The sequence below is a fragment of the Lycorma delicatula genome, chromosome 1, assembly GCF_047948215.1.
Source record: "Lycorma delicatula isolate Av1 chromosome 1, ASM4794821v1, whole genome shotgun sequence".
NCBI classification, from domain to species: Eukaryota; Metazoa; Arthropoda; class Insecta; order Hemiptera; family Fulgoridae; genus Lycorma; species Lycorma delicatula.
In genome coordinates, this window is record NC_134455.1 from 320,174,173 (window position 1) to 320,246,261 (window position 72,089).

Here is a 72,089-nt window from a genome sequence, read left to right on the forward strand (position 1 = left end):
AATTAAGTTGCCTGAAAAAAAATAACAGGAGCTGAACAGGAAATACTTCATCTAAAAAATGGAATAATACAAAAAACAGTCCACTTACAGAAAAGTAAGGCATAAATCCACGTAAAAAAATTAGTACAGGTCGGATTAAGTGCCACGTCCTTTTTTGTAAATTTTTCATTTAGAAATTATTTTTAAGACGATAAGTAATGTGACGATAGATAAATCATAAAATCTATCATCGCCCGTAAAAAGTGAAGTGGTTAGATTCATAGTTTTCCATTGATCTCAAGGAATATCTTCGTTCGAATAACAAACATCGAGTAAGTTTTTTATATGATGCAATAAATTTTCTAGTTTGTAAGACACCCACAGAAAATTCAGCTATCTAAAATAAGAGCTCATGAATAGAATTATTGGATGGTTCTAAATCGCTTCTGCTTATGGTAGAAGAAATAGCATTATCCGTATGCTGATTAATTATGACATTAAGATAGAAAAAACATATTTATATGATTATTCGTTGCTTAATAAATGAGAGCGGGCTTGTAAGAGTATTGTAACAAATTTTTATATTTTTTTTTTATTAATGGAACGCTTAAACATTGCTTATTATCTATTATTATATATCTATTATCTATTACATATATTTAACATGTATTATTTTTTTTTAAGAAAATTCTAAATTAATAACAGATTCTGATAACAGAAATGTGGTGTCTTACCTTTTTTGATATCAGTTTCGTTTTGTTAAAAATTGTTATATTTATATTACAGAAAGTTTTGTTTTTGAGCGGAAAAAAACGATATCTTCTTTTTTTTAACCTCTGGGACCACCGTTATTGGGTTAGGTATTGCTTCAGAAGATGAGATAAATTAAAATTTTGTATAGTGTGAAAAATGCTATGCCTGACCGGGATTCGAAACCGGGACCTCCGGATGAAAGGCCGAGATGCTACCACTCGCCCCATGGAGGCCGGCAAGAAATGATATCTGCGAGATTCTTACCGTATGGTTTATAATTTCTTTGTAAAAATAAACGTACATGTTGAATTTCACCTTCTTTCTTGAAGTCAATTAAAACGTAAAAAAATGTACGAATACACAACTATAAAAGTAATACTGTATGATTGTTTGAAATTTTGTGATCTACCACTGTAAATTGAACTTGATTTAGTATTTTAAGTAGAATGATGATCATGTGATACATTAATGTAGTATTTGATGGTTAATATAACGGTAACATCATTAATCGATAACTTCATCCGTGTTTAATATTCAAACAATCTAAATTGCATATACTTGAAAAACGAAAGAAAAAGTAGTTTTTCTTAATAATTTCTGAACATACTTCAGAAATTATCTCATTTGATTGTATTATTAAGATTCAATTCATTAAAGTCCTTTAAAGATGCATTTTGTAAATGGACAGTAAATTAATTACAGAACAAAAAACCGTGTTTAGTAAATAAAATTTCAGATGCTTTGCAACAGCATTAGAAATCAACCTTTTTAAAAAAAACCTTACACAGAAAAAAATGGTAATAAAGAACAGTTCACATTAATATTTCCTCTACTCATCATCTATTTTTTTAAACACAAAAAAATTACAAGAAATTTTACGGTCACGGGTAAATTTGTTCCGCAGATACAGAACAAAGGATTTGCCAACACAAATACACTTGACCAAGGATACAATTTTTTCTACAATCTTTAGATCGAGCCCTGTCACAAGTATACTTGTTGACTACGATGAGCCATCACTTTGGAATAGATGGGACCAGCCTCTAGCATCTTATTCTGCCCGTGTTAGAGAACAACCGAATCCCCCGATTTTTAATGCAGTCCTTGCGAATCATTTACAAAGGTATGAGGACCATCCACTTTATACAACACCTATAAAAGCCGTTCATAACGTTTACTACATCTTTTAAATTTACACACCTTTTTTTCCAACTTATCCCTGTTCATATCCTCCGTTGAGAATCAACCCAATAAATTTTAATTTTGACCTTACCATCCACAATAAAAGATTAACAGCTCCTTTTGTCTTTCAACAAATGTTTTACTAATTTCTTTCTAAGACCAACCCAGATGCAGTAGAATATGCAGATAATTCAAAACAGAATGATACCGTTGGATGCGCATTTGCTGTTAACAACAGTACCTATGTGTTTGGTCTACCTAATATTACAAATGTCTTTACTGCTGAACTTACGCTATCATAAGGCTTTGAATATCATTAACCCTAAATACCGTGATATCCTTATTTGTAGCGACTTTAGAAAGATCTTCTAAATACATCCTATCGCCACCGGAATTTTTAATGCAATCACTGAATTTGACCATCACAACACACAAGTGAGTTTCTGCTGGATCCCTAGCCACATGGAAATTCCGGAAAATGAACGTGCAGATCTAGGTGCTAAATTCGCATGTAGTCAACCGTCATTCACCATTCGTGTTACTACTTCCGACTTTATTAATTGTGTAAAACACACTTCGATCAAACTGGCAAGGTGACTGGATTGCTACAGTCCGACACATCAAGGATACTGTGTTACCATGGGACTCTTCATGTAGAAAAATTCGACGAGAGGAAGTGGTTCTCAGACGATTGAGTTTAGGACACACCAGAGCTACTCATGGGTATCTGATACCAACAGAAACTGCTGCACTCTGCGAACGATACGACTGCCGCTTGATTTCATAAAATGTAATGTTATTCGATAAATTTTGATTTTATTTGGTTATTCGTGTTGTATATATTATCTCAGCGGTCACGTTACGTTTCTTTTATTATTTTAGTTTTAATGTTGTTATTATCATAGTCGTAGTTATCATCTTAATTTACTACTAATTATAAGTGTTTTTTTTTTGTTTTTTTATATTTTAGTTTTAATTAATTTTTTTTTTGTTATTGTTTTGTTCCGGGTGATGATAACGCGAAAGCGTTTCTCGGTCATGAAAAAAAAAACAATTCTTTCTAACAAAAATATTATTATTTTGGACTAAGGAGTCTTCAAAACATAGAAAAATAGAAATATATTAGGGATGGCTGGGGATGAGAAATCTTTTTACCAAAAGTATTTTCTCTTTACTTACACAAGCAGTGTTACAATCATTAAAGTGAAACAAACCAGAAATATCTAAGTAAATCCGGTCATCTATATGCATTGATTAATATAGATAAATCTTAATTTTCTGAATAAATATTTTATTACTGGTTTTGTTAGATTAAATTTTAAGTATGAATTTTGAAGTAATATATTCAGTTAACTCAGGTACTGGATGAGTCCTAAGGCTTCAATCAAAAGTCATTTGATTCAACATTTATTTTTTTTAATGTAATAGTTTGAATCACTGACTAAATCATGTTCTAAGACACGGGCTCGTGAAATTAATTAAAAAATCAAAAAGGCTGAATTTTATCTATCCCCAAAAATTGAAAAAAATATTCTCAAACTATTAGTAATTTAATGTAAAGGCTTATAGTTTATTGAAAATAGTTACCAATTTTTATTTAGGTAGGGGAATAATAATAACTTTTAAAGTGAGTTCTGCGTAAATACTCTACTTGAAATTAAGTTGCATTTATAAATTGCTAAGATAAGTTTTATTTTGAAGTTTTTTTATAATTCAGACAAAGAGAAGTAAAGGTCAGTTATCTCAATCAGCCCCCATTAATACTCGCATATTTCCCCAATTTACTTAATTTGTAACTGTTCGAATGAGGTTACGCATGATGGAAAAAACCTAAATTAACAAAACCTGCCAAATGAATATATTTCAAGTAGACACAGCAATTTCTACGACAAAAATTATAATTATAAATCTTACTACTGTAAGTCTTCAGTTGAAATATTAATCAACTGATAATCCTTTCTCGAAGAAAAAGAGATTTTTTCCCATACATTCACTTAGGATACATTATAAATAAAGAAATGTATTGAGGCAATTGAATTTTGTTGAAAAAAATTTACACCCTCATGATACATTTTATCAAAGATGTTGAGCAGGCAAGAATCAAATTTGAAACTTCTACATTTTTCCTGAGAATTTTTTTTATAATTTGGAACAAGAAACTAGGTTTCCTTCCTGCTTTAGTCAAAACGGTTTTCATGATTTATCAGAATTATTTTGAGAAAAAATTTAAGAAATAAAACTTCAAGAAAATAAAATAGTTGATAATTTTTATTGAAATTTTACCGAAATTGCATAAAGAAATTTTCTTCAATTTTATAGGAATATTTTGATTATTTACTTACTGATAATTGTAATTTGGTGAAAAGTTTTTGGAAGAGGGAAAAATAATTAAAGGAAATAAAATTTGAGACAATTTTTGTAAAAAACAAAAAACATTGTAGTTAAATGACACCAGAATTATAGACATATATATCACCCCTCACCCCTCGCGGCTTCGCCCGCGCTGTATGGTTACAGTCGTCTTTCATCACTCGAGTTAGGATTACTACTAGCGGTTTTATTAATTCTGTTAAACATACTCTTTAAGAAAATTGGTAACGTAACTCGACTGCTGCAGTAAATAATAAATTCCGACACATCAAGGATACTGTGCTTTCGTGGAATTCTTCATGCAGGAATAACCGACGAGGGGAGATTGTTATTTAACGACTGCGAGTATGGTACGCAAACCTTACTCACGGGCACCTAATGAATCAGACCGATTCACCCGTTTGTGTTAACTGCAACTTCCAACTAATGATACACCACATACTTTTAGACACTGTGTGTTATACGGCATTCATAAATTTAAATTAGGAGCTAACATCCAAGATATTCTATGAAACAATATGAAGATGCTGTCGAATATCTTGTTTTTAAATATTAAATTTTAACTACAAAATACTTCTAGTAAATGTTAAGTATATCCTACTACAAATTAAAATTGAAATTAGTGTTTTCCTTCGAAAAATATACATAAAATCATTTCCACATTCGACCTCCTTTGAAGTGTAGCAAAATGCATCGATTTCCCCTTTTCATCGATTACAAAAAAATAAAAAACCCAGTAATAAAATTATTCTTACCAACACCAGCTACGACACAAATTTTATAATTTATAGAGCTTGGCGTGACCATTAAAGGTACTAGCTCTAAAATGTGGATACCGATGAACGATTCATAATTCAGTTTGATAGTTTCACGCGCCACAATGTATGGGTAGCTTAAAGGTTTTCATTTAGAAACCCTAAGCCTCTTTTAAAAATAATATTTTTGTATTTAGAGAAGAAACAATTTGTTTTAGCATATATTTAAGGTATTTAATGGTTGATTAATATTTTATTCAAATCTTTATTAAAGATATTCGATATCTCGAAGAATGTTTCATAGTATGAACACCCGTTAAATGAAGATTCTTCATCAGAATTTCTCGGGTGAATTTGTCTCATTTTTGAGTCCTTTTATAGATAGATACATTTTTTTTCGTTTATCCTTGATTTCTTCTTCCCTTAGGTATTCTGTGGGTTTCGGTCAGTACCCATTGCATCTATGTTAAAGATTAAGGAAATTGTGAAGAAAGTTCATTCATGACATTTGTCGGATATAGTGGGGTGATTCAATGGACAAGTTGGTTAATATTGTTTTCCTTAAAAAGTGCCACTGTCCAATCTATATTTGAATTATTGATGGAACCACCAATTTCTTCCTAAAACGTACATACACTATTCCGTTCATATAGGCTAGAGTAAAATAAACGCAAAAATGCATACAACGTACACCCCTAAATATAAACATTATACAAAATTTGTTCAAGATTCTTTTACTGAGGTTGATATACTCTATAGTAACTATATATATATATATATATATATATATATATGTAAGAAAGGAAATAATAGTTTTACCAAAGCTATAAGTAATATCATTTTGCATTTTCTCCTCAATATTCGTTAAAAATCGGAAAATAGAATTTGATTGAAAAGAGAATTTTTAGTTAAAATATTTTTATAAATATTGAATAAAGATTTGGGTCTTTACTGTTTTGCTCCCCGTACCCTGTTTTTTGTTATTTCTTGTATATTTACAGAGCATTATGATGTAATATCGTTTAAATCAGCATCATTTAAATGATTAGATAACGTCGTAGATGAATAATTTTGTGAAATTATTACCTGTATTAGCCCGTACAGGTTACAGAAAATATAGCGCGATCTGGTATTGCTTATTAGTCTATGCATAATTTTTCTTTTTTCGTGCTGATAGTTTTGTTATTGTGTTTTTTCAGCAATAAGATAATGATTTTTGTTATTTATCTTTTTATTTGCGTCATGGACTTTGGCCAACATGACAAAAATGTAAGGATGCGGTAGAAGTAGATCGTTATAAGATTCCTATATGTATGAATTTTTATGGTGGCATCGATGAAGCATCAAATCGATGCATTTCAGCAAATTTTGCGAAGATTTTGGGCGCCTGCATCATAACGTTTCGTTTTTCAAAGTAAAGTTTAGGTTAGTTCCAGTTAGTGCCTAATATATGTTAAACGTGTGAGTAAGTGAACAGCATAGTTTTTAAAAATACTTGTAAGGTTACTTTTCTCGGTACAAAGAAGTCTGCTTTTGGTTGACCTAACTCTAAAATGGTTACTGAAAGTTTGCATTTTGTTAATATTTTACTATTGTGTCTGTGAAGTTAATGTGATATTTCGTTAGTTGCAGTGTAACAGTACACTGTAAAGCCGTTTTTGAAAAGCGTTATTACAGGTAACACGACACATATGTAAGTAATACAACAAAAATGTCTTACTTTTCTGTAAACTCGTAGTATCCAAGTGAAAAGTTTAGTTTTTTGTTAGGATGGCGGTATATTTCAAACATTGCGAATATGTGGAAAAAAACAACTCATAAATAATGCATAAAAAAAGAGTGTGGGCACATAAAAGTCCCAAACTTTTTATAAAACATATTATATTACTTTTTTCGATTATTTGTAAAGAGTGATAAATAATGTTAAAACTACATTTTACTTTCCTTAAGTAAGAATTAGAATGAATTTTTTATCGTATTTTCTTCTTTTTTTTTCTATTTAAGGAACAAAATATTTTATTCATCTGCTTATTATAATTAATAAAATAAACACTACTTAAAGGATACTCTTACTTTAGAAGAACCAATTTTAAAATAATTCATATTTTCTACAATTTGATCTATAGGATTAATATCATAAAATAATATATTTTTTAAGGAAAAATTTAAATATTTGTTATTAGATTGAAGTTATAAAATATCAAGCTAGTAGACTAATTTAAATTGAAGATATTCCACTTTACAACATTATTTTCTGTTTAGCCTCCGAAACCACCGTAAGATATTTACTCAGAGGACACTTTACAACTTGTATAATAAAAAAGACACACATTAAAAATAATTTTATTAACTAACGCAAATAATTTATCCTAAATGTTTTTAAGTACATATACGATAAAATAATATTCATTAAAATTAAACAACGTAAAGCATGAAAAGTAATTGTTATTGATTAATCATAAAAAATTTTCTTCTAATATTTATACAAAAATTTATACTCGAAAAAAATTATTTGATTAGTCACATATTTTTCTTTTGTTTTTCAAATCTCGAAAAATTTGAAATTGAAAAGTTGCAGTTTCATAACCTGCAACTTTTAAATCAATGTTTATATTTTATATATAAAAGGTTTCTAACATTTTAGTAATTATATTACATATAATATACATATATATATATATATATATATATATATATATATATATCGGAGAGCTGTCGTAACAACTGACTGGAAATTATAAACACAGTACCGCAATTCACAGAGTTTTACGGTAAAAGTCTAGAACTTATTTCTACTGAAATCGTTTTCAAATTCAAAATAATTTGAATACAATATTGTAACTCATAAAAAAATGAAAAGAACTATTTACATTTTGAACTTTAATAAAAATGAATTTGTAGACTATATTTGATACTGAGGCTTTTAAGTGTTTTAATACTTTATGTGTCATTTAAATAATCACCATCAGTATATAAATAATTATTTAGTTTAAAATTTTAAATAAAATTTCTTCTAAACGGTTTTTGAGCGTTTTATTACCTTTCCGATTTACTGAAAAATCCATATAGAATTACTTTTTCTTTGCAAATAAAATTTTAAGTAATCATAGTAATTGTTTACAATTAGAAAATACATTTTATTAATACAAAAAATTCAAAAATTTCTTTGAGACAAGTAGCAATGAATATTACGTAAAATAATAGTTTTGCTAATAATCATACGTAAGATGTAATTACTTTTTATGTATTTAAGATAAGCCAAACACATTTAAAATTTAGAAAAAGATGTTTAAAAGTGTACTAAGATGTTTAAAAGGGGTACTTGTATTTCTTACTAGAAATACAAGTACACCTTATACTAAATGTGTTAATTCGGCTTCATTCGTTATTAATAATAATAATTTTCCTTTAAAAACGTTATAATAAATAAAAAGCAATTACTAATTGCGGATTAAGATAAGAAAACAAAATTATTAAAGGAATATAAAGAAAATAAAAAACTGAAATCAGGTTTAACCAGTCTAGCTCATATCAATGGACTGAATATGAAGAAATTTGTGATAAGCAAGCACGGATAAAGTACGTAAAGTAATCATGTTGCGTAAATACAAAAATGTTATAAAATATTAAAAATCATAAATATTTTTAACAATAGTTTTGGAATACAATATAGATTTTTGGCAATTTCTACCAAATAACTATTCTAAGAAAATAAAAATTAAAACATTTTTACAATAACAAACTACTAAATGGAGATAAAAAGCAATTTGTAGGAAGACAATCCACTGCTTACAAATTACAATAAATAATAAGAGAAACTTGTGCACGAGTTGAAGTTTTTAACTTGTTTTTAAAAACTCACTTTTGTAGGTATAATTATGTAATAAAATGCAACAATTATTGTGATAATACAGCAAATATCAAACAGATATTCCATTTACCTGAAAAGTAGAATCCTTTACGAGTAAATCACAACATTGAACACACAACACGTATTAATTAATCGAATTATTAACAATCGATACTACGGAACGAGCATTTCATTATCGATAGCATAAAAAAAACGGGTAGCACACTACAAATGAAAGTGTCACTATGTCACACTTCTCGACGCTGAACTCGACCTGCTGATCCAACAGCGTAAAGTAGACTGAGATGCAGCGCAAGCACGTTGGCCGTTCCGTTTCTATAGAAACAACAGCTGGCGTCCCGCCGTCGCTATCGAAACCGTATAGTGTGTAAGCCTTTAAAAAAGTAAGCTTTTCGGTAACCTATCTAACCCTGCTGATATTTCACTTCTACTAAAAGTACACGAACATATATATGTGCACATATCACGGCGCAAAGAAACACTATTGTATATTGAAAATTTTTAAATATGGTTTACTGTAGGATAACCTTAAAAAACGGAAGTAATTATGTTGCTATTGAAATTCCGTTCTGTAAAAGCGATCTTTGTTATTTAAAATTTGTAACATAGTTTATGTGCTGATAAAATTCAAATTGTAAATAGATATTCAATTGCTCAACCCCACATGAAATAAATTAAAAAAATTGAGAATCCCAATTTAAACAAAATTGTAACAAAAATGTTACCGTAAATTGTTTGGCATTAACAGATAGTATTACACAACTTGTAGAATTTACTGAACAGGCTATAGAACAACTAGAAAAGTTACAAATTAAAGCTGCTAAAATTGGATTGTAGCTCTGCTTTCAGAAAACAGATTTTATGACAAATATTAAAATTGCCCCCAAAGAAATTAAAATTAGTAATGAAAAAATTTCCAGTATTAAACACTTTAAATATCTTAGTGAATGGATTTCTGAAAATCTTAACGAAGAAAAGGCCAAAACTAAAAATAAAAAAACTTTAAAACTAAAACAGGAAAAATAAATATGACATACCACCTAACTAAAAATACTTATAATAAAAAGTATTTATCCCGGAAAGTTAAACTCTAGCGCTGCTACTCTGAAATTCTTCCTGAATCGCTCTACACACCAGAAATCCTCAATTACAATAGAAAAGGTTCAAAAGATAATCTTGAAATAATAGAAAGACAAATTGTAAGAAAAATATTCGGCCCAAAAAATTACAATAAGGACGATTTCAAGATAAGATCCAAGGAATAAATCTACAGTAAGATAGAAAAAATATCAAAGGTAATTAGGAAGAGAACGGTGTTATTTTATGGACATCTTTTTAGAATGGACGAAGATAGTTTAACAAGACAAATCTTTGATAAAATGGATAATCTAAAAGCTAGTTTCCAGCTGGTTTAAAGAATTCGGAGAGGATCTAAGAAATAATAATTACAAATAAAACTTTTGATAATAGGTACAAATTTAAAGATATGGTTAAGTGACTGAAAACTCAAATGGAATGAAAACGGCAAGCAACAGTTCTCTGAAAAGATGAATTACTTGTCTGAAAAGGAAGGAGAAACATCTAAGAGAGAAATGAAAAAGTGAACTTCCAAATATTGATTTATCGTAACCTCCTAGTGGCTGAATCAAGGAAAAAATAACGCAATTGTAGCACGCTAGCGATTATTTTCTAGCCAAGTGTAAAACTTATTTCACTTTGTGATGCAGCTTTATAAACATCAAAATTTTCGCGGCTGCTGTTGAGCAATAAAAATCGAACAGACATAGTAAACAGCAAACCAAATTGAACAGATTAGGCTTTTTAGCCGTTTATTTCTAAAACAGAGGAATGTAATTGGGTCCTTCCCTTTCAAAACTACAAAATTATTTTATTTAATTATACCTGTATTTAAAACTACTAAATTCTAATGATTTATTATGTTTGCTTTTTACTTATTATGCTTCTTATTCTGATTTAGCCTGATTCACGTAAACCATGAATCAGGGTAAATAAGCATAACCGACCTTAGTTTTACTATTTTTACCTTAACTTTTATTTTTATACAGAAAACACTGAACAAAATGAAAGTAGTGGACTGCAGAGAAGTAATTGGCCGAAAACGTTTTGTCAGTTCATTACATCGAGATATTTCTACCTTACTTATGTTACAAGTAGTAATTAGTACACCAAACAATATAAAGAAATAACAGTCTTGATTCCTTTTCAAGAAGATCTCTCATGCCTAATAGAACCTAATAAAGAAGACTGTCTTTAAATGCTGGCCTATTTATAAATTGTATTTTATCAATATAAAACTTCTTTGAAAAATCAGATTTGTCCTAAATTATTACTATATTTGGATTTTCTAAATAACGTTTTCGAATCATCATGATTATCCTACAAACAAAGCGCCCAGGCGATCCTTCAGCTCGCACGCCCCCAAGACAGGCTCACCAAATGTTAAAACGTCTGCATAAAAAACTAAAATTGTATCCTTATATTACTACAAAAAACAATAACTTTTAAGTTGTTCTGCAGCTGTTACAATTATATAAGAGATGATAGCACAGCATTATTTCATTTTTTAAACGAAAGTTTAAATATTGACTTGAAACTTTGTGTTTTAAAGAGCTCTGCTAAAACAATGGGCCTTTTTTTCAAATTCAACAACCAAAAAAAATAAATAAGATAAAATCAATTCTTGTTAGTATCTGTTATTAATTTTTGCCTTCTCTACCAGTATAAATAAATGAATATTTATTTATAAATATTCAATCTTGGTCTTTTATATCATAGTATTTTTCTTTATTTGAATGTTTTGACATAAAACTTTTATTTATTGTATTAATTCGTCATTTAGCTTTAGTCATGATATTTTTGAGTTTTATGTAAAATTAAACAAATTATTAATTAATATAACAAGAATTTAATCTGTTTTTACCTGTTTCCGGAACGATTAATTAAAATGGTACACAACCTACACCTCTTTCTGGAACAGATTAAGGTCAAAGATTATGGTTGTACCAGTGGTAGAAAAATTTTAAAACCATTTGGTCGACAATAGAAACAGCCTACCTTACAGCGAATCAATTATAGTACACGTTCACTGGATCAGCTGATCAGAATTCTACCATAAAAACTGATTAATAAAAGCTAGTAATTAGCTGATAGCTCTATAATTACAAGGAATAGAGAACAATAATAGAAATTTATTTTTCTGTATGTATTTTTATGTTTATGAATTACAATAAATTACTTTGCAATTAAACAAAAAGTATAGCACATTCACGTTTTAATGAGAAGCAAAAAATCCACCTATTTCAAAACTGTTATTAGTCTGTGGTGAAAAATAACAAAATATCTTTAACATAATAATTAATTTGGACAAAACTGGTCCAGTAGTTTTGGAAATATAAGGTGATTTACAGGCCAACACTGAACACACGTACATTAACACCCGGAAAATTTCCATCTGGATTTTTGCGTTCCTTAGGTGTCAAAATGTCAAGATCCGGTAAAAACCGCATATTCCCAATAAACTTCCAAAGAATGAACCCAAAATTTGTTCTTAAACGTAATCTAGGCTTACTAAACAAATAACTGGACGAACAAGGAATGGAATTGATTAGAATTCCAACACGTTGATTGAAGGAAAATTGAACTTCAGAATAATTTTGGAAAACAAGATAAAAAAAAAGTTTAAAAAATTTGACCTAAGACTAAAGTATATGGATATTTTGATTGTTTAACATCTTAAGGAATTGGTTGAAAAGAGTGAATAATTCAGTATTTCATTTTGTGGAGTCAAAAGTTAAATAAGAATCTAGTCAAAAAAGGTATACATGAAGAAGGATACCGTTAAGAAGAATTTTATAAATATAATTTTTAGAATCAGACATCAGACTCTCGGTAGTTTCTCTGAAATTAGTCCGTCTTGGAAAGAAATGGGACGTATTTTAAATTCGTGTAACAGTTGAGTTGCAGAAGTTGATGTTCATTTTTTGGGGCTGATACCCGTGTTAGCAGAATTTAGGATGATGTGCTGGAGAAAAGATTGTTGGTGGAAAATGAATGTATTGATTTTTTTAACTGGAGAAATTGGGTCACTTTAGAGAATTACGTCAGAGATTCTAAAAATACAGATTCTTAATCAACGAATTTAATTATTTAAGTATTCATTTGGGTCTGAAATTTTGATAATAAGTCTAAATAGTATTTTGATTATAGCTTAATTCGTGAAAATTTAATTTATTCCAAGGGTACAGTTAGATTGAGCTAGTGTTTTTATTTTCGTTTTGTTTGAGTCTATCTTCTATAATCATTATTAAAATCGTAAATTTTGAATTTAAACTGTTCTTTTGATTACCAGGCCAACGACCTTGCTGAAGGGATTAAAATATAATCATTGAGAAATTTATTTGTGTTCATATCTTGTTTCTGATCTTCCTTTTGTCTTCTAGATTAGTTTATATATATATTTTATATTTACAAAACTCCCTGACTCAGAGTTTGTATATATAAAAATTATGACGATGTTAGCAAAAAAAAAAAAATTAATAATAACTACATATCTATATGATAATAGTCTCTTTTTCGCGTTGCTTGTCGGCCTCTTGACTAAGATCAAAGTTAGTAGCTCTTTTTCGCCTTGTAGATTTGAGGTCCATTTTTTCTTAGATTTGTTTAAAAGAAATTTGGTAAAATTAGTTTTAGTATCAAGGCAGACAATTTTTCAAGGCACTGCCTACTCTAAAAACTTTGGTTGTGATATTGTATGTATAATTTGTGAATATATTTATCCTAAATCCTATTTAAGACAACTATGTTGATAGATTGATGATCATTAGTCAAGAGACTGGGACATTTTTCGTTGGATCATGTACGTATTGAATAATGAAAATACAAAGTAATCTAAATATTACTTACTAAAACATATCAGAGAAAAAACTGACTAAATTGGTTGCTTTGATCTGAGGGTTTTTTCAAATTTTTATCGGTAAATTTTACGCAAATGGAGTTAACGAGTTGAGCCAATCTGCGTTTGGTTAATTCTCAATTAAATTTTCATTATTATTATTTCATCCTACTCACCCAAAAAGAATTCCAAACTTAACATCCAAGTAAACATTCAGATTAATTGGGGTTTATACTCTATCGGTAGTTATTGTTAAACATTTATTTTTTTCCATTTTCTGTAATGGCTTAAAAAATACACTAATAATTTTTTATATTCTTTGTTTTCATCTATTTCCAAAATAGAAATACAAAAATTAAACCCATAAGTGTTTTGACCCAACTATTTAGTTTTATCTTTACCGACAATAAACATTAAAGATTTTTATTTTTTAAAAAGAATATTATGATATTTACTATTGCATCTTTGATGAAAAATCGACGTCGACCGGTAAATCCGTTGGAACAACACAATACGATCTGCAAACGGGTTTGAGAACATTAAAAACTGTGCGACTCCTGAAGTTCATGTTGCCAGGTTTCTCAAAACCTTTTCAAGGACTGTTTCCTCCAGGGCAGTCGTACGTCGAATATGCGTATTTTTCAGTGAGAATGGATGATGGGTAATAAGAAACATTTCTGTCGGTTGTTTGTTTCGTGATCTCATTATATCAGAATTTATACACATTCCAATCAATCATATTTTTTAAACAGCTGTTTGAACTACTTCCGCCGGGGAAGGTAGAAATCAAGGTTTTTTTTAACTTTTTTCTATTGGTTTATTTTGGAAGAACATATTCAGTTTTGTAGATAATTCGTAATTTTTATTTTAATTTTCTTAGTCACATCACAATATGTCATGCTGAACAACGGAATCTACTTAGCTCTTCTAATGAAGGTTTCATATAAATATTATAACAAATCATAGACAATTATTTTTTTCGTTCAAAAGTTAAATAGAATCAGTTATAAGGAAGCCACAACTTTAAATCTGATGATTTTTAGTCAGTGTGTTATGGTATTTAGAGTGTATACAAACACACAGATACGCGCGGGAGCGTAACTACACGAACTCATAAATACATAATAGTAGAATTTTGGTATTTTATAACTTAGAAGCCTTAAATTATTGAGAAAAGAACAAATTTTTATTTATTTTATTTTAATCATATCGATTCTTTCACTCTGTTTCATAATATAACACAGTCTCGAAAGTTAATTCTATTCTTATAAATTTGAGCGAGATTTTTATTAATTTATTTATATTTTTTCGTGAAACCTCCTCTTCTTTGAAAATTACTGCCACTTTTTATACCTTAGGGAGAAGGGTTTTACAATTCTCTACCTTGTGGATTTATCGTTAATAGACACAGGGAAAACAACCTGTGGATTTAATTCGGCAACAGCAGGTTGCTGTACGCGATTATTTTGCTGGAACTGATCCAAACTAAATAAGAATAGTTTAAAAAAAGAAAATTTGTATTTATATCACATCAAGTAGTAAGTAACATTGTCTAAAATAGGATATCACTATATTACCTATAAATTATGAATTAAACTATTTCTTAGAATACCGATTTAAATTTCATAATTCATTTTTTATTAATATATATGATGCTACATTTTTTGAACTGTAGATGTATGGGTATGTATGTTTATGTATTGGACTATTTATTTATATCATTTATATGATCATTGTACAGCCTATATTATTTTCATTTTAATCTTTCGCATTTGTTATGAAATGTATTAGATTATTTTTTACTGAAGTCGACAATCTAAAATTTACATATCAAATTTAATCTGATCTGTGGTTAAAATGAAGAGAGAATTTAATTAAAATCAGACAACACTGTTCTGGGGTTACACATATCATATCGTGTACACAAAAATATAAAAATTAAGTACAGTAATTAATGCAAAACCAATTTATTTCTTGTGATGCAACAATGCAATACGGTAAATGAATTCATTGTTACCCTCCATCAATATTATAATAAAAATATAAAATTATGTTTACTGATGTGAAATAGAATTATAACAAAATGAATCGGACACAAAGCAGTGCAAAAAAAACAAAACAAAATTAATGTACCAAGATTAACATGTAAACATAGTACTAACGCACTTTATGTACGATTGTGAGACCTAGTCTGCTAGGCTGTCTTCAAAACTGCGAAGAAAAAATAAGGTTTATTTTAGCAATTATCGACATGTTTCCGTAAAAATCATAAATCAAAGACCGACCACCATGGAAAAAATATTGACTTTTCCTAATTAAAAATTAAATTCCTCACCCTATTACCCTCTAAATTTTGCCCGTTCCTTCATTTTTTGTAAAGAACTGTAGTAAATTCGAGTTGAAAAGGCATATGGTCTGTAAAAGTCTCGCACCCCATCCTAAATCTTTAATAAAATTAAATACGTCAAGCGAGGCACGTCCAAAACCATATCAGATGACTCTGTACAACCTACAAAAGTATATTCGTTCTCTATGTCATCCAGCTTTACCCTTATCTATCATTCAAAATTATTAAATTAAAAGATTCAAATACTGTAATTCAATAATCATATTTCCCTTTTCATTAATAAGAGAATCCTTATTCTCTGTTACGCTGAATTCTCCCTTCTAAACGAATTTCTTGTGATATAGCTTCACTATTAGGCATTCTCCTATTAATATAATTCCTGCAGTCTCTCCTATCTCGTCTAGTGTGATCAAAAAAATTTATCATCCTATCTGTTTCATCACAATCACAGGTATATCAGAATATAGACTAAATCCTCCTATTCAATTTAAGCGCTAAAAAATACATAACTCTAATGTTCATATAGAATACCGTAACTGCAAATGTTTAATCTAAAACCTATTATGGGTTTTCCTTTACCCCTTTCAAATGTTAACTCACTAGACCTTGGTTCCCATACTGTAAAGATTACGTAGTAATGTATTGAAGTTTTTTAACGGATTTTTGTACGGAGGTTTTTATACGGATAACAGTGTTCCTCATCTTTATCTTCTACATTGGTCTCTGAGAAGCATCGCTGCATCTCAGCTAATTTCCTTCTGCAATTGAATAGATATAACCATAATTTTTTTTCCCACCTCCAGTTTTGTTTTATTGAACTTATCCACTTTTTGATTTCACTCTCCATTTTACTCAAGAAAATAAGATTTATTCTAGTTTTAACAGAAAAGTTGCCATTCACCACAGATTTTTTAGCTTAAAGCTTTTAAAGTTTCTGGGAATGCACACGATTTCTTCGTTGGGAAGATGGGTTATTTATTATACGTAAGTCTATTTGTTCCAAGTTCATGGGCACGATAAATTCAAATTTTTCTCTCGTTTTTAAGTACTTAACAAAAACCTTTTTTACTATCTTTTATCATGTAATCGTTTTTATTGTAGACCAGATGTTTAAAGATAATATTGTTCCTATCTTGTTTCCAACATAGTTTAATTTATTTTTGACTAATTTAAATTAAGCTTTCAGATCATTTATTTCATCTCTAAATTTTTTTTTTTTTAATAAGCAGCTTATTAGTCACTTTTACCATCTGCAGATCCTCTTTCGTATAGCCAGTAGCTACTTTTTCCTTTAATATTTTGAACATATCTGTTTCAACAGACAGATTGTTTCAACAGTCTGCTTGGCAGCCCGGTATCTCTTGTAACAGTTTTCTTTTCAAATTGTTTTGGGGTCTCAGATGAGTTTTCAGAGAGCTGTCGTTTTACCTGCCCTTTTTTAGACAACCTTCTTTTTGAACTGAAATACTGCTACAAACCTTTAGTTGTTCAAATAATAAATTTTTATTTGAAAAGAGCGGATATTATTAAGTAAAATCTAACTATAACTTTATGTGGTTTTACTATCCTTTTCAGCAACGATTTTCTATGAATCGGGATCGGATGCACCGAAATTTCGGGTAGATTGCCAAAAGAGCGATTATGGCATTGGATTTATAGTAAAGCTCCTGGACGGATTTATGAAGAAAAGGATATAGAAATAAACGAAAAAATCTAAGGCAAGTACTGTATAACGATACAGAAATAGTTATTATGACCAGCTTCTTTTATAAGGCTATAAAGTATGATATAGTGAATTATAAAAAGGTCTTTGTCAGAAGAATGCTATTATTACTATACTTCTAAGATACAAATAATTTGATTTTCCATGTCACAGTTATGCTGAATATTCTTATCTTCATCGTGGGATTGGTTAAATAAAAATTTTAATGGTCTTCGAATAGTTACGTCGCCGGTACTCATGGGAACCATAGTCAGTCCCAATCTCTAATCCTTGGGTGATTGTTGATCTATTTAAAATCAAACAAACCCGGAAGTTTAAAAAGGCTTCAACCTACCTTGTTAGCCGAAAATGTGACTAATGATAAAGAAACAAGTGATGTAACAGAGAGAAGTTAGTAACTAACGTTCGTTTTCTTGTAGTTAAGTATAAAGAGGAATCCCAAATCAGCTGATTTGGAATTCGAGAGTTCCAGCGTTCAAATCCTAGTAAAGGCAGTTACTTTTATACGGATTTGAATACTAAATCTTGGATACCGGTGTTTTTTGGTGGTTGGGTTTCAATTAACCACACATCTCAGGAATGGTCGAACTGACACTGTACAAGACTACACTTCATCCTCGTTCATTCTCTGAAGTAATGTCTGAACGATAATTCCCGTAGGCTAAACAGAAAAAAGAAAAGAAAATTATAAAGAGGAAGGTAAATCCTTTACTAAAGTTTCTCCATTTCTTATAAATAAGTGCGACGTAGAACTTTGTTAGACTCACCAAAATCCTTAAAAAGCTTAGAAATGGTGCCATTTTGATCGAAGTTAATAATAATAAACAAAGTTGGAAGCTTCTAGCCTTTAGATATATAATATATATATATATATATAGGAAAGAATGAAATGATTGTGGAATGCCACAATACACTGAATTCCAACAAGGAATCTTCTGCCGTGATTGTTCTGAAATATCAGAACAATCTAAAGAGCTATCACCTCAGTTTGTTTCATCTGTGAAGAAGATCATGAGAAAGGAAAATGGTGTTGATGTGCCAACATTCTCACTTATCCTAACTTTTCGACTCCAACTGTTTCTGAAGACGCTACTTTCAGTATCAGGATTTTTGGCATAACGAAGATGGTTGCATGAAGGAATAAGTTTGTACACGTTGCGGCTGTACAGGGCATGATGATAGCAGATGTTCTGAGATAAAAAGATGTATTTATTGTAAAGGTCCACATTCAACATGGTCTCGGGGATGTCTCCTTTATAAGAAAGAAAAGGCTATGTACAGCAGAAAATGTCTTTCCTGAGACTCGTTGGGAGCATAGAAAATCACTCAACATGAGGAATCCAGTACCACCCGGTGTTAGTTTTGTCCAAGCTATCTCTAACAAAGTAAAAAAACAGAGCGAATGCGCATCGACAAAAACAATTTTAAAAATGGTAAAGGTCTTGTCAGACCAAGTAAAATCGCTCACATCTGCTATTATAGCACTAAGTACAAGCAAGAAGGTTACTTCTGCCAGAAATTTCGAAAGTGGTTTACCGAAAATCAATTCACCGCCAAAGAGAATTCCCGCTACACCAATGACGCAGCAAACTACCAAGGTACCTGATGAAGCGATCTACTAAAAACTCGCCATCTGGTACGGCATTTCTGTCCTCCCAGACTTTCAAGTCCCCACCAACATCGCGAAGACACTTCGAGGATATGGAGGCCGATGAAGTGCTCGAGGAAGCGAAGAACTTCTTAAAAGTTATCAACTGCAAAATGAAAAACCGGACTGTATTTGACAAATAATCTACTCGTAGAATTTTGCGTATAAAAGTAAAAGAACATTTTCATGGATACCAATATTATTTTCTATATCGAGTACTGCTTACCTTTTTTAGCTTCATTCTTTTATCACTTGTTGACGCGTTTCGGAACCACTCCATTGTCAAAACTTATTGTACTGGTACTTTTAAATTTCTGTTAATTTTTATATGGCGTTTATTCAACGCCACTCCCTATATATGACGTCATGGCTTATCTGGCCTTCTTCTTGTTTACTTGTTATTAGTGGTTCTTAACTTTTAATTTTATTCATCTATTTCCTGTTTTCAGTAAATTGAGGTTCTTTCAAAGGACATCCGCTTGATTGCTGATCTGTTCATTTATGATCGTTTTATTGTTATTTTTTAATTTAAAAATTTCTTGATTTTGTAAAATGTTCATTCTTCTTCCTTTAACACATTTCTGAATTAATTTCATTGACTCTTCCATTTGTAATCCGGTATGTCCTTCTTTTATTAAATGTGTTGCATAATTAGAATCTTCTTTTTGATTTTTAAAAGATCTCACGTGTTCGTTATATCTTAATTTTTATTTTCATCCCGTTTGTTCAATGTATATTGCATTGCATTTACATTTTATTTTGTATATACCATTATGTTGTATATATCTTTCTACGTTACTATTAAAAAACTTTTTTAATGTATTATTTGTATTTATAGCCATTTTTATATTATATATACTAAAGAATTATTTAATTAGGTAAAATATTTTCCAATTAACATAAATTTACTCAGGTTTTTTATCGTTTATTGGTATAATTTCATTTAATTATTTCTATTTTTATTCATTTTTCTTGTCATTTCTTTTTTATATCCGTTATTTTCTGCTATTTGAAAAATCGTGTTTAACGATTTTTTATGTGCTGGTTTCATTAATTAATTTATGCAGTCTATCTGTCAAAATCTAAAACCCGTTAATTTATGCTTCGTTGGGTGATTCGAATCGTAAGCTACGATGTATCTGAATAGGTTTCTTTTCTATATATTTCAAAATCTAAATTATTTTTTTTTTTTATTGTTAGGTTTAAAAAATTAATAGTTGTTTTTCTTTTTTTCCATCGTATATTTAATGTTATGGTGGAATTTTTTCATTTTTTCCAGAATCATCCACGAACACGTGGATGGCACTTTATTAATAATAAAAATATAAATATATTCTCGTACTGAAACATTTTCCCCTTCCTACACTCCTATGCGGGACCAACAGCAAAGTATTGCACTACGCAGGGGTGTGTCCTTTAACTCAAACGGCCCTCCCCACCTACCCAGCATAACGTCCAACATGGTAGGTCAGGCCGCCGGTTGGATCTTCTGTTATTTGATTTATCTACTGTAGTAAGAACAGCCACTGCAGACAGCCTCATCGGTGTAGATCTAAATATAACCCTAAAAAAATCGCTACTCGGCAGGAAGACGCAAGGGATCCAACGTCCCCACACTTCTTCTCCCTCCCACCCAGTCAAGTCCGGACGGACGGCGACTCCATGAGAGGCTAATCTTCACCCCCCACATTCACACATGTCATGCAGCTATAGCTATTCACGAACCAACTCCCAAGCATAACGGGTTTTTGTCACCAGTATTCTTGAAGCAAGCTTATCAACATCACCTCAGGCCCGCCTACGGACAACGTGTAGTCCATGGTCCTCTTCGGAGTAAGCCAGACCGTACTGAGACCTAGTAAATAATACCCCACAAGTTGTCGTCCTATCTCCTTGACCAGTACCTTGTGCAAGGTGATGGAACGAATAGTAAACTATCGTCTAGCGTGGTACCTTTAGAGAAACGCCTTAATTTCTCCAGAACTATGTGGTTTCTACCAAGGTAGATCGTCTACTGATCACGTAGTTACCCAGGAATCTGTTATACAAAACTCCTTTTTACTTCGCCAATCCCTGGTTGCTGTATTTTTCGATATGCAAAAGGCGTACGACATGGCGTGGAAGAGTGGAAACCTAAATACATTTCATGAATTGGCTATCAAAGAAAATTTTCTTGCATTTAACAGAGGTTTCCTCAGTAGTCGGTCCTTTCAATTTCAAGTTGGAACGATGGTATCCAAACGTTTCAGACTAGAAAACGGAGTACTACAGGGAAATGTCCTAAGTGTTACTTTGTTTGCAGTGGCCATAAATATAATAACAAACTGCGTGCAAAAACTGGTTATGTGTTCTTTATTTGTAGATGACTTTTCTATTTACGTAGCCTGTAGAACGTTTACTACTGGTTAGAGGCTGCTCCAAAGCACAATACCCTACTTAGAATCGTGGTGTAAATCGACTGGAATCATGTTTTCTCCGGAAAAAGGAAGTTAATTAACTTTTCCCGGTTGAGGGAACATGTTGACTCTCAACTGTTTTTATACGGTGAACCAGATGAAGCACGCACGTGGGTTATTTTTCTAGGATTGTGGTTTGACCAACGACTTACGTGGATAACACATTTGAAGAAGCTAATAGTAGAAAGTTTTATCTAATACCCGTTTTATCTAATACGCTCGATCGTATATGGATGTTGCACTTCTACCGAACTCTGTTCTGTTACCGCTTAGACTGTGGCTGCACGGCATATTCGTCGCCACGGGCCAACGCTCTAAAGATGCTAGATATAATACATCATTTATTTATCCATCTTCTTAACTCTGTTCTGTTACCGCTTAGACTGTGGCTGCACGGCATATTCGTCGCCACGGGCCAACGCTCTAAAGATGCTAGATATAATACATCATTTATTTATCCATCTTCTTACAGGTGGGTTTCGCTCAAGCTCCGTGGTATGCTGGTGGACAGTGGTGAGCCATATCTTTGGAATAACCGAAAGCAGATGATATGATTCTATGCAGTTTGGATTAAAAAGCAACCAAATCATCCAACCTTTGATGCGGTACTCTCCAATCAGCATGTTAATCGATATGAGGCCATCATCTACGGTTCCGCTAGACATGAGAGCTCAGGGCCTTTTCTTATCTCTAAATATACAATTACCTCCAGTTCGATTAAGGTTCTTCATGTTATTATCCTTTTTGACAGTCTTCTCTAGTAAATTACTACTTTGGTTTTTGTAGCTACGATAAGAAGAACACAAATCCGGTTAAATTACCGGAAAATTCTATAATCTTGTAACCAGCGTGAATCCTGATGCTATAGTTTGTACGAACTGCTCTAATAACTCTAATTCTGTTGTTTGTACTTTTGTGGTTGGCAACAGAACACACATGTTAAGCCTACCCATCATCGTCAGTATTTTCGATGCCAAGCAGTGTGCTATTAATAAGGCCTTAAATATAATTAGCCCAACATTTCGACACGCACTTGTCTGCTCAGATTCCAAGAGTGCCTTAAAGCGATTGGTAACATGTTCTCCAGACACCCTATTATCTGTGAGATTCGGTGTGTAATTTCTCAAATAACTCACGTAATACAACTGTGAGCTTCTGCTGGATTTCCAGTCATATTGTAATTTCAGGCAATGAATGCGCTAATAATGCGGCAAAAGAGGCTTGTTTCCAGTCTCCTTTCATTAATCGCGTACGATCTTCTCTGTTTTCTTAAGAAGGTTATTCATGATGAATAACAAAGTGATTCGAATGCTACCATCAACAATAAACTTTGTCCATTTAAAAACACTATATTTTCGTTGGGCTCTTCATGCAGGAATAACTGTTGAGAGGAGGTTGTTATTTGCCGTCTGCGAATAGAACACACTAGGTTCGCTCACTCATTGATATCTGATGACGCAAACAGATGTACCAGTTCGTGTTCGTTGCGAATGCCAACTAACTGTATACCATATCCTTGTGGATTGTGTCTGCTATGCGGCATTGCGTCGCAAGTTTAACCTAGGGGTTAACTTGCGAAATATGCTAGGAATTAATGAAATTATGTTATCTTATGTTTTACGATTTTCTTAGGGCCGTCCGTTTACATTCAATTATTTGAATTTTCTGCAGTATGTTTCAGCTGTTTATACTAATGTTAATGTTTAATATTTATTTATTTAAAATACAAATATCTTGTATGGACGCTGATAACAACACTTCCCTTGTGCGCCTAAGAAAAAAATTTACTAGTAGCCTAATATAATTTTATTTTATTAGAAAACGAAATATTTTCTTGCATAATAAAACCTGAGCAGTTATTTTGTATTCATATTTTATAATTGTCAATCTTTCTCAATTAAAAATAATGTATTTAATTGAGAAAGATTGAAAATTATAAAATATGTAATACAAAATAAGTGATCAGGTTTTATTATACAAGAAAACACTTCACTTTCTAATAAAATTAAATTATATTAGGCTACTAATAAATTTTACCATCTCAATGCACTTTCTTTGGAATTAACTTTTTTTTATTCCCTTAGACCACACTCTTATGAAGAACATTATTCTTCATTTACCTAAATTTAAAAATATGTCCCATCTAAGTCACTTTAACTCTTTAGAATGAAGCCAACTTGAGATCATTCTCATACGTAAGTAGTATTCCATTAACGCTACCCAACCAGATTCCATTACCCAAAATCTCATGCAAATCATTAATTAAAAGTGCAAATAGGGAAATGTCGCACAACTTGATTGAACAAAAAAATGTGGTACTGTTGTCTTGTCCTCAGACATGATTTCATAAACATATACAGTTTTTTCTAAAACTAACAAAGATTGTCTAAGAAAGCTAGTATTAACTAATTAACTAGTATTAACACCCCGATGGGGAGTCTTATTCTTTAAGACTTTGGGGGTTGGCGTCCCTACGGGCCTAGCCTCTGTAGCTTTTCTTTCCACTACACACTGAGCTGCAGAATACTTTACACTATAACATTACTACACTAAGAACACTACACGAATTTCAACATATACATTTACTCAACTGCACAACAACATCCAACACAATTTTCTCTTTCATTTACACTCAGTGGTTTCTAACCCTTCTGACCTATGAACGTTTACATGAATATTTATATGAACTTTTTTTCTTATTTTTTCTATAAAATCATCTCCCGAGAAATTTCCATGCAAATTGGAATCACTGTTTGTGTGTGTTTGTGTGTGTGTGTGTGTGTGTGTGTGTGTGTGTGTGTGTGTGTGTGTGTGTGTGTGTGTGTGTGTGTGTGTGTGTGTGTGTGTGTGTGTGTGTGTGTGTGTGTGTGTGTGTGTGTGTGTGTGCGTGCAAGATGTAAATTTAGACATAAAACAGAAAATGACTTTTCTGATGAAAAAGTAGTTTTTAACATTTTTGTGTACTCACAAATTTTCATCAGTTTCTGAACGGAAATATATTCATTATTAATTTCAGGTACAATGAACCAGGCTTTGCTACATATTATGAAGTAATATTTCTACTAAACAACAATGATTATTACGTAACACGTCCCCTCTTTGTTTCAGTTTCATTATTCAGATGAAATCTTGTAAAACATCCTTTTATTTTTGGGAAGGATAATCATTTATGCCAGCTAAATTATCGATTTTCTTAGGGCCGTCCGTTTACATTCAATTATTTGAATTTTCTGCAGTATGTAGAAAATTATATATGCATATGGAAATTTAATAGATTCTGAATATAGTATAATAATACATCTCCAATAATTCTAAACCGACAGGTAATATTTTAAATATAAATACAAATATAGGTGGTATATAAAGAATATTTATCAATAAAAAAAGTAGATTGCTACTTCAGTATTTCTACAAAAATTAATGACTTTTATTCATAATACTTTGATTGCAACGTCCATTCATTTCAGCGTACAAAAAAATTCACTAAATTTCCTTAATGTCAACACAGAACTCTTTCGAAGAATCACTACACAGAATAGTTCAGACAAATCAGAATGCACCGATTCCAAACCAATTACAATCCCGTACAACTTTATACAATCACAAGAAAAACTGCTTTTGGTCAGTTGGAAAACATAATATTTAGAACAATTAGTACAATGAATAATTAATTTTATTTATCTTGTACGACTAAAATTTTAAATTATGAAAGGATTTAACTGTATGGTTGTAGTACTTTATATTGTGTACCAAATAGATGTTTATTCTTCGTAGCAGGTTATAAGTTAAATATTTCTCGGTTTGATTATATCTTTGTAGAAGTAAATACAGTTTTGTTTTTGTTTGTAGAATTATACAATGTAAAATTTTAATCGTTCTAGGCAATTTTCTCGTACTCAAATATGTGTGATCACACATTTCAATGTAAAGTTTTCTGCTCGTTTCATTGGTGGGATCAAAAATAGGTCATTCCATTTAAAAAAATTGTGCTAACCTTGAAATAACGGTCAAGGTTACCCCACGAGGTGTCCCCCTCCCAGTTTCATTAACTTTTGTTAGGTAATTTTTTTTGTATTGTGTGTAGTTTACGAGAAAATCGCCTGCGGCGAATAAAATGATTCTCTTTATGTTGATTGCTATTTACATTTTTTCTTTCTTGCTTGATGTATTTTTACTAAATTAGTATATACCTTATCACGTTAGAGCTGATACTTTATTAAATTTTGTCATTATTATTCCAATCTCCTAAAAACCAATTGGCAAATGGATGTCATTTTAATATGTAGTATATCAAAAACGTAATGTCATCGCTTTAGGTGACCCAGGATAATTAACTTTTGACCTGCAAGCAATCTTATTAATGCGTATATAACAACTTTCTTATTTTACGCACTTTTTATTTTTTATTTTTTATTTTTTTTTTGTTTTACATAGGAGGAGGGAAAATCTGCAACTTGACGCCCAGCAGCCCGTACTGCTGGATGTGTGGGGTTTCCTGCGGTAGCAGTGATCCACTAAAAAAACCTCTCCCTACCACCACTCGGCAACAGTACTACCCCCAGGTAAACGTCGCCACCGCGCGTGTCTACGGGCAGTTCTCGTGGTCTCGTGGTACCCTTCCGTGAGGACATCCAGCGTCCCCTAGGGGCACCCAATGACGGCGATCCTATTGGACCTCCACCGCCCTTCCCCGAAGGCTGGTCTTCCGCCCCCACTTCAAGGCCAAGCACTATCCTGTGTTAAACTTCTTCCACCTCAAATTTCTTTGAGAGTACTCTTTGAAACGAAGTCGAACATCTATTCCAACCATCCTTCGACCCCCATCGTTGCCATCAACTCCTCAGGTGATAAGTCCTCATCGAATGGCCTTACTGCCTCCAATTTTGGACACCGTAGAAAGGTATGCTCAGTATCGTCCGTACCCTCGCAATATTTGCACATCGTCAATGCGCGTCTTCTTTTGTCATGGAGGTAGACCCCAAACGATCCATGGCCCGAAAGTTACTGGACAGTCCAGAAATTCACCTCTCCATGTCCCATGTTCATTCAGGTCCTTATGGATGGTATTAGACGATGTGCCCACCTTCCGAACTCCGCATCATCCCACCTCTCTTGCCATTTATCTACGAAGTCCTTCCTAGCCTCCTTAGGATCCCTGCCTACGTGCATACCTCTGCCTCATGTGCCGTGTACCCCTCGTCTTGTCGAGCCAGACACCGAGATACCTAGCTCTCCCAGAAGGGGACCATCTCAGTTTCCACCACTTCAACCGTGAATGTTGGCACCCTTCTCCGTCCCGTCGTGAGCACCGCCTCTGTTTTATTGGCTGAGATCTTTAAGCCCTTTTTAGCATCCATGCCACCACTCTTTCTGAAGTTTTGTTGATTAATTGCCTCACGTGCTCTACGTGCCTTAACCACTATCACCAGGTCGTCGGCGAACGCCGTTAGCTCCACTTCAGGTGGAAGTTTTAGGCTCAACAGTCCATGAAAAGCTATATTCCAGAGCAGGAGGCCCACTATTGACCCTTGTAGCATGCCTCGCCTCATGTCCACGATTTCTTCCTCCCTCTCTCTTGAGACAGCCACCGTTTCTCTACCTGTCAGGTACTCTTGGACCATCCTCTATTAACGACACCCAAATTCGGTTCAGAGATCATTAGTAGTTCTGCCTCGTAACCTCTGACCATGGCTCACAGAAGTTCATGTGAGTGCCTTGACCGATTCACGTTTAGTTGTAGTATCTTGAACGATACCTGCATAACGAACTGCCAGAGTTGTGGCCCTCCGCCCCAGATTTTCTACACACTGCCGACTCTCTAAATCCGGCCTTAAAGTGTCCTTCCTTTCCACAATTGAAACAATTTCTTATCCGATCTAGACCCTTGGACGCCTTGTGTCCAAGATCCTAGCAACAATAGCAACTTTCTGCATCCATATCCTCCGTGACTGTGCAGGAGATAACTCCAACTCTAAAACGCCCCTTCTGCAGAAGCTGCTCCGCAGATCTACTTGCAATAACTACTGAGAAAACTTATGCACCTGAATGGGCTGATCTGAGCTTTATCACCTGCTCCAAATCCTCCTCCACTTCAGTAGCTTCTTTCACCGCCTGGATAACCTCATCTTTATAAGCTAGGGCATCGATATCCCGTATAATGATTCTCCGCATCCTCTCCCTTTTTTTAAGAGCAACTTTTACCTCTCTGACTTCCTCCTCAAGCTTTCTTAATAATATAGCAGGTCCTTCTGCTTTACCGCGGATCAGAAGATCCTCCCCTTGCTCTTTACGAACTGAGATGATCTCCGGACCCCCCTCTCCATCACCATTTTTTATCTCCTTCAATAGGTCAGCGAAGGTCTTTTTCCCTGGTCTTCCGCTGCCATAACCATTACTGTTTTGACCCTATCCATTGCCGGCCTGCTCACTGATCGTTCTCTCCTAGCTTTGTTCCTAACTTCTCTCTCAACGTATAGCCCTGAAGTGTGATTCGTACGACGGCTCGCATACTCCAGAACCTTCCTTGTGACCCGCGCTGCATCTCCTTCCTCCATACCGAAAACCATTTCGTGTCTAGCTTGGAGGAATATCTCTCCGATTTATTTTCTTATATGGGGTATTTTACGTTCTACCACCGACGAATTGATAATTAGCGCAAACACCTTTTTCTCAAAATCCGCTTCGTTCTCACCCCAAAGGACCATTGACGTCTCTCCACAGACAATCAGTTGACCTAGTTTCAAGAGTCCCGCAGACTCAAAGTTCCTTAGTCTCGGCGCCACTCTACGAACAGCCTCAGAGAACCAACTCTTTGGTTTGGGTAAGTCAAAAACCACCGTTAGGTCTCTCTCCCTCTCAGTAAATACTGACTCCTCCAGCTCTGTCGTTCTCTAAAACCAGTCATTGCTCTACCTGGCGGCCACCAGGGCGTCAATTTCAACATTGTGAACTCCTTATTCAAGCTGGCGTAGCAGTTCCTGATTGCCCACATCTTTTCTGCTCTGACACGCCACCTCTTTGACCTCCTTCTTCCTCTCAAATGGCCTCGGCTCCACAAACGCTCTGAAGGCCGAGACCACTTTTTCCGTATCACCAGCAAGGTCTTTTAATTCTCTTGCAGTATAGCTTTTTTCGGTATGTTTCATTAAAGTACCACTAATGCTAATAATCTCTTTGATGTATTGTATATATAAGCTCTTTCATACGCACTTAACAGCTTCTAAACTTGAGACCCAAGTTGTCGGAAAGAAATGGAATCATTAAGTATTAAAATTTATTTTAATACTGTGTAAAAATCCAGATATCATGTTTATTTGAAAATAAACAATTATAAAAATTTCCTCTTAAGAGATCGCGCGCGCGCACGCGCGCGCACACACACGCACACAAAGCATGAATTACTAGTTAGTAGTCGTTCTGTCGTTAAATGTTGCAGTTAAGTTTTGAACAAGAATACATTACTCGCAAAAATGAAGCTGTATATTTTTCAGCATAACAAAAAATTTTAATGATTTTTTTTTCATTAAAAAATAGATTTTGAAGTTTTGAGAGTTATTTATTATAAACTCGCAAAAATGAAGCTGTATATTTTTCAGCATAACAAAAAATTTTAATGATTTTTTTTTCATTAAAAAATAGATTTTGAAGTTTTGAGAGTTATTTATTATAAACTCGCAAAAATGAAGCTGTATATTTTTCAGCATAACAAAAAATTTTAATGATTTTTTTTTCATTAAAAAATAGATTTTGAAGTTTTGAGAGTTATTTATTATAAACTCGCAAAAATGAAGCTGTATATTTTTCAGCATAACAAAAAATTTTAATGATTTTTTTTTCATTAAAAAATAGATTTTGAAGTTTTGAGAGTTATTTATTATAAACTCGCAAAAATGAAGCTGTATATTTTTCAGCATAACAAAAAATTTTAATGATTTTTTTTTCATTAAAAAATAGATTTTGAAGTTTTGAGAGTTATTTATTATAAACTCGCAAAAATGAAGCTGTATATTTTTCAGCATAACAAAAAATTTTAATGATTTTTTTTCATTAAAAAATATATTTCGAAGTTTTGAGAGTTATTTATTATAAATTATTTTTTTAAAAGTAATACATATTTACGGATATGGTAAATATAAACGGAATCCTTTCTGCATATTATTTAAAATAAAAGTAAAAGAATCAAAATTAAGGAGATGAGTGATTCAAAGAATTATTGAAAAAGGAAGAAGAAAACCAAATTAACTTCGCTGTATGGTAAAAAAATTTAATGTTTATTTTTGATTGAATAGATATTCGGTAATGAATTCCAGACTATAATTTTCTATTCCATTCTTACATTGAAATAGACTCCAAATATTCTACAATTAATACTATATCAATTTTATACATGTATATTTTTCTCTTTGCATATTTGATTTTTATTTAAATACAAATAATTTGGATAGATTATGTTTTTATTTCCTCCATTTATAGCTTTTTTTAATCATTAAAAAAATATATATATATATATTGTAACAGTAAGAAGAATATATATTGTATAACGGAAGAAGAAAAAGAAAGAAAAAATAATAATAAAAAGAAGAATCCGGAAGGAACTAAAAGGGATTTTTTTCTCAGACTAAAGGTCCGTTAAACAATCTGTTCATTGTAATACAGACAACGACACCTCCAACAGCTGCTGTTCGACGAGAATGGTTTCCGGACCAGAATAAGAATTTATAGAAAAACGTAAGCGCGCAGACGATGAAAATTATTACACTTCAACAGTTAAAAGGATAAGGCGGGTAGTAGTTCTGCAGGGCACTAGGTATAAATACTGCCAGGGACCAGCGGGTACTGGTTCTGCAGGCCAAAAGATATAAATACTACCAGGAACCAGTGGATATGAACCCATCGGGCTGGTCTAGTGGTTAACTCATCATCGCAAATCAGCTGATCTCGAATTCGAGTGATATGGTTCAAATTCTGGCAAAGGCAGTTACTTTTATACGAATCTGAATACTACATCGCGGATACCAGAGTTCTTTGGTGGTTGGGTTTCAATTAACCACACATCTCAGGAATGGTCGGCCTGAGACTGTACAAGACTACACTTCATTTACATTCATACATATCATCCTCATTCATCTTCTGAAGTAATACACGGTGGTACCGGAGGTTTTTGTTTTCTTTATTTTAAAGAGGTGGAAGTACCCTATTTACGGATGCCTGGGCAGTGTCGGGCTCAATAATAGGTTCCGCAAGATGTTAATAAATGCGTATGTGTTCCTGCGCTCTACTGACTAAACCTCCACCCCTGGCTACCCACCCCATCTTGTACTACAGCTGATGTTCATTACTTCAGGAAGGAGGTAATACACCCTGACAGATATTCAGACACCACAGTCAACAGACACGGCTTCACACCCATAAGGTACCAAACATCAGACTAAATCTCACAATAACATCCAATCTTCACTCAGAAAACATACCTCACGCCGCACACTCCACACATCACATCAAAGCCGAATTCATCCAATCACATAAACAAACACCTCACAGACAATCGAACACTATAGTATACTTGCTTCACGGGCCACCATCAGACGCGGGAGTGGAGTGCCCACGATCTCATCGGATCACCCAGGCAATCTCCACACGTACGGGTAAACCCCGAGGCTCTCAGTCACGTGCCTGTCCGCTCCCGCACCCTTCAACGACCCCTTCTTCTACCCCTGCGATACTCCTCCCAGATGTACAACTCCTCTATGATCTTCCTAGCAAACCTTGCTACAGCCGTCCAGTTTTCCGCGTTTTCCAACATTATCTGCTGCAGTTCCTCTGGGAGGAATATTTCGCGTTTATCTATAGTGACCAATATTTCCCTCCACGCATCCTCAAATCGGGAGTAGCGAAAGAAGACGTGATATGCTGTCTCTTCCTCGTCTACCCTCACTGGACAGCTAGCGGAGTGATCTAGCTTAAACCATAGTGATCCAGCAAGTCATGGGCCCTCTCGCGCCAACTTCTCAGGTCTCCAATTATGCGGTGTGTTCGTCGGCCTCTATCACTAGTGTCCCACCGCATCTGCCATTCTCTCCTCATTTCTTCCATGATGGAGCTAGCTAGCCACTCTCCGTTTTTCCGCAGGTTGTTGATTCCCGTTGCTCTTTAATATTCTTTCTGCGGGTGATCTCCAGATCGACAGGTAATATTTCCGACAGCACTTCGACTGCCTCTCAACAAACCGTGTGGTATGCAGCTGTAATACGGAAGCAGCTCCTTCTGTGTACTGATTCGAAAGCACCACTGTATATGCCGTATCTAATGACCCCTCACCATATCTCGGCACCGTAAAGTAACGTGGAGTATATCACTCCAGACAGCAGCCTCCTCCTCTGCTGACTCGATCCCCCACAGTTCGGCAGTAGCCTGACAACCAGACGCATGACCTTTTCAGCCTTCGAGCAGGCCTCCAAGACGTGGGTGCCAAAACGCATCCACCCACCCGTTATGAAAGATATTTTATCGCAGTCCTTGAAACTATCCTTTGGTCCTCAAGCACAATCTTCAACATTAGCCTTCGCTTGGTTGTTTTAATCACATCAATCTTCGTCTTATCTGGAGCCGTAGTTAACCCGACTCCGGCCATCCAGGTTTTGATTGTTGTGTATGAGCCTTGTATCTGAGCGATTGACTCTCTCAGGGTACCCGACTCTACCACGAGGGCCAAGTCGTCTGCGTAACCTATGAGAGTGACGCCCGGCGGTAGAGGAGTGCAAAATACATCATCATACATTATATTTCAAAGGGCCGATCCAAGGATCGACACTTGTCTATAACTCCTCTATCTGTGCACCGTTCGACCGCTCCGTCCTTCACTTCGCAGATCAATTTGCGCTCACAGAGATAGGAAAGAATTATCCTTCTCAAATATGGAGGGAAACTTACTCTCCAGCGCAGTCCTAATGGCGTCATGGGTCACACAGTTAAATGAGTTGTGAACGTCCAGCACCACGAGCACGCAGATCTTCCTCCCTCCAATGATTCTCCTTGTCATACCAACAACTTCCGATACCGCGTCCAAAGTAGTTCTTCCTCTGCGAAAACCGAATTGTTTATCCGAAAGTCCCCATGCGTCCTCAATAACTCTGGTCAGCATCTGCAGCAGCATGCGCTCGAGTATCTTTGGCATGGTGTCGATCATCGCCAGTGGTCTATAAGAGGATGGAAGCACGGTTCCCTTCCTGGCTTGGAAACCAAGACCAGACGCTGCCGTCTCCACCTCTGCTGCCGTCAACACCCCTCATCTAAACAGTTATTGCATACCTTCAAAAAGGTATCAGGGTCCGCCGAACAGCCACCTTAACTACCAAATTTGGCAAAAGGTTTGGTCCCGGCGCCTTATTTAGAGGCATCTGTTTCACTGCTGCTGAAATCTCCTCTCTGGTGAAAAGTAGAGGGGAATTTACATCGTCGTCAACTTCCGCAACGACCTCATCCCCGTGAGGGAACAGTCCCTCAATTATGTTCTGAACCTCTCCGGTGTCCAATGATAAGGGGACTCTAGCTCTTAGTGCTCTTTTAACGACAATTTTAAATGGATTCCCCAATAGGTCTGTATCAATTTCTGAGATAAAGTGCTTCCATGATGCCCTTTTAGAGTCTCTAATAAGCTTATTGAGCTCGCTCCTGCACCTCCTATATCGGGTATAATTGTACTAGTGAGTAGAAACGCGTACGCTGCGCGAGCCTCCTAACCCTAAGGTACTCCCTGAGTTTTCGAGAGATATCTTCTGTCCACCAATATACTGGGAAACGATTCTTCCAACAATACCTGCGAGGGAGAAGAGCAGCACATGCTGTTTCCAAGCATTCGACCAGACATGCGGATCCGTCCTTTGCCGCAATAACCTCGCATACCGCACTTAGATCCAGCGTCTCCGCAAATTCTTTCGGGTCCATACCTCTCGTACTCAGCCACGGGGAACCTGCCTCCCAGCCACCGGAGAACCTCCATCTGTAACACTCATGAGGATGGCCTGGTGATCACTCGCTACGTAGTTGTTACTCACCTGAAAGTCCCGAACCCGCGCCGCCAAAGCCGGCGAAGCAAAAGTACGATCAATAATGGACCCAGTGGTTCCCCTCCTGAACGTTAGTGCGCCTCCAAAGTTGTGGCATTCCGATCCAGTAAAACAACGGCCTCAGTCAACAATCTGCTCCACACGTCGGTCCTGGGTGACCCCCAGGTAACCGACCAGGCATTAAAATCCCTAGCCAATAACGTCGACCGGTGAGCTTTGAAGTTTCTAGTAGGCGAGGCCAACACTTCCCTGTATCGTTCCATAGACATGTTAGGCCAAAGGTAACAGTTGTAATAATAAATGCCTCCAATCCTCGCCGAAAACACGCTCTCTCAGAACGTTCCGCACAGATAAGTGCGCAAACGGCCAAATGGACCACACCCCGATCCTCAGAGATAACCCACAAAAGCCGCGAGCGAGGAAGAGGAGCGCTCTTCCTCGCTCAGGGATGAGTGCAATATCAATGCCCATCTCCAAGACATATTTTGTCAGCAGGTCAAGCGCCATTGTCGCATAGTTTATATTAAACTGAACAATTTTCATTTCCTTCAACAGGTTGATGTACGCCCGGTCCTCCTCCGGTTCTCCTTGTTATTCTCACTATTGGCCCCCTTGGGGCATGTGGCATTGCACTTAAGATACTTCGGTGTTTTGCTACATTCTACAGCGTAATGTCCGTCGTCTCCGAAAATTGCAACGTACAGCCTTCCTGTCTTCGTTCCTGCAGTTCCTTGCCAGATGCCTTGTTTATAAACATCAGTAGCATCGCAGGGAAGATCAACAACATCTACCCTACAGCTCACAAGCCCGATCTTTACCGGAGGCTAAACAGAAACAAAGAGAGAGACCGATGGATAAGAGTCAGTAGTTCTGCACGGCCGTGTTCGGCGTCGTCGTGATAACAAGCGATAACAGTAAGTACCTTGGCAAGCTCGAATTCGATGCGGTTGTAGTAACGACGATATCAGTAAGTGTGTAGGATAACAACAAGTGAAGAGTACGTCACAAGTATTCCAGCGTGGATAGTGGGTGAATGCAGGAAGTTGTTCGGTAGGTTATTGATAAACAGTAGTATAAGTGACAGTGTTCCACTAATTCATAAAGTTTAGTTTAGGTCTATTGTAAACAGTAAAAGTAATAATACGTGCAAAAAGTGAATTGTATGACCTTAAACTGATCTATTGTTATCTCATTAATGCAGTATTAGTGTCTATCAGTAATTATAACGTTTCTAGTATATCGAATTGTATTTAACTATCAAATTTTGTCTTTTTTATTTGAACTACTATTTTGTACGATATACACCGGTATTTTCATCACTATTATTGGTTTATTATTATTATCAATCATTGTCATAATTTTTTTTGTTTGTTTATGTCTTTTGGATAATAATTGAATTTAGAACAAATTTTCTGTTTTTGCTCCTTAGCCTCTCACAATCCTTGTTGAACCGCGAACCCGCGACAATATATATATATATACTAGCAGACCCGGCAATGCTTAGCTATTCCTAATTTTGAAAAAAAAAATATATATATATATAAATTAAATTACCACACTCGAAAGTTTCATAAAACATTAACAAAATGAACATTACGGTACTTTATAAATTTAACCTTTCCCTTTTACCCTTTCTCCCTTTTCACCTTACCCTTTCCTTTTCCTCATTCTCCATTTTCATTTTTACCATATCCCTTTCCCCTTCCTCCATTCCCCTTTCCTTTCTCTCATTTCCCTTTCCCTTTCCTTCCCCATTTCTCTTTTCCGGATTTCCCTTTCGCCTTCCTCTTTCTCCCCTTTTATTTTTTCTGCTTTCTCCTTTTTAGATCCTTTTTACGTTTTTCCTTTTCCCTGTTTTCCATTTTTCCCTTCTTTCCTTTTTACCTTCTTCCATTTTACTTTTTTCGATTTTTCCCTTTTCCGACTTTTCCCTCTTTCCCTTTTCTGATTTTTCCCTTTCTCCCTTTTTCCCGCGCGTAAATTGGTCCAGTAATTTTTTAGTCTATAGCGGACACACATATTGAAAACAGTAAATGGAATTTTGAAATATTTAGTATAGCATGTGTTACTTTCACGTCCAACAGATAGCGCTGTTTTTAAAAAAAAAAAACTGTTTTTACCTGTCACAGGTGCGACATCTTATGTATACAATAGTAGGTATATAAAAACACGCACGTATTCGAATGCAACGTTGTTTCAAAATTTCAAAGCAATCGGTGAAGAACTTTCGGAGATATTAGATTTTGAACAAAAATCATTTACATTTTTATATATATACTTCTGTAAGGATTTTCCTTTAGTTTATTAACTCAAATAATTGAACACATTTGCGAAAAAAACATAGATGTTTCAAGGTAACATATGAAAATTACTTACGTAATTAGTAATAACGAACGCTGGGAGCTAAAAGTAATTTTTTTTAATTTAATTTCATAAATTGATTGTTCTTATTATTTTTTGTAATTTAATTTTCTTAACTCAGTTAAGAGAAGTATATTGGTACACACACCCACACACACACACACATCATTTACATCAGATTTAATGTTAGTGAGTTTTATTACAATATTATACAAAATTTATTTATCGTAGTCTAAATTTGCCCATGCAATTGAATAATGCAAATAATGCAAGTGGAGTTTCAAAAAGAAATCACAATAAAGTATAGTCAATTTTAGTACCAAAGTTCAACAATGCTTTTATGTAAATTATTAAACCTCAACAATACGTACATTCCTTGGAACTTTACCATTCTATGTAAAATATTATTTATAAATATCATGGTAAATACAACTTATTATCCGCTTCAAAATTTTTGCTATTGAATTAATTGTAAAACTTTTTAACAAAATTCGTTCGAGTCATTTATGGTATAATACCATGGTTTTTTTCCTCTAAATAGAAAAATTTAATGGATAATATTAAAATCAAAAGATTTATACGCAATACATACACAAAAATTTCATTGATTTAAGAAAAAACTTTTGTGGAAAAAAACCAGCCTGCTATTTAATATATCCACTTTAATGAAATTAGAACTAAAAAAACGACGGTATATTAGATTTTGAAATATGTTTTTTCGCAATAATTTGTCTTAAAAACTTCTATAAAGAAATTAATCGATAGCTAAAACATTGCTTACTAAACTAAGTAAATTTGAATAGAATCAAACAAATAATTATGGATATTTGCAACAAAATAAAGAGAAAAACCTGGCCAAAATTTATGGTTTTATTAAACTGTGAAAAAATTGTAGGAATCGACAATCAGCTGTCGTCGTTCCAGGGGATTATCCTACTTTAAGCACGTCTGAATTAAAAGCGAATAAAATATATATCATTATCCACTAGCCTAGTTTGATACGCCATGGTGTCTGACTTCACCCTACTTAAGTGATAGTCATCTTCGCCGTTAGTTATGAAGCTTGTCACCATGTTCAAGACATGATTTTGACTGTGGCATCCAAAAGAGCAATTTAATTAACTACACCGCAACAAAATCGTTTTTTCTCAATATTTTTCTTTTTAATTTTTAATTTAGCGTAATTATATTGAAAGAAAGGTGAGACATAAATTTGGGGCACATCGTATTTCAGTGAGTCAGACACAAATCGGTACCTCAAAAAACATAAATTCAGTGAATGAGACATAAGTGGGGGTCTTATAATTACAATGCACTGTTTTATTTAACGATGAAATAAGGAAAAAAATATTTCAGTCTTCTGAAATAAAGAAATCTACGAATGTATTTGTGTATTTCACAATGCACGTGGAAAATACTTTACATCTAATTTTTTTTTATTCACTCATCTTGTTTTTTTTTTTTTGTTATGAAAGAAAGGGTATCAACAGTTACGATCATTAGCACGGTGGAAATTTGTAGCGTATGAACAGATGCCATGACTGACCGGGATTCGAACCCGGGATATTCTCAATCAAGTCGAGACGATACCTCAATTTTTTTTTTTTATTTATCACAACGTAATTTAAAAGGAACTTTAAGATGGAAAAGTTAAAATATTTTCAATAAAAGTAACTGTTTTCAAAAATATTTTTAAAACAACTTATGTACATATTTAGAAGTTGTTTATCTTAATTATTTCGATCTAATAGTGATTTAGAAAAAAAACAGTTCAGGGGTATAAACATAACATATCCCCGACACAGGATATTACTTAACTTGTTAGTCGATTTAAATAACAAGATTATTCTACGAATTAAATTTATTTTGTAAAGATTAGCTGTTATTTTATAAAAAATATGAAGTATAATTTTATTTTTATTTTATTATAATGAAAATATAAAATGTGAAATTTATAATTTTTAGAAAATATTTTAATAACTTTTAAATAAGGCAATGCGCTGATAAGCTAAACATACTGTTGGAATCGTTCGTAATTTGTTCTATTATAGTGACGTTTTTGTTCTGAAAAATATAACAAATAAAGACCCTTAGCAATTGGAAATCACTATTACACTGAGATATCAAAACTTGTCTCACAGCCCAGCTGTACATATAACTTAAGATACAGATTCTGGCCTCATAGCAGTCAACCTGTTAAAAGGACAAAAATGAGGATTTTAAGCTTTTTTTTTTTGGAGGCAGATTGATGTAGCTAGCTAAAGAGAAGAAGAATATTTCACTCTCACGTTTGTTAATAGGGGGTTAAACAATTATTTTCAGAACATATAGAATAGAATCGAATAAAAATAAAGTAGCCACAAAGAAAACTACACTATTAATTTAAGTTTAATTAAATTTTCATTCTAAATGAACTGAATGGATTTCCATATAATGTAAATCTTATGAACTGAGTCAGAATACAAAAATACAGAAAAAATTAATATGAACTGTTACGTGTTAAAGAGACTAAGTAAAAATCATATATTCTTATCGTGTTCTGAGGACAGACAACCGGGGGAGTTGTGGATTCTTTCCCATGATATTCATATTTTATTCATATGTATAAACATAAATATACATTTACATACACATTATTTATGTGGACATAAATAAGGTTCAGGAGCCCCTCCACCAAGAACTACACAACCGGAATGGTTTTGGATTTTTTCTTATAAAGTTTGTAATTAATTTTTCTTTTTATCCTTCTTTCTTTTATTTACTACACAGTGTACATTAAAATTAATAATCAGTGTAATAAAAGAAGTTCATTTGAAAAAGGTTTGCTATTAAGATTATCGATTTCTCAAAAAAATTGCATTGTATTATCTTTAATATTTAGATAAGTAAATAATTATTGTGTGGAAAAAAGATTTATTTAAAAAAATAATAAAACAATTTAGTGAGATCTATTCAAATAAAACCTGTAAATCTGGAAAATTATATTCCATTTCCCCACAATTTTACAGTGTAAAACTATGCAGATCACTCTCAGTAGCACACACGGAAGCATAGTTCCCTACAATACACGAAAGGTCCCACGTTAGATTCCGGATAGACCTTGGGAAATAACCACAATCGACCACAGCCCGATCGTTAATAACTTTATTATATTATATCAAGTGTCTTAAAAAAACAGAAACTTACAAAACAATGGAAATAAATAAAAAATTCTAAAAATGTATAAAGCTGATTTCTTTTAGCCTTTTTTTTTTTTTAACCTCCGGGAACAATGAGGTATTGCTTCGCAGGATGAGATGAAAGACAATTTTTGTAGCGTGTAAAAATGCCATGCCTGACCGGGATTCGAACCCGCGACCTCCAGATGAAAGGCCGAGACGCTACCACATGCGCCACGGAGGCCGGCGATTTCTTTTAATTTACTGTATTTTTAGTTATTCTTCTTACCATTTTCTCCCCTTTTCAGCCACTGTATTAATTACCATGCTCTATGAATCAAGAGACCTTGCCGTTTGTTAGGGGGCTTGAGTGCTCAGGGATACAGAGTAGCTGGACCGAAGGTGCAACCATATCGGAGAAGTATCTGTTGAGAGCCAGACTAAGGAATGATTCCTGAAAGAGGGCAGCAGCTCTTTCAGTAGTTGTTAGGGGCGTGAGTCAGAATGACTTAAACGGGTATATCAACATTACTCAGTCCTCTGAGTACTGCGCAGCTGAAAGCAATGGAAAACTACAGCTGCTTTTTTCCAAGAAAATGTGGCTCTCTGCATTTTCATATAGCAATGATGGAGGCGCCTTCCTTGGTAAAATATTCCGGAGGTAAACTAGTCCCCCGTTAGGATCTCCGGGTGGGGACTACTAAGGAAGGGGTCACCAGAAAATTACAAAATAACATTCTACGAGTCGGAGCGTGGAATGTTAGAAGTTTAAAAAAGGTTGGTAGGCTATAAAATTTAAAAAGGGAAATGGATACGATAAATTTGGATGTAGTAGGAATTAGTGAGGTTCGGTGGGAAGAGGAAGGCGACTTTTGGTCAGGTGATTGTAAAACAAATTGTTAGGGATGTAGGATGTAGAGGGTATACTGAAATGAAACGACTAGCACTAGATAGGGAATCTTGGAGAGCTGCATCAAACCAGTCAAATGACTGAAGACAAAAAAAAAGTATTAATTACTTTTATTTTTTATATTTTATTAATAATTATTCTTAATCGCGTACGTTATTATGAGATCCATGATAACTTTTTTAGATCAATTTTTTTTGTTAAAGTAAAAATATATTCGGTAAAATTTTTTAAAAATCTATAAACAAAGGATCTGATTTACAATAAAATCTAAATATTTATTAATGGAGATATATTAAATTTTGAACAAAATTAAAACCTTTTATAAACTGATGATTGTAAAGATGATGACCCCCATACCTAGTGAAAGCAAAAGACTGAAAAGGACAGTTTTCAATGACGTTGAGTCGTATTGCAAGAATTAAAACTAGAGATGAGATAATTTTTTTAAGTGGATTTGAAAGATATGTTTAATAGAAATTACAAGGATCAGGAGGAGGAGAAGGAGAGGTTAGAATTGAAATGACGAGTGATAACTAGCTGGAAAAGGATAATTTCGTAAACAAAATTCTGAATAATTTCTTCCATTGTAGAGATATAGCCTACATGAAAACACTTTTATTCAAATATATACAGAGTTTGCCTTATTATCTACTGATATGATTAAAGGTGATAGTTATATATACTCTTAAAAAAATAAATATTAAAAATAAAATAAGGAGGGCATTATAGAACAAACTACTTCTTAGTATATAATGAGAACATTGATCTACCAGTTTCGTTATTTCGCGGTTTATCCAGTCGTAAAATCGGTTTATCCAGTCAAAAGCTATTAAGCTTTAAACACGCCAAGACACGTCCATACCTACGTACGAAAATTACCACTTACTATCTTTTTATTTTTTGGACTCCCTGGGTATGAAACGTCGAAAAATGGAAAAGACCCATTCCCCATTTTTTGACTGATTACCATATTTTCCTTCTTACAGCATAGCTCTAGAGCAGTGCTGTCCATCCCGGCACCCGGGGGCGCCCTTCGTTTTTTCTTTGGCGCTCGCGCCCATTTCCAATTTTTAATACTAATTCACATTTCAAAATAACATTATATTTTACATCTTAGAAAGGTTATATAAAATACACTTTAGCTTTTTATTTTCCAGAAGTTCAACAGAAGTAATTCTGCCGGCCTTTGTAATACGTATTCATTTCTTTGTCATTGTTGACAAATTGATTCTTTTGTAATGGAATTTTATTTGTAATGGTATAAGACCCTCCTAGCAGGGGGTCTAGCTTGACAGAACAAACTACCTGATTGTCACTCATTCGGTGGTCTGCCCTCCCACTCAAGCAACTAACATTCTTTGTAATAATTTTCGAACTGGCATTCTTTTTTGTTCATTGGTAAAACTGAATCCATTTCGTTATTTGTATTTCCTAAACTGAATCCATTTCGTTATTTGTATTTCCTAATATCGATTTTAATCAATTTTAACCTAACCTTCCTAAAATAGAAATAGATGTATTTGTTAGAAATGGTTTTTGAATTATATGGGTCTAATTTTCTATTATTTAGAAAAGCCAATAAGCTTCTATCTTTCAACATAATTAAGTCTTCAGCCAATAAGAAGACGAATTTGACATATTTTAACAATTCTGATTCTTTGAATGCCATCCAATTCTTGTATTTTAACTTCAGTATAACTTGGTAGTTGTGAAGTGAAGGAGGCCTACGTTCTGCCGGTACAATTTATTACGTTTTCTCGTGTTGTGATATGTTACACATTCCACATGTTATCAATTTTTTTTAAACGAAGTTCTTTAAATTATTACATATTATTTTAACATAATATCTAGTGTAGTCTTAACATGGCTAAAAGGTAAATAACTTACAGGTTTAACAGTGAATGGGAGAACCGACATTGTTTTATTGAATATATATAAATTATTATTTTTATTTTATTTGCGTAATATGAAAGTAAGAACTAATTTATCCCAAATTTGCTTAAATAAAGAGTTGGATTAGTACGCCGGTCTCTCTGACCTTTCTGATGTAATTGAAATTTTTTGTGTAGCATTGAAGATTGATATAAGTTGAAAATAGAGTTTTAAATATCACAATTTTTTTCTATAGAAGACGTTTAAGGAATTAAGTGTACCTGTGTGCAGAAGGCAAATTCTCCATATCAGGGCTTAATCTCTTTATGTTTATTTGAATCACTTCTTCATTCACAAATATGTTATTTTGTTTGAAGGTAGAACACATTTTGTAAAAGAAAAGACTGAATATCGCAATACATTTTTTTCTTCAATCTAGGTATCAGGGCGGGATAGTAGAACCCCATGAGAACAAAAATAATATGTATGACAAGGGTATAATCTTTGTACGGACTCAGACCTATCATTCCTAAAATGTGTGGTTAATTGAAACACAAAGTACACCGGTATCCACTGTCTAGTATTCAAATCCGTGTATAAGTTACAATTCTAACTTAGTGTACCTTTAATGCTAAGTATCAAGTTAAAAGCAATATTTTTCATAAAATGTACAAATTTTTATTATAAAAAAAATAAGTTTCAGCAATTTTTCCGTAGTAATTAATTAAAGAATAGTTACTTTGTTTATTGCTCTTATTCTTCATTATTCGTATGAAGCCTTAGGCGAAGTAAATTTTGTGGTAAAACTACCAGCAGCACATCTTTTTTTCTAAAATAATGAAAAATTAAGGCAACAGTTAAAGAAAATAGTTCAATAATGGAAAATATTAGTTGTAGGGATCATATAAATAATATATTTATTTAGCATTACGAATATTCTGATTTTTCACAGTGGTGCAAAACTTAAAATCCTTGTTTTCTTTAAATTAACCAAAACTTGGGTACTTTTACCTCTAAGCCCTCGATATTCTGCATTTAATTTGTGCGAGTGTGATGGTACCAAACGAGGGCTGTTGGTACTATCTTTTTTTTTCCTGTTTAGCCTCCGGTAACTACCGTTTAGATAATTCTTCAGAGGATGAATGAGGATGATATGTACGAGTGTAAATGAAGTGTAGTCTTGTACATTCTCAGTTCGACCATTCCTGAGATGTATGGTGAATTGAAACCCAACCACCAAAGAACACCGGTATCCACGATTAGTATTCAAATCCGTGTAAAAATAACTGGCTTTACTAGGACTTGAACGCTGGAACTCTCGACTTCCACATCAGCTGATTTGGGAAGACGCGTTCACCACTAGACCAACCCGGTAGGTGGTTGGTACTATCTAAAATAATGCAATTTCACAACATATATAGAACAGATTTCGCGTATTCGATCCGGGAGCCGGTGTGGCCACGAGAGCTAAAGCACCAGTATTAGTCGTATGAGTAGTTCGACTAATTTAACGACACACAAATATTAGTTGACTGATTTTGAAAATTAGTGATTGCCTACGACTAACACTTCGACAATATTAGTTACAATCACATAAACAATTCGATCGAATAAACTGCTTTTGAACTGAATTACAAACTAATCGTTAGTCGAAAACATTAGCCGCTGTAGAAAGTACCAACATTTGTTTTAGTTTCATTCCACACCAAACGTATCTAGCATTAGCCTACTATCCCGTTTCCATCTCCCCACCACCTCCTGATGTTTTAACTTAGCAAATACAATAGCTACGAACAGTACTGTGTAAGTAAGTGTATGCTCAGTACGCTTATTTAAAAAAGTGGTTTTCAACATGCCGTGCCACCGTAACATCGTATTATCATTCCCTATTTTCGTTGTACGAGTTGCATACCTGTACCGGTACTTAAATTCTGAGAACGTCTGTATTTCGAAAATAATCTAAATGCAGGCGAATGATTTCTAAATCATTCTCACCCTCAGAGTAATTAAAGAGTTGCTAGAAAATTTCACACTTTTTGAAATTTCTTTAACGTTACTGTCAAACATATTCCATAAACCCGATGTCTTTGCCGTTTATTGGGCTTTTTCCAGTCATTATTCAGCTGTTGCTTTTCGTCTGGATTAGATAATAAAGACAATTTATTTGTCAATGAATCTACCGCATCTTAAGTTGTTATTTCCAAAAGCAGCTTTTTTGAACCGTTGTCCAGAAGTGTTGTGGATGCAATAATTTTATTTTTTTCGAAACTAATCCAAGTGGTTGCTAATCCCAAAAACTAAACCTTTTTTTAAATTTTTGCCTATTGAAGAAGTCGCAGGTTTGTAATAAAACTGTTTGCACAGTTCCTCTAACAACGGGAATAATTTCTGATAGGTGAAAAATTTTCGGCAGATATCTATCTCTATTGCCATAAACTCAAATGGTTTAAGTAAATTTATACATTCAGTTAAAATATACCAATGAACATTACTTATAGATTGTGGACTTTACGGAAATGCTGCAAGTTCAGCTGACGGGGTTCCTTCAGTTCTATTAATCTTTCACACATCACAAGCGTTGAATTTCATCTTATAAAAACGTCAGATTTTAATTCTTTTTTCCCCATTTGTGACTGTATTAGTCTTAATTTATCAGCTGCAACTACACTATGTCTGAAATGCGAAACAATATTTCTACATGATTTAATTAAATCTGGTCGTCGATCGCATCATTTACTACTAGAATAAGCATATGAGCTACAAGCGCAATGTTAGGGAGATCTAAATTTTTACGGGACATTTCAAATTAGCGCCCCGTCCGAAATCACTGCCACAACTTTATTACTAGTATTCCATTCGTGGAAAATCTCTTAATTTTTCGGCCAAATACTGTCCTGTATGATTTTCTTGCAATTGTTTTGTACATAAAACTAAGTTCATTAACTCACCCGTCCTAGTTTGAAAAAAGACTAGTTACGTTAAAAAAAAAACCGTATTTCTTGATCTCCAAACTTCCGTTATAGAGAAATAATAAATTTTGTCTAATATGTTTTTAACGATTGATTCTGCATTTTTATAGACGTTTGGCATAAAAGAATTAGACAATTTATTCCTGCTCATCAAGGTGTAGAATGGCTCCAGTTGTGGTAGCAATTTCTTGAACCCTTCATCTTCTATAACAGACAGGGACAGCAGTCTTTGAAAATCATTCCTGCCACTCAATTTTATTAACTTTTTTTACAGACAAATCTTTAGATTTTTATTGCAGAAACGACTGGGTTAAATTTTTATAACATATAGAAGATGACATAATTGATGTGAATGCCATCAATAGCGAGGATTATTCTCGCTATTTGGAATCTTTGGACGTTTTTCTGAACAGCTCGGCTCTCCCACAAAATCAAAACATTCCGTGATTTCAAAATCAGCTTGGGTATGTGGTGGTAAAATCCCAGTTTCGTAAACTCCTGTGTTTTTTCTTTAGGTATTCTCTTAAATTTGAAGTATTGTTAGATCTTCCGAGTTCTCTTTTACATACTTTACATATTGCTGTTGTCAGAGAATGGTTCTCAAAAAAATTCAAAATACCAGATCGTTTATTCATTTAAAAAAAACTAACGAGACGGCCAGCAACTCGTAAACAACTATAACGGGGCAGACCAATTAAATCATAATTACGAAAAAAGATTATTTTACTTATGTACAGGACCTAATAAATTACATAGAAAGATAATTATGAAATAAAACTGAATTCAGTTTTTAAACAATTACAGAAAATTATTACTGTCCAGTTATTATAAATATCGAATATTAATAATGGGAGGGAATGATTGATTTATTTGTGATTAACTGCACAATAATGAGCAAAGCGATCAGATTAATGCTAGTCGATTACAGAAATTAGTCGCAGACTAATTATCCGATTAAAAAAATTAGTCAATGGGCCAAAACCAGTATAACACTTAAAAATAAAATCTATTCATTTAATTATGCTGCTGACGTACATATGACGTTAACAGACAACAATAGCTGATGTTCCAGAACTACCAACCTTTTAAATATTAAAATAATTAAACGAACCAAAATATTAATATTTAGTGTACAAAAAAAATTAGGTTGGCAACATAAAGAGGAAAAGGGAATTTCCAAGATGGCGGCCTCCCGTCACGTAACCAGAAGGCTCTGATTGGCTCGTGACGAGTCCCAGTTTCGTAGTACTAACTTAAAATAAATAAATATAAGATTAAATTGAAGATCAATGATATGATCCGCTTGCACGTACGCAGTTATTCTTCAGTATATAATTTAGTTACAGCATTTATGAATTTCAAAACTTGTCAACTTGTTGAATAAAGTAGAGTTTAAAATAAATTAAACACTATTTTACTTTTCCGGTGAATATAGCTATATTAAAGGGAAAAATGGTGATCATGTCAAAAGTGGGGATCAGGATTTTTGCAAATCTTTAAGTTTAGCGTTCCATTAGTTCACCTAGACAAAAAAGCATTACATATGTATATGCGTATACATATGTTTGTACGTTTGCATATATGTCACTGCTTCTGGTCTTATATCTCAGGATTGACTTTCTTCAAATTTGCCTCAAATATTCCTATATATATGGGGCAAATAAGATATTTTTTTTTTAATTCGTAAAGGGGTGTGGAAATATAGCGAAAAAAAAACAATTTCAACTGTCTTCAGAGGCATTTGAGAGAAAATTTCATTAAATCAAATCTATTACCTACTATGCATATATAAATAATCCAAATAATTTTTCTTCAAAAAATCAACCCTCCCTCTTGAAATTGAAGTATATGTTTTGTTCTTTTACTATCACACCGGTTTAAATATTTAAAAAAAATATTTAAACCAGTGTTTAAAATTCATATACAGAGCTATCTCTGTTTTGATGTTTATTGTTCATATACAGAGCTATCAAGAAATGTCTACAATTTTTCTGAAATACAGGCCAGGGACCTAAAATGTAGAAACAATGAAAAAGCTGTGCAAGTTATGTATGACCGGCGTAGTGATAAAGTCATGCAATACGTTTTTTTACTTTTCTACAGATTTACAATTTAAATTTGTAATAACGTGTCAAATAAATAGTACTTAGTTTTTAATATCAACTTACAATTTTGTATCAATGTTTTTCTAATATCAATTAATACTAAATAAAATTTGCGCCATGTTATCCCGTTAAAAAATACAATTTTACCTAGTAGCTTAATACCCACCGGGTTGGTCTAGTGGTTAACGCGTCTTCCCAAATCAGCTGATTTGGAAAGTCGAGAGTTACAGCGTTTAAGTCCTAGTAAAGCCAGTTATTTTTACACAGATTTGAATACTAGATCGTGGATGCCGGTGTTCTTTGGTGGTTGGGTTTCAATTAACCATACATCTCAGGAATGGTCGAACTGAGAATGTACAAAGACTACACTTCATTTACACTCATACATATCATCCTCATTCATCCTCTGAAGAATTATCTAAAAACGGTAGTTACCGGAGGCTAAACAGGAAAAAAAGAGCTAGTAGCTTAATAGAAGTTTCATAATATAAAGAGTTAAAATAATCATAAAAACCATATATCAAACAAGCATCATTTATTTTGATTCTAAAAACATTTCTATTAATAATAATATTATAATAAGCATCGTATGTATATATATATATATATATATAAAACGATATATTATTTTGTTTTAATACCTTTACAATTATTACAATCCAGTAGTCAGCACTGCTTTAAATACGTCAGGCAACAATATAATTATTTTTAAATTCTACTTTATCTAAAACATGGCATTAATGCAACATCTGCAATAGTGTTAGTAAAATGTAAATATTTAATTTACAGATATTAAAAAAAAAATAATATATGATGCATGATATTTCATCTGGAAGTTTTACATTTGATATTATAAAGAAAGTTAATATTTTTAATTTATTCTAAAGGCATAGTTGTATTGACAATATAGAAGATTAAATATTAAAAAATAGAGCAACTCCAATTCATTTATATTTATAATAATTAAACATTAGTATTATTATTACTCTTACCATTATTATTAATTTTATTATACATCTTTCAACACACACGTACTAAAATGAAATTACATAAAAAATATAGCATAAAAAAATAATGCTTTATAAAATAACACCTATTATTATAAAATACAAAAATAAATGAAAACTATTATAATTTAAAAATAATTTTAAAATGGAATAAACGTCTTTACTTCATTCACTCTTAAATTTTGATGAAAAAATTTCTTAAAACTTACACTTCATTAATTTTAAAGATTAATTAAACTAGTACAATTTAACATGAATATGAAAAAACTACAGGAATGATTAATGTGGTCATCTTCAACATAAGTCTATTAGTAATAAAAATAATTTTAAAATATTTTTAATAATAAACAAAAATAAGAATCTCTGGACTTATACTGTGGAACACAAGCTGTCAGATGAATGCAGGTGACAAGCTAAATAAATATTTGTAATTAATTATAATCTAGACACGTAATTGTAATGACTCTAAAAAATGTATTTCTATTATTTAGTTCCCACCTTCTTTAAACAAATACTGATTGTTTTCTAACAATGCTAATTTTACTATTTCATAGTTAATTTTGTTTCTTAAACATATAATATCAAATACTTGATAATACTGTTTTATGTTTTTTGTCATAGCATTACAATATCGTAAATGTATATAATTTTTCAACAGCAATCAGCAATTTAAACAGAAATAATAGCTAGAATTTAGTTTTTTAAATATAATAATTTTTAAGTTATTAATTATATAATACGTTTTTATTATTTATGCATCAGTATAAATGATGTTTTTTATTTTCATTTTGTATTAGATTTAATACTTCATTTATCTGGGGAAATAACTGAACCAGTCTCAAAAATTCCTTTGTTTTTAAAAGGGTTACTTCCCCTTAAAAGGGATCTTTATACGGCTCGTGTCGTGGGTTATATAGGAATTATGTTACTCAAAATATCATCTCCTACTTACTACTCCTTTGGAACCCCTTCCTAAGAAGAAGTATAAATGAGTATGATGAACAATATAAAAATAAATAAATGAAGCCTGTTTATGTAACAAGTTGTTTATTCAAAGCTTTGGAATCCGATTTATAATATACCTATTACACACATGAAAGCCCTGGTTACTGCAGCTAGTATTCTGGTTTTCTATTTTTCTTATAAGAGAAAAATCAAATTTATGTGAAGTATCTCCCTATCAATTTCCTACTCATTAATGAAAAATACTGTTTAACACAAGGCAAACGACAATAAACATAGCAACGGGCATATATAACAATACACGTAATAAAAAATTTCATTTGCCTGCAAGTTATATTTTGTGATCTTTCATGAAAATTAGTATGTAAATGAATTTAATTTTAAATTATATATAAATGTAAGATTCAAGCATTCTTACAAAATCCCATATCAAAAGTAAAATTAAATCAATAATTTATACAATTATGGAAACCAAAATCCTGATCTGACCACTGAACAATTAGACCAAGATAACACAAAAACAAAAAACAGTTTTCTTAAGCTTTTCTTAAAAAAAAAAAAAAAAAAAAATTGTAAAAATAGGACTGACCAACAACATACCCAAACAAAGAATGACTGTGAATTTTCTGGCAAAAAAAATTACTAAATACATCTTTTTACCTCATTTCTCGTTTTTATCATTACATTTTTTTTTTTTTTTAATGTCCTAAAGTCTGATACAATAAATATTGTATATCCACCTGAGTACAAGTAATCATGCAGTTAAGTTCAATAAGCTTATGTAAAATAGTGCACAAAATAGTATGTAAATTAACAAATATAATCAATAAATAAATAAATAAAATGCATGAAATGTTGTTAAAAGAAGGATTACTCTTAATCAAGTTTGATTACCATAATCAAGTAGTAAGAAAATAGTGAAACTTACAAAAATATTCATGTAGTACAATCTTTCTAATTTGTAATAGATTTAGATCTTTCTATAATTAAAAATCTAAATAAAATATTTTTCTTTCAATATACTCTTTTTACAAAGACTTCAAAAAATGATATTAAAAGGTATAATATTACCTATGTGCACTGCATTAAAAAAAAAAAAAAAATACTACATAAAATTAAAATTAGTTATTAGTGAACAATTATTTGAAGGAGAATGTATTAAACTAAAAATACTGCAGTAACCTACTTATATAATAATTTAAATTTATTAAATTAAATGCAAAAAATAAAATCTCAATATATATATATATGTGTGTGTATTTTTTATATTCCTTGATTTCTAATTACTTTTATGAAATACTTAATTATTTTCAAAATGCTTTTATCATTTGTCATTTGTTCTTCTATTATGAAAGAGGAATTTTCAGCTTTATAAAAGAAAATGAAGAAACAAACATTTTAAACACATTACTAACCATATTTTGCAATCAGCTCATGTCTCATTCTCTCAGAATTATACAATTTTTTTTTAACACATTATAGCATTTATGAGAAAATTAAATGAGAAATTTCATTACACATTTTAAATCTGTTTTTGTAAATAATATAACCAAAAAATATAAAATGCTGATTTCTATAAGAGAAAAATATTTTGAAATTTTCTCAATCAGAAAATTGTAATGTCAAGAAAAAATGTAAATAAAACTGTATCAAAATTCCATAAAAAAAAAATTAACTTCATAAAATATATTGAAAGCTTTATTAGATGTATTGACATGGTCAAAATGACATAATGTACACAAAAACAAAATTTTAAATAAGATCACAGCCTTTGCATATCAATATCTAACATTAAAAAAATTAATTAATTAATGAAAAATTAACCGACTGTTTACAAATATAAAAACAGCATTAGTAACAAGCACAACTATCATTAAAATGACAATTCGATAAAAATAACACACATAACATGAAGATAATTAGTTTTGCATAAATAGTTGGGCAAAAAAAAAAAAATGTAAAAACAATACAAAAAATATCACTCATTTATGGTAACTATAGTACTAATAAAATAATACTAATTATAATACAACACAATCCAGCTTATCTTAATTAAGGTCAATTGAAATTCAACCAATTCAAGAATATATATATATACTCTTGAAATGGAGTGAATAGGATGAAAATTGGATACAATCTTTATAAATTCATATCTAACTAAATAATTAAAATAAATCAGTTAATTAAAAAACCAGAATAATAACACTCTCTACAGGATTAAATAAAATAAAATTCAAAATCTGAAAATTGGTAGCACTGCTTTCAACAAGTGTCAGAATAAACAACGTTAATTATAAAATCTGTAAAATTTAGTGCGCAGTTTCATGAACTTTAAACAGTCAGCTTTATACTTGGTATGTTCCCTTCATGTCATTATAACAAATACATATGCTTTAGTTTTTTAAAAGTTTATTAATCTGATATTTTATTAATTATTTTGTGACACCTTTGAAAGTTGAGGTGAATTGGATCATGCAAAATTGAACATGCTGAGAAATTATCATACTGACCCTCGAACCAATCTTACAAGAAGAGGGCTATAAATGAATTTGAACCTGATCTGCTGGCAATAAAGGTAAAAGTGTTAGACAAGCTGCAAAAATTATACACCTTATATCACTCTGCACCACCACTTCAAGAACAACTATTTAACAAACCAACGGGGGCAGACTGCGTTAACAGCAGCAGAGGAGGAGATTATTGCATCAGGCATTATACTTTGTGCCGATTGGGGTTATTACTTTTGATAGTACAACTTTACATCAAAGGCTTTCTTTCTTGATCGGCAAGGAAAGATAATAAAGGCTTTCAAAAATAATTTGGCAGGTTATGAATTTACTGTCAAGTATCTTGAAATGGCACACAGTAGGGTATTAAGCGCAAAAGCTGGCCAAAAGTCAAAAAATATTAAAAAGCACATAACTATTATTATCCAGAAGCTTAAGACACACCACATTATAGTAAAGCTATTTTGAGACAGGGAATCACTTCCAGTGACCGTGCTGTCAATTTAGTCAGATTTTAAGCATGCAAGCAGTAATGTGCTCACATTTATTGTTAATGTTCTCTGACAATAAATGTAAAATTTTAGTCTGTTCAGATAGTGGTGTGAAACCTTTACATTTAGTTTTAAAAGCTACGTATTTTAATGCATAACTTAAGCAAAATAAATTTTATCAAAATAAAGCATATTTAAAATATATATTTTTATTGTAAACTTCTGTTAAATAGCATTTAATAATCATTAGAAAATTTTCCACATGTAGTTTCCATCTCTTTAAATGAAATTTTGAAATAGTAATTTCTGTTAAATGAACCGATACAATAGTTACAGTCAGGTTAAAAATTAAACATATTTGTACATTTAACTGCAAAAACTACTAATTTAATTTAAAGTTTAACTATATACTAATCATGCGATATGTCTTTTTCAAATACTTTTTAACACTGAATCCAATAAGTCAGAACTCTAGCTAATGGCTACTGCAATTCATGTACTATTTATTTGATATTAATTGGCAGTCATTAAATTACTACCTTGTACTTGAAGAAATTTCCAGGCAACTAACATACAGTTTAAATTTTCAATACTTTGCAAGATGCACAAGACGTAACCTGAAGATTGCTGTACAACTTTTTAAAAGAGTATCCCAAGAGGAAAATCAATGATAAATTATTGTGTATGGAAAATAAAGTAGTTGAATTAAAAAATTGCTCTGAAACTGATAAAACACTCCTAGGAAACACATCATCAGTTAACCTATTAATAATTATACTACCAATTCAAATAATCTTAACGGCATTTGAACTAGCAATCTCAATCATTCAAGCATATATTTTTGCCACGAGACACAACTAAAAGAACAGATGGAAACAAACAAACACGATTACCAGAAGAGATCATCTTAAAATAAAGCAAATGACTATGGCAGACGGAAAAGTTTGTAATGCTGAAACAAGTAAATTGTCTACAATACGATGTTAAATATGTAGCGCAACTTCCAAAAACTTCAATGTCCTTGAGAGAGATATTTCATAGAAGATTTAAGAGCTGTTAAGTTCAGGCTCTCCATTACAAGCAAGGATACTACAGTGTTTTGGGTCATTATTACACTTATCCTATAAACTTGCTATTGGAAAAGTGGCAAGCCAAAACTCAGGAGATGGATTTTGTGAAGTAAACAAAAAAAAAAGAGATACTAGATAAATTTAAAAATGAGCTGTGCCTAGTCACTGATGTTCCCAAACAAGGATTTGGGAACACAAGTGATAGAAACTCATCTATATGTTTCTTTACTGATCCCAAAACTGCATTCAGAATAACTGGAATAAATAAAGAACTTTTAGAAGCTGTTTTCAGGGGATATAAAATAAATTGTCAAAAGTTTAATGAACTACATGTTTATATGTAGAGCTTTGTGGGTGGTACCTAATGACTCCCACTGACCAAAGTTACTGATCCATGGTGATACTGCAATAAAAAAGTATAATCCTACCTATTGGTCAACTGTCTGTGGATTCCTTTATACTGTGAGGAAACAGAATTAGAATGGTATTTTTACCCTTAAACTCAACATACTTCACACAACCACTTGATGTGGCCTTTTTAGCCCATTAAAACAGAGCTAGGGGAAAATATTAACAAACTGGAAAATGGCCAGGGAAACCAGAAGGCTCTGTGCATAACAAGGTGTTTCCACAGTAAAAGAGAGGTATAGAAGTGTGAAAATTCCTCAGATGAAGACACAGATTAAAATAAAGAGACTAATTATGATCAAGTAATGTTTTGATTTAATATGTAAATAGAATTCTCATTATTTTACTTTTGTAATTTTTTTCTTATTGATTATTTTTATAATTTATAAATAATAATTTTTAGTAATTAATATCATAATATCAAGTTAAACAAAATATTATTTTTCAAAAAAATCTTTATTATATTTTCTGTTTGAAATGTAATTTCTATTCCATATGAATGGTTTTTAAACTTGCATATGAATGGTTTTTAAACTTGCAACTTTTATCAGCATTATTAAAATCAATTAAAAGAGAAACGGTACTTATTATAACAGCACATATAACTCGCCACCAATCGCACTGATTATAACCTTCCAACAATGGTGTCGGGTTAAATAACTAAATTCTACTTCTTATAAGTAAAGAAGATAAATTAAAATTATTTGTTACAGTTAACAGTGAACTTTTAAGTAAAATGTCTGCACTTACAATTTGGGATCTCCAAGGATGTGAAGAGGAAACTGTTCGATTTTTGCAGGAAAAGGGTATTCTTCTGAAGGGATGAAATTGTGCCAAAGAACATGATATGGCTCTGTATTTTAATGAATAAGTCATTTGGCGATGCAACAAGAGAAGTTGCCACAGTAAAATAGGTATGCACACAGGTAATTGCAGGAAAGGCAGCAAAATAAGTTTTCTGAATGCAGTCCATTTTATTTATGGCTGGGTGTATGAAATGAGTTCTTTAAAATGGTGTTCATGTGAGCTAGACATGAGCAGTCATACGTGCGCAGACTGCAACTACCTTCATGAGGTATGCATTTCACAATTAATAAGTCAGCCTGGAAAAATAGGTGGTCCAGTTACAATAATTGAAATAGATGTAACTCTTATTCAGTTGACAAAAAAACCAGGTTGGATAAGTGTTTTCCCAACAGTGGGTTTTTGGGGTAATTTATCGGGAAATGGGAGAAAGTTTTATAGTCAAGGTTCCTGACAGATCCTTCAATACTGTCACGAGAGAAATCCTAAAGCATGTGGAATATGGTACAACTCTGTATTCTGACTCATGGAGAGTGTATAGGACAAATCAACTGGAGAAGCATGGTTACCAGCATTTCACTGTCAATCACAACTATAATTTTGTTGATCCTGAAAGAGAAGTACATATACAAAACGTTGAATGACTATGGGGTTCTTTGAAATGGAGAAATAAAAACAGAGGCACTGCCAGTCACCATATATAGTCATATTTTGCTGAATTTATGTGGTGCCAAAAACATACATCCAATGGTGTATTTTAAATATAAACCCATATTGTCCAGTTTAGGCCACCAGAAATTTGAATAAATGATTCAATTTCTAATTTTGTGTTTCTACTTTGTTCCTAACATAAATTTATTATATATAACCTTCCAACCATAGTGGTGCCGTTATAATACATAAGTACCAGATAAACTATATATTTATTCACTTAATAAGACTGTATTCACAATAAAATGTATAAGTATGAATACACATTATGGTAATAAATGTGGCATACTATTGGCCAGCCTTTGCACTTAAATACTCCTCTGTGCAGCATAAAGAAAATTTAAGTTTAAGAGCATGTCAAAATATAAAAAAACATTCATGCTGCAGTTTCTTGAGGATTCTTCAAGAATACTTTTTGGAAACTTAAAAAATAAATCTTTGGCTGCCAGAAACTAATATAGTGGACTTCAATGAAACAAATCTTGTTGATGTCCATGGTAATCAGTCATTTCAAAACCATGCTGTAAATACCCATAACAAGAATAAACAACTTAGAATAAACAATTCTAAGTGAGCGTCTTCAACAATACTTGCAGCTGCTGCTAGTGGTGACCTGTTGCCTATGTATGTTGTTAACAAGGCACTTTTAAATGCATGGATGCAGAATGCTCCAATAGGAGCATGTTTCAATCAAAGTTTGTCAGATTGGATTGACACCAAACACTTTGATGATTAGATCACAACAATAACAATAATTCCTTATTTTTTCTAAACTTACTACAACAAAAATTCTGAATAAGAGCAACCTTTCAACGCACCTGGATTCCTTTATACTGTGAGGAAAACAGAACTAGAATGGTATTTTTATCCTCAAACTTAACACATTTCACACAACCACTTGATGTTGCCTTTTTTGGCCATTAAAACAGAGCTAGAGGAGAATATTAGCAAACTGGAAAATGGGTCCACGGAAACGAGAAAGTTCTATGCCTAAGGAGGTGTTTCCACGGCCGTTTTCTAACTTTTACATGACATAAAAATAAAATAAGCTGAAATCATAATGGCCGGATTTAAGTTTAAAATTAAATTAAAAATTACTTCATTATTCTTTTTACTTTTAAAACATGTTTCAGGTATAAAACCACAATATTTTTTAAGCTTATTTATTTATTCCTTTGAAGACTTACAAAATATATATTAAAAGAAATGTAAAAGAGTGGTCTAAGGAATAAGTTTCTGGGTTAAAATGATTTTTTTATTTATTTATGAACGTATTCACCCTAACTTTTGGATCACAGCACTAAAAAAATAACTAATGATCATTAAGATAAATAGAATAAAGGGTGAGTTGGAAAACAGAGGTGAAGACTCAAAAAATAACATATTAAAAATTACTTATTATCTAAAGCCATCTGACTGAAAATCATGGTTAAACTTGAAGTGATACTATTAATCCCATTTCACATTATATAAAAATATATAGTATAATTATTTTAACAGCTTTTTTAATAATGAATGAAATATTAATTATGCAATTATTAATCTCTGAAAACTGTATATGTTACTGTTAATTAATATAAAAATAACACATACATTTTAATAAAATCACCTTATCCCTAGAAGTTGCCAGTGTATAAGAGCTATGTAAAATGTTTTAAGTGGGAGGGAATGGTGACAGTTCTAGAGACAGTTTTATAGACGAGAAAATATTAAAAACATTAGTGAACTAAATGAATGAATGATAAGACTTATAGTAAACAGATACTTTATATTTAATTTACTAAGCATCTGGCATCATTGGTATTAATACAATTGTATAAAATAAAGTTCCAATACCAACAATTTTAAAAGTAGATTACTTTCGAAGCTGTTATTCCATCATCAGGGATTTCCCAAAAGATGTTAATTCAAATTCAAATGTATAATTGTATTTAAATTAAAACTGTTACATTCATAATAGTCGGTCGTCAAGAAATAAAATAAATTGTACGTCAATAAGACCGTAATGTCATGTTCATAAAATGTTTGTGACTACCATGAAATAGAATTAATATAAAAAAAAATATTACAAAGCTATTAATAATTAATTATTATTATTATTATTCAGATATGTATGATTTTTTTCTAAAACACTGATTTTATAATACTTATTATTGTATTCAAATATTTTAATTTATTTGTTAGGGTTATAACTATGTCCAGTTTCTAAAAATGTGTTTAGCGAAATTAGATTTTTCTTTATTATTTTTAATAATACAATAAATGTGTTCTTTAATTCTAATGGTGAATGAATGACTTGTCATTCCAGTATATTTTAAGTCACAATTTTTGCAATTGAGACCATACACTTCTTGTTTTTCTAAGTTATGATTATTATGTTGATTTATTGCAATAGAAGGGTCAACATTATTTATGTATTTTATTATTTGTTGTATTCGCTGTTTTTACTTTAAAAGTTTTAAATATTTTATTAAATTTATTATAATTTATATTGTTTTCAATTTTAGCAGATTCGTTTATAATATTATTGTTCGTTAGCTAAACTGAGAATAAATACAGTTTAAAGAAAAGTTACAAATTAATAAATATGATCAGTGATATAAATATAAATAATACAACCAAATTTATAACATTAGATATAAAAGATATGTACACAAACATTGACACTAATAAAACCATAAATATAATTAATAACACTCTAAATGAATTAAAATTAAATAAAAATATAATTTATGAAATAACAAATCTATTAGAATTATGCATTAAATACAACTATTTTAAATTTAAAAATAAATATTACAAACAAGAAAAGGGTCTAAGTATGGGATCTCTACTTTCCACTATTTTGGCTGATATCTTTATGAATGAAATAGAAAACACCTTGATAATATATAACCAACAGTTTAACAATGAAGAAAATACAATAATTTAAGAAATGAATTCTTTAAATAATAATATAAAATTCACTTTAAACAGAGAAAATGATAACAATATTGATTACCTGGGCATAAAATTTATCAAAAATTTCATCACTAATAAAATCGATAGACATTTATAGAAAACCAGCAAAACAGAATACTATATACATTTTAAATCTTTCCATCCTTGGAGTCAAAAAATGGCAAACTTTAATTCATTAATTTGTAGATCATTAAAATACTTCAAATATGATAATATAAAAATGAATAAAATTAAATACATAGCTTTAAATAATCGATATGATACTAAATTAATAAATAAATTATACACCAGAATAAAAAATAAAATACACATAAAAGACAAAATAAAGCTAACAAACAATAATATAAAAAATAAATACGCTAAAATTGAATACAATATAAATTACAATAAAATATTTATAACTTTTAAATTAAAAACAGCGTATACAACAAATAATAAAATACATAAATAATGTTGAGCCTTCTATTACAATAAATCAAAATAATAATCATAACATAGAAAAACAAGGCGTGTATAGTCTTAGTTGCAAAAATTGTGACTTAAAATATATTGGAATGACAAATCGTTCATTCACCATTAGAATTAAAGAACATAATAATTATATTATTAAAAATAATAAAGAAAAATCTAATTTCGCTAAACGCATTTTAGAAACTGGACATAATTATAACCCTAACGAATGTATTAAAATATTAGAATACAATAATAGTTATAAGAGTATTTAGAAAATTTTAAAAATATATTAGAGTAATAATAAATTGATGAATGTACAGGTTACATTCGAAAATGATATACTTTATAAACAAATTATATAATTAATTATTAATTGGTTGGTAATATTTCATTTAAGGTTAATTCTATTTCATATTAGTCACAAACGTCTTATGAATATGACATTACGGTCTTATTGACGAACAATTTAATTTTTTTCTTGCTGACTATTATGATCGTAACAATTTTAAATACAATTATACATTTCAATTTGGGAAATCCATGATGATGGAATAACGGCTCCGAAAATACTCTAATTGTTGTACTTTTAAAATTGTTGGTAAGTGGAACTTTATTTTATACAAAGATACTTAATATGTTCCGACACTGGGATACATAATTTTGTTTAAATAGAAAGAGAGAAGATAGTGAAATCTAGTAATAGTAGAAAAATATAAAAATAATTTGTTTCTATAATTCTTTGAACACTAAACACATATAAAAATTATAATGAACTTATAATTATTTCTTAACAGATCATTCTAATATTTAGGTAGAGTTACATTTCTCTGGGATTTCTATATATTTCATGTGCAGGTGACTGAAAAACATTCATATTTTGAAACCATGTTGCACACCCAGGAAAAGAGAGTGTGTCAATTTGTCAAACAAGGTATAACGACATGTAAGAAATTTGATGAAAATTTCTTTTGTTAGATTTATATAAATATTATACACACTTTAATAATGGTTAACATAGTATTGATTAAATTTGGAGTACAAATTTATTTAAAAACTGAAAAGAAATTCAAGGAGAAAGAATAAAGTAAAACTTTTACAGGTTGATCAAGGCTCACTAAAAAACATCTTTATGGTACATGATCAGAGAATGACTTACTAAAACTGTGGAAGTGATTTTTTTTTTCTTTCTTATTTTTAGGGTGAAAACACTTTCAGGTTATCACCCAGAAGTGAAGTAAAAAGTCAACTGACTACATAAAGATCACATTATTCAAGTAAAAAGTCAACTGACTACATAAAGATCACATTATTCAAGTAAAAAGTCAACTGACTACATAAAGATCACATTATTCAGTAAATTTTAAAAGACTTCTCAAGCTTATCAAAATTCAACTAGCTTAAGAATTAAAATAGTATGAATATACAGCAACATTAGATTTCTTGAATGAGATGCTAGAGATAATACTTTCTTCTATCTAAACACACATTAATTTCAGTTATAATGCTAAATTTTATGATGATAAAATGAATAAACAGATATTTGTTTATAGAGCCTAAAAATGTTTAGTTGAAGTCCATCGTAAGACCCAAAGGTCTTAGCCGTAGTATCAGCTTATGGACAATTTTTTTTTTTTTTTTTAAGATTTAAGAGAATTATCACTAATGATGAATTCACACATTCATATTAAGACGTGGTTTGAGTAAAACTACAGGAGCATCAAGGGACAAACTTCAAATGTTGCTTTATCATCAACAAATTAGTCGGTGGTTGCTGTACACAATATGCCTGCAGCAAGAGTAATTTCAAGAAGAGATCTAAACTGACCTTTTGGAAGTTTAAGCGTGACGTTACAAGATTTTCCTTGACAAATATTAAAAAGTACAGTTAAATGAGTTCATTGTTCATTAACTGTTGCTGACCAAAAACATAGTGATATTTACAGAATAAATAAATAAACTTAAAATACCGATAAGAGTTCAATAACCCAAATAAGGATTAATTCTTTACTGGTCCCTGATCAATATTAAGTTCATATAGGTTTAATGTATAATATTGTTGGATTCATCCAGTTTTATTTTCTGTTCTTCAATTTTTAGACCTTACTATGAGATTGTATGGCTAACAACATGTTATAAGCTCATTAAAGTTTATTTTATTTCATCCCAGCCAATTCTGATACCACCATTAACCAAATCCTAATGATAAAAAAGAATCATTGTACTGGCACAAATAAATTATACAAAACTATGAATTATCATCAGCTGGTGGTCTGAGACTAAACAAAACACAAAGCAGCCTGGCACTTGGGAGTAACTGACTTCCAAACCCACTTGAAATTAAATACACACTACCTTAAACTGAATTTAACCAAGATTTCACAGCATTATAGGTCAATGTTAAAACAGCTACACCTGGATAAGGAAGATGTTTTATAAGCCCTATAAAACATTTTTTATAGGGCTTTTATAGTTGAGTTAACAAGGGCAGCCCACCCTTGTTAACTCAAACATTTGAGGTTGTATTGTATTATAATTAAAATACATAAAAGAATAAATACAAACGCACCAAAAAATAACAAATCTGAACTTAAAGCTAGATGTTAGATAAATTAAATTATCATTTGATTCTCTTAAATAAAAAATGACAACCCTGTTTCAATTCAACACAATAATTTGGATTAAAAAAAAATATGTTCTCATATTTTTTTTTTCAATCCAATAAACAAAATAAAAATGTAATTTTTAATGTAAAATAAATAATAGATTATTAAAATAACCCTTCATCTAAAAAAAAATATAGCATTAATAAGAAAGAAAATTAATATATTTTAAAATATTTTTATATCTAACATGTACATAAGAGATAATTAATTTATAAAAAAATTCTTAACTATTTAAATTACTATAAGTGTAATAGGATACTTTATTATTTTTATGAGTAATTACTTTTGGTTAAATCTAATATTTTAATAGACAATTAAAACAAATTATTTTAAAAACAAAACAAATATAGTAGATGTATGTTTGGATTAACCTAGCTACCATACCAGTATTTTATATTATACTGATTAATGTAAAATGATTAATTAATGTAATAGCAGAAAGTATTTTCAAACATAAATAAAAATTAATTTTAATTAAGCAATATTTATTTTCAAATGAAATAAATATTAGGAGAATATCTGCTGTACATTATAATTTCTACAGCAGACTAAAGTTAAAAATATTTAAAGTAACTGACAATTAATTTTCCCTTCTTATCAATGAAATATTTGAAAAAAAAATTATCCAGATATGGTGAAGTTGTTCAAAATTTGTTTTCAACAACTTTTATTTTTATTATTATTAAATAATAACCTTTCTTCTTTTAAATTGTACTAGCTTGCATGTAATGCATATAAGAATATAGTATAAATTAATTCTTATACTGCAATAAGCATTATTCACACTAGGAGAAATATTAAACAATTGGAAATTAAAAAGTTTATATGTTTTGAAAAAGTACCTTTACTTATTATTTATTAGTTAATACAATTTTTAACAAGTAAGAAAATACCAAACGTTGAAAATTACTAAATATACTGTATAAAATAATTTATAGATTGAAAATGCTGTATATATGCTGTATAATAGTGATAATAATTACACTATCTATGTATTTTTCATAATGTCCTTTTTTTATACACAGAAACAATTAATTTCAAAAAGAATTTTAAATGCATCATATCTAACAGTAGTATAAAAATATAAAATAAATTTTTTTTAAAATAAAATAAGCATAATTATATTGTACATCTATCTACCTTCAAACTATATCAGCTGCAGTTAAGCTAATGTTATTTAACAAATCTTTTTTTTTGCAGATTAATTTATAATAAAGAATCATTATATTTGCAAAAATGTTATCCATAAGACAAAATTATTAATTCCATTAGTATTTGAATATATTATGTACAGATATAGGGACTATGATAAAATATTCTATTCTGAATACAGCCATATTTATTTTGAATATTTAAAAATTGTAACTGAAAAATAAACTATGTTAACTTTAAGGGACTCTTACACAACATTAACCTGCACCAAATATTAGCCTTGCATTAATATTGTTACAAGAGTTACAAGGTACTTAACTTAATTTTTAATAACATAATCCACTCAATAAAATTTGTTATATTATAATTATGGCTTAAATTAGTTCATCAAATTTTAATTTGTCTTTTGATCAAAACAAGATTACAGCACGAGTCTTCTCAATCCTAATGCTAATTAACTTTGTACTTTATATGGGAACTAAAGTATTAAACAGTTGAAGTAACTGTTAACAATCTAATAAAACTTAACGATTAAAAAAAAAAAAAAATCTGATCATAAAGGTAAATAGAATATCAGTTCAAATTTTGCAATTTCCCCAGTGATAGTAGTTTTTTAAATAATTTTTATTTAGCACCAACTTTAGTAGAGAACCCAGAACTGAAATTCCAAGTTTCAAATATGTGAGATGAAATTCTCAGCTTATCCTTCAAACTGAAGATTCTACCAACATGAAGAGATTAAGAATAAGAATAAGAGATTAAGAATAAGAATAAGAGATTAAGAATAAGAATAAGGATGTCATTTTGAATTCAGAACCACCAGATAAAAGATGGATACATTATCTCCCCACCAGAGTTTCAAAGGATGAAAAAAAATAAAAACAAATTTTCAGACAGTAATATAAAACTAACTAATATAAAACACCAAACCCAGCAAGCATTTTTTTTTAATTTTTTGTTTAGCAAATTGTTTATAATTCTTAAGTTATTAGATAAATTCTTAACTTATCAATAAAAATCAGGAAATTAACAGATATACAGAAAATAGCAAAGAATTATTACTGTTGGTTTAGGTTTAGGGTAGTAGTAACATACAACCTTACAAAACTTGTTAAAATAAATCAGAATTCTATAAAACTGCATTTATATCATAAACATGTAATAATTTGTTAACATATACCACAGTTGTTGCTTCATGTTGTGTTTCCTTTTTAGCTATAAACTTATTTAATCATTTAAATAATTTATGTACTATCCCTACTAGGTGGTAAATCTTTATACAAAGAAGATGACATATCTGAATAGGATCTAAACCCAAAACCTTCCAGATGGAAGGCAAGATATTTTGAAGTTGTAAAAAAGGAAGTTGTCACACATTTGAAGTTGTAAATAAGGAATCTCCAATACACTACTTAAACAATAGTTCATTATTTCTCCATATCTACAAATATAATCAAACCAAGAGAACACTAAAATTTACATGTAAACAAATCCAAAAAATCATTAAAAAAATCTCTACAATACTATTATTTTATCAATACATCACAAAATTATTTACTTTTTTATACAGTATAACTGTTCTAAATTCATGTATCACAACTGTTGTTAATCTTAAAATACCTCTCTATGCTGATTTTAATTAAAAACAATAGAGGATAATTTAATTAAACAGTAAAAGAGCTTAATTATTTTCTTATATGAATTTAATTCCAAGCAAACATATTTTTATTACTTAATATGCATTATAATTAATACAAAATTACTATTATTCATTATTCTATTTTATTACAAATAATAAACATAAATAAGGAACAATACAAAAGTAGTTTTCAATAGCAAATTAAAATTTTAATAATCATGAAAGAAAGTAGATTTCATTTTTGTAGAGAAAATTAACACAAATCTTTATGTTAATTAATTGTTTATAATAAATCTTAGTTATTTGAGATGCTGCCTAATAACAGGTTTTACAAATTAATTAATACATTTATATACCCTTATCTACACTTCAACCAAACTAATAAGGCAAATTATTTCTCAGAAATTTGTATATGTAGTACAAAAGAGGCTCTAGCAGTATTTTATATTTTTTCTTACAGCATACCAATTTAGAAAGTCTCATGTATAGATTATAGTCAACATTAGCCTGCATATGTAGAATTATACTTGTAAGAATATTTTTATTCAGTCCTACTTTGAACCCGATCAAGCTGGGAAATAAAAATCCGCTAAACAGCCACCAAACATATGGCTTGGCTGCATGAATAGCTGAGTCTAAATATGTGAGGAAAATGATCATTCAGGGCAAGCAGGAAGGTTGCACTTTCATACCCAATCTTTTACTTCAAGACAAAATCAGCTTTTCCCAGTTCTACTGAGTTTCAACCAGACTTTGTAGTAACCGACTTAACTACAAGCAGACCAGACTTTGTAGTAACCGACTTAACTACAAACAGACAAGACTTTGTCTCTCATATAAAGATGTGAATAGTTTTCAGCAGGATCAGGAGATCCTGTTTGTGGCTGCTCATCAGCAGCGTAATTTTTTCTAGCATGGTAAGTTGGCTGGAGCCAGGTACTTGTGCCACAGGCTGGTCCTACTCAGAAGGAAGGGAGGCCTGATGGAGACCTAGTGGTGGAGAAGCCGCTATGCTTTTTAAATCTTTTTCTTCCTTCAGCTCACAAGCGACTAGACTGAAGGAAGAAATATCTGTCAGCGGTATGATCACAAACAGACAATATGAATTCAGACAAGGTATGTAGACAGTTGAAGCAGTGAGTTACATCATGAGGAGAGTAAATGGCGCTGCCAAGAGTTCAAGGCAGATTAGGAGGATTCCAGCAGTTATTGTGTTGGACGTGAGAAATGCCTTGAAGTCTTTCCATGGGGGACCATCCTGCAGGCCTTCAGGAATATGAATATCAGTTTTAGCTCTTCAGGGTGGTTCAGATGTATTTGATGGATAGGGAGATCCAATACAACATGGAGGAAGGCCCTATGTAATGAGATGCAATGTTCAAGGGCTGGTTCTTGGCCCTTGAACATGCCTATGATGATATGTTGAGGCTCAAAATGCTTAAAGGCATTACCACCATCGATTTTGCTGATGATTTAGTGCTTATGGTGGCAAAGACCAAGGAGCTGATGAAAAAAAGAATTGCCAGAGCTGAGGCAACAGCACTTTGGATGGTTGACAGTGGTCTCCAGCTCGCTGTCGAAAATCTTAAGTTGTAGTAATGGCTGGAAACCAATTAAGTGATAATAATAGCTCAAGTGGTAGCAATAGCTTCAACATTAGAGGCGTGGCCATCATCCCAGAGTGTAAGGCCAAGTATGTAAGTGTCTGGCTAGACACTAGGAGAACCTTTATTCTGTATGTTGATGAGGTCATAGCGAAAGATGAGTATACCATAAGTGCTCTCACTAAGTTGGTGGGGAATATTGGAGGCCTAGAACCTCGCAAGGAAGATTAGATCATGGTTGTTGGCCCCATAGTCCTCTATAGAGCACCTTCATGGCTAAGGGCGCTACAGTATAAGAAAGCGAAAGCTAGGCTTGAGAACGCACAGAGGAAGATGGCACTAAGGGAGATAGGCGCATATTGTACTGTCGGCAAAGGTGGCATCTGTCATTTCTAGGGTGCCCGATGGAGTTGTTGCCACAAGAGCGAGCTACAGCTACATAATGATACGGAGATAACAGAGACTAGCTGAACTAGCGCTTACAGCATTATTGTGCAGGTGACAGTCCAGATGGGAATCTGCAGCAATGAGCAGATGGACCTATCGATTAATACCTAATTTAAAGGAGTGGTTTTCCAGAGCACTTGGCTAGTGGATGAAATGATTGCGGGACTCCACTAGAAAACAGGTTACTAATAATGGTGTTTTTTCTTGATGGGCATTGTGATGCTTGGCTGGTGTGCTCGCAAGGCATGATGATATCCTGATCTGCAGTTCCGGCACTATGTTGCACAAGGGGGAGGGGGTTTTTGTCAGTGTGAGCCCAACACTGCCTTCTGTGCAGGCAGCAGCGGCTGGGAGTTTTCCCCTCCTACAATGAAAAACAAAAAAGGACATTTGTGCCAAGCCATTAGTTTGGCCATGCCGATAGTGTGTGGAGGGCTTTAGAGTAAGCAGTCCCTCAAAAATCTGTCTCTCACTGAAATCCCGCTGAAAGTAGGAAGAGTTAATTTATATATGCTGCAGGGGAGATGGATTGTAGGAATTTGATAAATGAAAATTCTGGTAATGAACAGCAATCAATCTTGCGTCACAGCAAATAGGAGTACGAGATAACACAACAAATGGCCTACCTGGATGACTGCTCAATGGTAAGCATATAATCTATAAATACAATCAGGGCTAAGCAGATAAAATATGTCATGATAAAGCCCTGCAGAACTAGGTCCAACCTTATTAGTTTGCCATTCTGTCATTGCAAAAGGGAATAACTTAAGGGCCTTCCTGTACTTTTTACATAAAAAAAGATATCCTTTTTACAAATTATGCATCCTAAAGTTATCATTATTTTATTGTCCTTTGATTACTAGTTCAATGCTTTTGATAATAAAATAACATTCAATTCCCCCATTATTTTTTTGTATACAAATACCTTGTACATGCACAAGCGCATTATCTATCTAGATTGAGGTATTGCTTATTTTAAGTGCTACTTTTACTTTGGTAATTTTTTTACATATTTAAAATGTTTTTTAATTATTTTATAATTCTTCAACTACTGTATTTTTGTTTGGCATTAAGAAAAAAATAACTCAATTCTTAGGCATTTATATAATATTTGTGTTCCAGAGATTTAAATATTACATAAAAATATCTCATGACAAAAGAAATCTAAATTATTAAAAATTACACCGGTAAAAATCAATGGTTTTTTTTTTTACAATATTTATACATAATACACCTTAAAAATAGTTATTTACAAATATTGATGATTCCAAAGAAGAATCTTGATCTGGATCCATATCCCTTACAGATCACATATCAATACAAAAAATAACAATCTTGACTACAGATTTACATATAATGATTGTTCATGTGGAAGAAAGATAGAATTACAGATATTTATTCTCACGAAAAAAAAAATAAAATTACAATATTTATTTCTGGGAAAGTAAAATAAAATTACGGATGCCTGTTAAAATCTCAAGTTTTAAAGTGATGATGACTAATGTTTATTAAAAGAAATTAATTACAAGAGATATTTGAGGCTGTACACAACTACTTTTGCATTATTCAATAAAATCTAAAAAAAAAAGTTGTATATGTTAAAATTACACAAAAACTTACCAACAATTTTTAGTTAATACAAGAAAGCACACATTTAAAAAAATGTTTATCTTTATATAAACACATAAAACTAAACTTGAAATTGAATTAAAATGAAATACTTACTATACATACTGTATCACAATCCAATTATTAACACAGGGATCTTTTAACTTTCCAAAATCATGTTAAAATAATTTAACAATAGTAATACACATATAACAGAAGAATTTTTATAACAATATATACTAACATAACATTCTATAGTTTTTATTAAACTAATTAATTTTCATAAACCAAATAAAAAAAAAAAAACAAAAAAAAAACATAATTCTTGAAATACATATAACTACTAAAAAACATTAAATCACAAAGAGAAGTTAAAGGTACCAACTAAATTATGGCTATTTATCATCTCTTAGTAACTCGCACTTTGAAATTTAATAAAATATAAAATTATAAATATATATACCAGTGACTCAAAAAAAAAGTTTTACAGAAAAATTTGTGAACTGGGAAAGATCTTTCCATAAATCACTTACATTAGTTTGTAATAATGTAGCATATGTATTTAGCACAAATTACAATAAAAAAAAGATGGAGTAAAAATGTGGTTCAAATTAAACAAAAAAATACAATTAAGTATGTATAGATCATAATTTGGCTAAAATATTATTAAATGATCTTACTTTTTAATTAAATAGCAGCATTTAAGACAAATAGCTGGTTAGCTTATCCTCCGCAGACCCAAGGCCAAACATAAAAAAAGTTGGCCCAAGACCTGATGTAACCAACTGCCTACGTATTTTGACAACCATATTCTTGCTAGCTTACCATGTATTTAATATGAGCTTGTACCTCTAAATAGTGCCAATAGATCTTGCAACTAGTTTTCTATCATAGATGAATGACAACAAATGATACAAATAGATTTGAACATAAAGCAGATGTGAACAAAGATCGCTAACTTCAGGAATCAAGGAATGAGTCAGAGTAACTACGCTAATACTACTTTATTTGATGCTATTTCTTTTTGGAAAAAATTAAGTAACGGTTTTAACATTTTTACAGGATTTTTAAGCTTCTAATACATGCTGTAACTTATAGGTTGCACTGGGTCTCAGCAGCGGTTGTTTGTACTACAAACAATAACAACTAACAATTTTAAAAATTGTTTTTATAACAATTTTTCAGTATTTTTACAATGAGAAATTCTTATTTGTTTTTTATAAATCATTATATTTTGTATATGAACTATGACATGTAAATTATTTATTGAATTTGATTACATTGTTATTTTTGTATATTTAAAAAAAAATTATTTGGAGCTAAAAGAATTTTTATTTTTACAGAAGAGAAAGAATTTATTGAAAATATACTGGATGCGCCATCATCAGATAATGCAGGTTTTTCCAATGGAAGATTTAGACCTATCTCAATTATCCAATGAAAATAATGATTCTGAAAGCAAGTTAGAATATGATGGTGGCGATACCTTTAGGTTTTCCTCTAGATATCCCACAGCACCTACTTGAAAAGATTCAACAGCTGCAACCTTTCACATGGATGAAACTGACAGTTTTGAACTTCTCCCAGTTGCACCTTCGTTTGATGATCCAATTGAGACCCAATATTTTGAGATACGTACAGGTATGTTTGATTTTTGAGGTATGTACCTGATTATTTATTTGATCAAAAGGCCAATGCCACAAGTAGATTAATCATAGAAAAAACCGGAATTCCTAAGAAGGTAGTGTCTCTTAGCAAAATAAATAAGTTTATTGGCACAACTATCATCATGGGTTATTTGAAATTTCCAAGAATAAGTGTGTACTAAGTAGAGAAAACTACAGTACCACTAAAGAGGAAATCTAAGATATCGTGAATACAATGATGTAGACCAAGTGGAAATACAGAAGGATAAATTTTGGAAGGTTCGTAAGTTATTAACTGCATAAGAAATGCAAGTTTAAGTAATTCCCAAAGCTATAATGTATTGATTGATGAGTACATGATCCCATTTTGGAATCATGTAGCTGCTCGTCAATAATTAAGACTAAAACCAACCTCTGTGGCCTTAAAAACTTTGTTGTACACCTGATGGGCTTCCCTTGGACATTTATGTATAAGGGCAAAGGGAGTGAAATTTGCATTAATTTCACTCCCTTTGCCCTCATACATATAACAATTAATGTCATTTGGTTGTCAGCCATTTGGATGTTAGAGGGTAAACAGTAATGAAACTTGTTCAAACTTTGCTAAATGGTTGCAACATTTATGTTGATAGATTTTTTACATCAATCCCTTAGATAATTTATTTACCAAAGATTTTATTGCACTGGTCATTTAAAAAAGTGTAGAGTGGCTTGTTTAAGAGACCTTCCAATTGATGCACTCCTGAAGAGAAAAGGAAGAGGATTAATCGTTTGGTCAGTTGGTTCAGGAGGATGGCCAAGTTTCTACTACCAAATGGTTTGATAACAAGGCCATTCTAATAGCATCAAATATTCATGGAATTGCTACAGTTGATAAAGTCCAATGTTATTGCAAAACTACAAATGAATATATTGATGTAGATCAATAGCCAATTACAAGATGAACATGGAAGGAGTGGATCTCCCTGACCGGTTGATTTTTACAAAATATGTGCATGAACAAAACAATAGACAGCACGTACATGTTTTCATTTTATTGAGTTGGATTTATGGATTTAATTTCATTTTATGGATTCATTTAGTTTCATTTTATGGATTTAACAGAGGAGAAATGATATAGCTAGTGGTACATGTAAACAACATTGACTAGACCTTCTTGACTTCCGTTCAGAAACTGCTGAAGCCTTACTTAACCGTTGTAATGTTGATGTGGGTAAAGAGCCAGAAGAGCTATTACCAAAAAACAAAAGTGGTTCCCTTGCCTTCAGATGAAAAACAGAAAAAAATGTGCATTACACATGCTTGAGATATTATCTGATGTAAAACCATCAAGATGTTGATTCCCAGGATGTGATAGTCCAAAATGTAGAATTAACTGTACAATTTGTAACGTCTTTATGCTTCAATGGGAACAGAAACGGTTTTAAGAACTTTCATGAACTTTAAAAATCAATTTAGTTTATATGTACATGTATTGCATTTTTTTGGGATGAGACCCAATGTAACCAAATGGTTAAATGCCTTTTTATAGCCAAATCTAAGTGTTTCTATGAATAATTTTTTTTTAACTCAATTTATCCATAAACAAAAGTAACAAAAAAAAAAATCCTCAGGTCTGAGGAGTTATAAAAAAAGATATAACCTATACATTACAAGGGGTCTGAGAAGGATATATCAACTATATGGCCTAAACTCTTTTTCTTGCAAGACAATTATTTATTACAAAATGTAAGGTTTATTTAAATTATCTGCAAACAACACTGCATTGAATTACTATAAATTTTAATCAGATTATTTGATCTATGCTTATTACAGATGAGTGAACTACAAAAATGAAAATAATTTATCATAAAGAAATAAAAATAGCAAATTTACCTAAAGAAAACACTGAAAAATGAAGATCTGTTTGAAGAATTAACTGAAGTTTTTAAAAAATTATAATTTGAAATAAATTGATTTTAATGTTTTGGTATATAATAACAATAAATATGTTATCAGAAAGTTTTTAATGCACAACTTTTTGACATAAGCAACTAAACAACAGTTAGCAAGCTCATTTACAAATCACTTGTTTACATTATCCAATTTTAGATCTAACCAGTCCTGAGATTGGGTGTAACAACTTAATCTTAGTACATCAGTTACAATTAAAATTAATTAATTTATCATACTTTTAAATTGATTTGAATCTAAATCCCCCATTAACAAGAATAGTTCTCATAAGAATTGGCAAACGATACTATTTTTATTAATAGTATTGTGATTATAGATTTTAATTTCCGTTATTATGTCACTAATATCATCTTTTGGAGAAATTTTATTCCTTTCTTAATTTATATTTTTATCCCTTTGAAAATAAAATACAAAGAAATATCTAAATAGAGCACAGTAATGGGCTCAGCCGATAGGTAGAATAACATACAGATACAAATAAATTACAGGTATACATAAAATAATATATGTATAAATAGAACACAGAGAAATCTCTAAATAGAGCACAGTAATAGGCTCAGCTG